The 72,089-nt window shown below is 39.7% G+C and overlaps 2 protein-coding genes and 1 long non-coding RNA gene across 8 annotated transcripts; 1 reads left to right on the forward strand and 2 right to left on the reverse strand.

Moving 5' to 3' along the window:
- Positions 1 to 1,419: 1,419 nt before the first annotated feature.
- tgm2b (transglutaminase 2b) lies at positions 1,420 to 11,248 on the reverse strand. Of its 2 annotated transcripts, none has more exons than XM_046028432.1 (13): positions 11,111 to 11,248; positions 8,056 to 8,235; positions 6,627 to 6,845; positions 5,718 to 5,836; positions 5,140 to 5,268; positions 4,779 to 4,956; positions 4,479 to 4,611; positions 3,847 to 3,950; positions 3,498 to 3,737; positions 2,877 to 3,152; positions 2,627 to 2,781; positions 2,341 to 2,477; positions 1,420 to 1,589 (listed from the first exon to the last, which is right to left on the reverse strand). In XM_046028432.1, the coding sequence occupies exons 1-13, from the start codon at positions 11,118 to 11,120 to the stop codon at positions 1,439 to 1,441; spliced, it is 2,031 nt and encodes a 676-aa protein (XP_045884388.1). In that variant the 5' UTR covers positions 11,121 to 11,248; the 3' UTR covers positions 1,420 to 1,438. The 2 variants fall into 2 exon arrangements, with proteins under 2 accessions (XP_045884388.1, XP_045884387.1); XM_046028431.1 differs by having other exon boundaries at positions 2,621 to 2,781.
- Positions 11,249 to 14,331: 3,083 nt separating this feature from the next.
- quo (quattro) lies at positions 14,332 to 53,856 on the reverse strand. Of its 3 annotated transcripts, none has more exons than XM_046076464.1 (24): positions 53,835 to 53,856; positions 34,687 to 34,884; positions 32,719 to 34,261; positions 31,312 to 31,464; positions 30,743 to 30,866; positions 29,791 to 29,884; positions 29,301 to 29,387; positions 28,872 to 28,988; positions 26,322 to 26,420; positions 26,085 to 26,233; positions 24,997 to 25,135; positions 24,690 to 24,812; positions 24,306 to 24,503; positions 23,169 to 24,151; positions 22,681 to 22,930; positions 22,072 to 22,161; positions 20,600 to 20,824; positions 19,718 to 19,888; positions 18,784 to 18,961; positions 18,261 to 18,377; positions 17,871 to 18,125; positions 17,209 to 17,480; positions 16,931 to 16,982; positions 14,332 to 15,028 (listed from the first exon to the last, which is right to left on the reverse strand). In XM_046076464.1, the coding sequence occupies exons 3-23, from the start codon at positions 33,881 to 33,883 to the stop codon at positions 16,944 to 16,946; spliced, it is 5,028 nt and encodes a 1,675-aa protein (XP_045932420.1). In that variant the 5' UTR covers positions 33,884 to 34,261; positions 34,687 to 34,884; positions 53,835 to 53,856; the 3' UTR covers positions 14,332 to 15,028; positions 16,931 to 16,943. The 3 variants fall into 3 exon arrangements, with proteins under 3 accessions (XP_045932420.1, XP_045932419.1, XP_045932418.1); XM_046076463.1 differs by lacking the exon at positions 53,835 to 53,856 and adding an exon at positions 53,306 to 53,320; XM_046076462.1 differs by lacking the exon at positions 53,835 to 53,856 and adding an exon at positions 45,359 to 45,616.
- LOC123987505 lies at positions 53,382 to 56,060 on the forward strand. Of its 3 annotated transcripts, none has more exons than XR_006829144.1 (3): positions 53,382 to 53,438; positions 55,543 to 55,639; positions 55,748 to 56,060. It is a non-coding gene; the product is annotated as an uncharacterized LOC123987505 (long non-coding RNA). The 3 variants fall into 3 exon arrangements; XR_006829143.1 differs by lacking the exon at positions 53,382 to 53,438 and adding an exon at positions 53,525 to 53,584; XR_006829142.1 differs by lacking the exon at positions 53,382 to 53,438 and adding an exon at positions 54,313 to 54,835.
- The last annotated feature ends 16,029 nt before the right edge of the window (positions 56,061 to 72,089 follow it).

Genomic DNA, 72,089 nt, shown 5'->3' on the forward strand with positions numbered 1-72,089 from the left:
AGACATTGAAAGGTGTGAAGGCTCATTGGTGATGATACATAATACTAAGAAACGTCAGTCAATGTTGCTGTGACATCACTGTGAGTTTATACAGTATTTGTTTTTAAATGAATTACTAAAGACACTGAATACTTGGAGCATTTCTTTTGACACTACTGCTGTACTACTACTGTACACTACTTTGTAGATAATACATGATTTCAGCTTAGAGCAAGCAAAATACTTAAAAACCTTTGTCACGTGTACATGTTAAAAGAGCGTTGAGGGAGTTTTGATGTAACATAATAGACTCTTAGTTCAATTTATTATTCCATTTTATCCGTGGTTCTTTGAATTTCTTGGTTATCTTTACTGTGTATTGGAAGCAACATGCAACAGGTTAGTGATAGTCTGGTTAATCATGTTCTCTCTTGCAATTACATTTTGTTGCCAGAAGAGTGCAGCACTACCTGTAACTATAGCAAAACAAATGACTGCATTTGTCCACAGACAGGCATTGATGGTAGAACTATGTTTTACACAACGTTGGTGATTTAAATTAGGCAATAGGACCAGCAGTACAAACTGTATAGAGTAGCATGGCAGCATGCTATTGTTGTTCATAGCATGCTGCCATGATTTTGCACTATTATTACAAGAAATGTAATGCGTGTCCCAGGTACAAGAAGTGTAGACTTAACAGTTTGAAATAAGTTGTGTCCTTATTATATCCATATGTATGGTGGAATGTGGTGAAACACTAAGACCGGAATGCTGTTGGAGGAGTGTCTCCTTTTATTCTGAAGAATTTTGATAATGGTTGTTGGGTTACTGCTATCAATGCTGTCTAACTTCTCTTCAGTAAATAATATATTCATGATTATTTTCCCATATCAGCCGACGAGATATTCACTTTATACCAACAACATCTAAGTGAAACAAGCTCACAAACTCCATGCCAACCACCTCATCACCTTTGCACCTTTGAGTGTGTAAACGGTAGATTGTTGCATTAAGCGCAATGAAAATAAAAACCTTCACATTGCATTCATGCAACACATTTTGTCCAACTAGGTCTGACTTGTGTAAAGACGGTCTGACTGGTTCATTATCAGAGAAAATGAGACGTGTAAAAACTCTTTTAATTGTAGCACTGAAAAAGTATTAAATAGTACATAGTACTTAAGATACTAATCATCACCAGACCACATTACATATTCTGTTTTGCATGCACAGATTTGATTAGCCTTAATGAGTATAAAGCATTCTCAGGTCACATTTAACTGTCTATGGCTCTGAATAAACACAGCTATACAATCAGTAATATACAGTGATCTTTTAAGGTGTTTGTATAGAAAAGCATGTTATGTATTAAACACTGTGCAAAAGAAGGTTAATTTGCTAATCTTTAGATGGTTCTAAAAAAAAACAGAGTAGGAATACTGCAGAATGAAAGGCTTTATTTTCCAATAATGACATTTCTGTAGCCCTTGACATGACAGAACTTGTTGCTGTCGAAGTCGACCACCAGCTTTCTCAGCCCAGAATGGGTGGGAGTGAAGTACATCTTCACCTTGGCGTCTTCCCCAGGTCCCACCGAGGAGCCCAGCCTGTAGAGTAAATATTTAAATATTATATTTGTGGCACACACTGGAGGACCTTATCGTTTTCCTCTGATTGCATAAATATTTAGATGATCAATTACAGCCGACATAGGGCTCATGACAGTCTTGACTATTTATGGAGATAGTGTTAGAACTGCGCAGCACAAGAAGTTACAAAAAGGAAGTATGCTTTAATACTAGTTTCATCCTAGTCTTTTTTTTTTTTACACACCAGAGCTTTGTCCATAAATGTGCACTGACCATGAAAATGCATCACGCAGACACATCATGCAGCATTCATGCATTCAGAAAACCAAAGGTGCATTTATATTAACTAACTGTGTGGCTTCTCCTTACTCACTTGAAGAGATCAAAGTATACAAATCAACTCATAGAAAGTTTATTGTGAAGCAATCACCTCACTGTGTTTCCCAGTTTTTCTTTACCAGTGGGCTCCTGTCCTGACTAAACAGGGGCACATCCAGCCTGACACACATATCTCTACACTAAACTATTGATTTACTATTGCGGCCAAAAGAACCCATATGTATGAGTTTGCTCAGTGAGCTGGTTTGTGTTTCTTTCTTCTCTGTCTTGAAGAAAAAATGTTTAAATGATTCACTACGTAAGTCTGCATGCATGTTTGTGTCTACAGAGAGGCCAACGTTTAAGTTGTTTAATAGTTTCTAATTTGTGACTGCTCCCTTGTGAGTAAAGAATAATCATCTCCAGCTGAATAAGGAGGGATTCATACAACCTCTCAGAGACAACGCGTCCCCCAGTGAGGTTGGCCCCCTCGATGCTGAAGCAGCAGTTCTCCAGAGGCTCTGGCAGAGGGTTATGGAGGGTGATCTCCGCAGCCAGCTTCCGATTCTCCTTTGGTTCACCCAGGATCTGCAGAGCACAGCCACCTCCAGGTGTCAGTTATTGACATTCTCACAGTAAGTACAATGCACTTTTGCTCGTACCAAGCTTTGTTTATACATACTGTAGGAATAGCTTGACAGTAGCCAAAAGTTTGGGCTCATTGTACTCACTCTCACTTTGATTTCAGGATTGTCCAGCACAATGTTTCTCACTGCCAGCGTTGACTCGCTGGTGCTGTAGTCCAGCAACAGAGCTGCCAGACGGATTAAGTTGTCCTCAGTGATTAGGCCACCGTACTTAGAGTAGTTCAGCCTTAGTGAAACTCGCCTCTCTAGAAGAACACATTAAATATTATTTAACATTTGAAGGGAAAAGTCAAGTGCATAAAGCATTCGCATGTAAACACCACATGGTGACTTGGCTCACCTGCTCCTGGTGCGAGTTCAACATTGAGCAGATCTTTAAAACCACAATTCCCTCCCAGGGACCCATTGTAGGACACGGCACAGGATCCAAACACCAGGCGGCACTTCTTCTCGCTCTGCGTGTTGTTAGTGACCACAGCAAACACGTCGAAGTCGCAGCCCTTCCTCATGTCTGATGTGACGCCAATAGTGAGGTGCAGGCCTTGGTTTTCCTGCTGGTGGAGCAGCTTGTTTTGGTGGTTAGCCTTCTTGAAGGCCTCCCGCTCTTCATCTGAGCCTGGCAATATGGCAGCAACAAAATCAAGCACTTAATAACAAAGTTGTCTAATTTGAAACCTATGTTTTGACATTGAAAACAGTCAACCATCCTGTAGAAGTAAAGGAGTATACACCCGATCTTCTTAAACAAAGGAAGTCAAGACTTTGTGTACATTAAAAGTAACACAACAAACACTGATTGGGAATGTAAGAATTTACACAGCAGCTGACCTTGTTGTGACCTGCTGGTATGCAGAGGAGGTTTGTATATAACTAATGCTGTAATAACATACACTATTGGTGAGGACCAACTAAAGATGTTTTGTTTGTCTACTTGCACAGTAAATCCAGCAGTGCTCTCTACCTTCGGGGTATTTGTAGAGATGAGTGATGTCCTCTCTGGCGTCACTGCCCACACTCTTTGTGCTGATCTTCTGGCCCACCACTGTAGTGGTAGTGACCGTAGACGTGCCGCCGTCTTTTTTCTTCATGATGGTGATTACATCAGCGTTGACCTCAGCAAAGACAAATGGTGCATCATACTTGAACATGAGCTCGCCCTGCTTGATGGCCCTGACAGGAACGGGGCCGCAGCAATACACTCCTAAGGGAAGGGGATGGGCGTAGAAACAAAGTGACTGATCCACCGTGGTGAGGATTCTTCCTTGATCATAAATGGCCTCATGGGTTCACTGGTGCAGAGTGATCATTACCTTCACTTTTCTCCTGAGGTGTTGGGTCACTGGCCTGCCAGCCGTTAAATTCAGATGTGAGGTCAGGCCTGGTCATCCAGTTCTCCACCCAGCAGTGATAATTCCTACAGAAACAATACACACCATCAATACTTGGTAAACATTTGTTTTGGAACTTTAGTAAAGACATCTCATTAACTCTACTTGTTCTAATGTCATTACCAAATCTGCAGTAAACGGGTTAACTTCAAGTCACAAGTCAACCTCTAATGTGTAAATCTCTACTGTCACGGTTAGTACAAAGATAATTTAGATTGCAAAGTGTATGGTCAAATTGTAGTCAATAATCAAATCAAGAGGATGTTTCAAACTGATGGGAAGGGTATCTGATTAAATATCGTTCTGCACTGTTTATTCTCACTCATTTAATTTGACATCACACTGCCATATTGAGGTATAGCACAGCAATTAAAAACTCACATGCATTTTTTTTCTGATGCCACATTTCAGAGAGGAAGAAAACAACTTTAAATAGTCTTCACAGTTCCTTACATTTCAATTCAAAGACTTCACAGCAGCCCTGACAATCTACAACACAACCCTGCCTCCCACAGTAGTATGAAAGCACATACATAAAACTTGTATGTTTTTACCAGATCATTTCTCCGGATTGAATGGGCTCTCCATTTTCGTTGATGTAGCGTTCAATCACCAGGTTGCTGTTGTTGTCATGGGCTGAAAGGTAGTTGGTGACAACTCGGCAGGGAATGCCAAGGGCTCTAGAAACTAACATGATATGAAACAAAATCACATAAGTATTGTGACACTAAGAGGAGGTGTAATGTATATCTCAACTGTGTGCTTACATAAATGGTGTTACGTTGCGTCAGTTTGAGACAAATCAAGCGTGTTTCCAATGATAGGATACCAAGCTCCACCACGTCTTATCTTACCTGAACAGGCCACTGCAGCAAACACCCAGCACTGTCCGTAGCGAACAGGCTGACAGGCTTGTGTGTCCCAGTTGCGCAGAATCTCCACACTGCCTTTCCAGAACATGGGGCTGACACCTCCTTCATAGCCATCTGTCCATTTTCCCAGCAACACCCCTTTGTCGTCATTACAGTTCACCTAACAGGTAAACCCAACTTTTTTTTACTGATGAAATCTAAGCTTATTATGTTTACTTTTAAGTTACATTATTGTTATCCCACAGACCATACTGTAACCAATCTATGCTAATAAAAAAGCAGTACATTATCTCTTTCTAAACATAAAAAGTGAATGGAGATATCAGAAATGAATATGACTTGCCATGGCGCTTATCACTCTGGAAACATAGATGGGATTTCTCCTCCCTGAGCAGTCTTTGCCAGGATTTTTCAAACATTTAGGATTCATATCCAGAATCCTCAGACAGACATCCAGGATTCCACTTTCAAACTTTTAAATAAAAATTAAGGGAGGTCCAAGGTTAAATATGTCCTTTTTGAATACATTTCAAGAACAACAGGTGCAAACACACAGCAAATTAGATGTGTAATTCTGCCATGCTGTAGAGCTCAACAGCTGCACAAGTAATGCACTGCTCAGGCCAGCCTGATCAAAGTGTATCAGATATCAAAGAAAGGGCTGGAAAGGATAACAGTCCTTTCACTTCATCGGGTCCAGACTGTCCACTGTCCAATATAAATATGTTGGTTAATTTAAGTGTCAAATGTACATAAATGACTGCATTTTTGTAAATCATAAATCACTTGATAGGTGGATATTGTCTTGTTATCAGAAGAAGATTCAAACTCCTTCCCCAAACTGGCACAATGTTGGCTGGCCTGGTTGACTATGTGTGAAAGATGAAGTGGGGCGGACAGCGTCAGTGTTGGTGTTGGTACCTGGCCAAAGTTCCAGGGAGTTGATATGGGATGTTTGTAGTTGCCTCGAAAGATGATTCCATCCTGAGACAACACATACTCTTCCAAATTCTTCTCATTGTCCATATATACTGCATCTCCTGTTGCCAAGAGACGTCACAAACAATACAATGAACGTACTATTACATGTCGTGAGTGGAACATGACTGTTATAGTGTTGATCTTAATTTCTTGGAAACTAAAAAAAACGTTTTCTCACCCTGCAGTTTATTTAAAGCATTTTAATATAATTGGAAAGTTCCAGTTAACTTAAAGGAATACGCTATTTGATGAGAGTTAGATGAGAAGATCAATACTACTCTCTTTTTTGTCTGTTCAATATTAACCTGGTATAAAGACAGGACATCAAGCCTGGCACAATAGCCATGGTGGCAACTTCATTGTGACAACAAGACTTCCGGAAGTGACTACTCCTGGACAAGAACCGCAATTTGTTGGTTTACACTTTATTTTTTTGTTGAGATTAAACAAACAAGACATGTTTATTGCTAATCTTTAGAGCTGCAGGTAGGCATATTGTGTTACCGTCAGAGAGAGCCAGGCTAGCAGTGTCCCTCTGTTTCCATTTTTTATGCTAAGCTAAACTAACTGGCTGCTTGCTGTAACCCTTTACCAGAAAGCTATAAGAGTGGTACTGTACAGACCTTCTCATCTAATTCTCATATTCCCTAAAATGTTGAACTATTGCTCAAAATTACACAATTATTATTTAACTACTACCTTTCCCCTATAGCATGTCTTCAGCTCTGCTATTAAATAGCTCCTGTCACAAATCCACTCTGCAATGAAACATCACAGCATTTTGTATCCTCAGATTGGTACAGCTAAGTTTCACTACATGACAGCTAGAGGTATGGTCTGTTTACCCACCTGGGCACCAGGGGTTAAAGAGCAGGACAAACTCAATCCGGCCTGATCGCCCCAGGGTCAAGTTATAGCGGCCTATAGGTGCATCAGGGGCAGAACAGATGGACAGGGCCACCATGTCCCCGGGGGGACTCATGACAGTGGCGCTCCAGCGGGAAGTGTCAATGTTGGCAGACAGACCAAAGGAGGCCCTGGTGCCATACTGCTCAGAGGGTTGAGGACCTGCATGTAACAGTGAATATGGTTAAATCTCTGAGTGCACATGTGGGAAAAGGCCAAGAGGTTTCTGTGAAATATTTGTGTTTTGGGACTGGAAACTCACAGGGTATATTTTCACTATTTTCCCAACCCAGCCTAAATTTAGTTCAAACATCTCTGGAATCTCCTTTCATGTATGAACAGCTGTCATAACTGTCTAATGGCACCTAATTATGACCAAAACTGATTGGGACTCCAGTGTCCCCGAGCAACATCAGTTCATAGTTACATAAACTTAAACTTAAACATAACCCCCTAAACTTAAAACAATTGTGCATCAGTGCAAAGAGTCAAATCTTTGACATCTTCCACCCAGTACAGCCAACTAAACCCAGGACAGGCTGTGTGATCGCTTCCTTCTCATTGGCTGGTATTAAGGGTCCTACTCAAAACCATTAAAACATACTTGACTTTCAAAGGTTGATAATGTTATCTGTGATTATACACAAGCTTTCCTGTTGGCAAGCACCACTTCCTGTTTAAACAGTTAAACATTAGAAGTTTATCCAAATATGAACTGAGGAGAAGAGACATACGCTTATAAGTGTTTTTCTAGGGTATTTTGAAGGCAAATAAAAGAGAATACAGTATCTTGGGCTCCCAACAATAACAGTTAATACCCGCAGAACAATAAGGGAGGTGCTGAGGTTAACAATGAGAAGACCAACAGAACATCTTACAGCTGCTGTCAGTGTTGCTCATTGTAAAAGCAGAAGTAGTAGAAGTATCATTGACCACTGGACAAGGGAAAATTACTTTTTCTTTCCACCAATATTACCACTCCTTTCCCCTCTCACATTTGAAATCACAACAGGTAGCAAAGAAAAATAATGTCAGTGGAAACACAGTTCTGGTGTGACCATAGCTTCCTGAATGAGAGGATGCAACATCCCCAGTGTTTTCACTTCATCCTCTTTTAATTATATAGGATCCTTATTAAACACATTTTCCATATTGTGAAAGTTTTGTTCATTTACTTTTCTGAATGTTTTGATGCAGTGCAGAAAACAGAAACATATGTAAATATCCAAAAGAAAAGTAAAAACAGTATACATACAGTATAATAAAACAATTACTTATGGACAAAATGCATTCAGTTATATAGTGAAAGTTAAGCAAATGAGTGTCCGTGGTTAAGAAAGATGTAAAAGTAGAGGTAAAGAAGGAGTAGCACCTGTTTCTGCAACGCAGTCAAGAGAGCTGACTCCTGGCTGGTAGTTCCCGGAGCGAAGGTACAGGCTGATTGTGAACGGTTGGCCTCTCCTCACAATCAGGCAATCTACGCCATTGAGATCAGTACGATGGTCGGTGTTGTTGAACTCACACTCCAAGTTCCAGTTATCAATGTCCAGAGCTTCAAAGAAGAGAGGGCATTTTTTAAAAACACAGAAAAACTTAAAAGAGAAAGCCTATAAACGGGGAGTTTATTACATATGTAACACACAACGTAGATGCAGAACAATCATCTTATGAAATGAGTGAATGTTTTAATATGCATTGATAGCACTCCAAACATATTCTGGGTTCTCATTTGAATTTAATAGAAAGATAGTGGATATTTTTATTGAGCTCTTCGGACAACATAGTGCTGATGAAGTTCAAGTTGTAAATGTATAGTTGTGTATAGGATGTGGGGTATTTAATGGAATTTACAAGATTCAACAATTACAAATAACTTTTTTAATTGGCAGACCTGGTGAATTATCCAGAAACTGTTTTTTTTGGAGTCTGGATTCCTTCAGGGTGTGGCTATGAATGTGTTTTTTATATTTTCTAAAAGTGAACTGCTTTCCTAGCTAGTTCCAACAAACTATAATGACTGGATTTTCCAGTGAAATGTTTGTAAAGGTTTACTATTTGGTCATCAGAGCAAATGCTGCAGAATAAAACTGTGAACACGCAGTACACTCGAAGTCATTCATGGTAAGATCATTTTGTGTATAGATTTAACAAGAGGTAAACACAGACACCCTTCACTCCCTGTGAAGTGTGCAAACACACAACCACTCCTTCTCTCCAGGGCACGTTGTGACTAAGAGAATCCCACACGCTGACGTCCTGTTTGTGGAGAACGTTAGAGTCTTCCTATATAATACTTCTACAGTCATCCTGCTGCCTCACTACTGTCTGGGCTGCTCAATGACATGTCAGGAGGTTAACCTTCTCCTCCTGTATTATTCCATGCTGTTAAGAAAAGCCTTGGAAATTGACGTGAGGGGGTACTGTCAAGATTGGGTTAGACTTGAGCAAACAAAGACCAAGCTGCACAGACATCCTGCTGTTTTACATGAAGTTTATGTGGGATAATAATTCCTCAGTATTTCTCTGATGTTTTACCGATCCTGACCTTAGTTTAGTTCCTAACTGAAGGCACATTAGTGTAACTAATGGGGCAAATGCCTTTAAGATGACGCTATCTATTTTGGGACTGCTGGAGACAAAGTAGTCATGGCTTTGTAGTGAGGGCTTTGTTGCTTAGTCTGCGCATACTCTCCAGTCATTTAGCTCACATTTGATCTGTATCAAATAAATATCAGGATTGCATTGGAGCGCAGATGCTGTTTAACAATTAATTGAGAAACCACCTGGAGAATGAAATATCACACTTGGGTCCAAGAAATAATGATTTTTTTTCACTTTTTCCTTTTGAAGAGAGAAGTTTTAGTGTAATCACACCTCAAGGCAAGATAGTCCAATAAAACAGGTCCTCAACTTGCAGAATGTGCAAACAATTACCACAAATAATAACATATGAAAGTCCAGACACAAAACCTTCAGACACAACAGAGACCAATGGTGCAATGGGAAACTGACGTCATCCTTTCTGTAGTTATTTGGGGGTCTTTTTGCATTTTTTTCTTTTTGATTTTCACCCAAACCGCAGAGCAACAGCATGTGTCTTTTAAGATGAAGTAGTTGTGGTATAGCAGATGGTGTGCATGTGTGGTGTAAAGCCAAACTGAATACATTTTACAGCAGCTTGCAGTTTGTTCTTCACAGGGTTACATAAGTTGTAACCTCAAAAACGCTCTAATATGAAATGCATGGGCAGAGATTCTTTAACCTTTACCCTGCTGTCCTCACTAACCTTATAGCATACACGGCACATCTACGCTTCACACCCACTTTACCAACCATGACCCCACACTACAGAGGGCCTGCCTCAGTAAGCAGCCCTGAGGGCAGCAAAAGCCTAATAAGGACATTAAAACAAGATATAGCTTGTGTCAACTGGCGCCATGGCTAGTACAGTAAACATTACTTGAATCAAACTCCCATCAGAGGTGAAAGAAGTTTCCAGTTTTGCAGGTAAGAGCTCCATCACAGACACTTTCATTTTTTAACTAAATGCTTTGTAAATGTACCAATATAGTGTTTATTTACATGCAAAATCTGGTGTAAGTTGTCTTTGTGACATCCTGTGACTATGAAGATGAAATACACTGAATGGAAAAAGCAGCTGCTTTTCTGACCGCAGACTAGCCTGCTCCAGTGCACAGGTTCTCTGTTAAATACACACTCAACAAGTGAAAATGCTATGCCTTTTCTACTATGTCCAACATCCCTCCTCAGATATTTGTGGTATGCACATTTTGCCTACACACAGGTCAAACCACACTTTCAACCTCTGGAGGTCATTTAGAGCAAACTTTGAGGTTTGGCTGTATTCTTGATTGGGAAGATTTTGAATGCCTATACAAGGGCCTAAAGCAAATTATTTGTAGGCTGGTCTGTGTGCCTATTAAGATAGCAGCAGTTAACCTAGGCTCCAAATGCTCTCTGCTGCCAATATAATTAGCAATGTCCTGGGGCAACAATCATTTGCACAAACATTTTTTTAGATGCATCGGTCTTCAGATCTCTGATGAACATACCTCCTGCTACTTTGAAACCAGCTAATGCAGGGGTGATGACATGTGCATGCTGTGATAACTCATTTATCACCTTTGTTATCCTCAGACACCATCTCGACAGCATGCTTTGTGACCACAGTGTCCTAAACATAGTGAAAGTTTTTTTTTAGAAAGGTTTTGGTCTTGCTGGTCATTAACTCCTCTGTCAGGCACTAGAAAACTGTACACCCCATCAGAATAAACTGAGAGTGACTTACATTTAAAGTTACATTAACATAAACACCTGTATTAGTAAATGGCGTAGGCTACCCTGTTAACTTGCAAAGAGTTTCCAAATATTAACAAAAATCGAAAAATCATCATTCTTCACCTTACCTTGAGCCATGACTGCTGCTGTGTTCTTTGAATGAACTGTGGTTCAGTGGATCTGTAGCTCAGACGGGAATACTGTGCCACTCCTCCCCGATATCCCGGTCTTATTTGTAGTCTTCGTGCTAGCCAGTCTGATGGTCGGCGTCACGCGACCCCCCACCTCCCTCACCCTACCCCCAAACAGAACACACCCCTTCCCGTGTGTCCTCGCTTGTGAGCGCACACACGGACTTACACCATCCAGCGATTCATGACTGTGGGTCAGAAAAGTGATGTTTGTTTATTGAGCCCTTTTTCGGAGAAAAAGTACACTCTGGTAAACTTTTTGACCTCACCATGTGTGGAGCAGTCGAGCCACAGGACTATTATAAAGGTAGAGTGGAGTTAAATGTCTGTATGCAGAAATAGGCCTAGTTGTTTTTTTAATGAGGAGATCAGCTAAGTCAATAAAAATATATTGATTGTATTATTATATTGACTCCAGACTGTCCAGAACTCAGCCACCAGACTTTTAACCAGAATCATGAAATGTGATCACCCTCATGTCATCATGTTTTAGAATAGATATTTAAAATTGTATTGATTACTTTTAAGGCTCTTCATGGGCTCTCTCCCTGCATTATCTCTGTCCTTTTAGTCCCATATGCACCAGCACCTACCTTGAGTGTTTTATTTTGTGCCCTTCTGGTAGCATTTTGTACCATGGATTTTGAAAGGTTCTCTATAACTTAAGATATCATCGTCATTATTATTATTATTATTATTATAAGCTAATATGGTAGCACCAGGATGATGCACAATTTACTCCTGTTTGAGTAAATCTGCTATAAACTACAGTGCCCAGCTGTTAAAAGAAAATTACTCTTATTGACATGTAGAATAATACCAGCCTTAACCTTTAAGAAAGGTTTAAATCTATTTCTCATGTCAGATGTCAGTGACAGGTGTATTACCGTATGTTACTCTGTGTAAACTACACAAAAGAGCAGCTGCAAGACATTTGCACTGGTACGGGATGAGGTGAAGAGAGAGGTAGGCTCAGGTCCAAGTGAGCAACAGGACAAATTGTACAAACACCTTTTGAACTTTTGTTATTTCTTTTTGAGCATGAAGCACATACATCACTTGTCCTTTGCTCAATATCAACCTGCTTGTTTCCACTATAAAATTTGACAAGTACTAATTATGCAACAAGTATCTGAAGTAAAGCTAATAATGAATTTGTAAAAGTAACCATGCCAATAAAAATACATTGTGAAGCCAGTCATATGTTTGAAGCACTCTGTGCAGACTAGTGTTAACCACACACACACGAATCTTGGCTCCAGAGTTGGGCACTACGTCAGGAAAGTGAATTCTGTGATTAACAGAGCTCTGTCTGAAGCCACACAGTGGAAATGACTGAGTGCCTTTGCCAAGGCAGGCTTGGCTAGTTCAGCGAGACTGTGGCATCTATCATCCAAACTCACTTCCAGATTAAATAATAAATGTGTGTGCGAAAAACAAAACAAAATGTGGGGTGTTAAGTCAGAATGTCAGTTTCAGAATTGAAATAACAGCAACAGTGGAATACAGAGACACATCATCCCCTTAAAATAGGCCTTAAAAAACAAAAAAGAAAGAAAATCATTAAGGCTGCACACAATTGCTGAATGATAATAAATGTAAGGGGGTTGTAACTGATGTTACAATAAAAATACAGAGATAATGTCTTGAATTTATGGCTGTCGTGTTAAAAGAGTATCCATATTCCAATTTTAACACAATTCACAAAGCTGATCTTGACCTTCACAGTAGATGATGAATTTAGTCACTGACTAATATAGTTTAAGTACAGTTCCAAAGAAAGCTTTACAAAATGGTTAAAGGGAAGTTTCTATATTGCAGAAAGCCTTTGACGTTGAGGGAAGTTCAGAGGTATTGGTTAAGAGCAAATCAGCATAAGATTTCCTTTTAAATACAATTGACACATCTTGATATAGTATATTGCAGCTTGGTGATTACAATTTCTCATTTTATTCTCTGCACTTTTTATAAAGTGAGCAATGTGGCAAAATCAAGTTATTCTCTACATTTTGTGTTTCCTGTGATATTGGCTTGATGCAGTACCTCAATAAGATCAATTAAGACACACACATAAAAAAAAGGATCTCTTATGAACATAGGTTTGATATCAGAACATTGGTTTGATGATTAATAATAATTCCTAATAACAATTCCCAACAATTTCTTTTGACTTTCAATCCACGTCCTTTCCTTTCAAGGGAATCTGGCAAGAAAACACACTGATAATCTACTACAAACAATATATTACATATTATGCAAATGATCTGATTCTGATAAATGATGAAATATGCGTCCCATGCTTGTCAACCATTTCTTTTTTTTTCTTTTATCTGTTCACCCACTGTACCTACAACAAATAGTAAATGTAAGTTGTGTCTAAACAGAGAGACAGAGAGAAGCCCCTCCCCGCAGATCATCACACAAGGTGATGTTCCTTTTAACTTCATTGTTGCAGAAGAAGTGACACCCCGCTAATCCAAGAAAACATTTAAAACTGAATTTACAAGGTTATTATAAAGTTAAGCTCTAGCATTAAAGGTGATTAGTAAAGAGCAGAGGACCCTGGTAGAGGGGGAGGAGGAGGTGAAATGCTGCCTTGTTAGGGAGCATGTATGCCAGGAATGACGCATTGTACCTTGACGATTGATTTAAGTGGTAAATATTATTAATAGCATTCCTGCTTTCAATTGGTTCGCTGTGTTCACCAATCATTCATGGTTACATTTTTCTGTTCACTTGTATGTCTGATATAGTTATTTTTTTAGTGTGTGTGTATTTAATTAAACATTTAATTTATTAAGACCTTGGTTCTTATGTGATTTGTGTGTATGATGCTTTTCTGTCACTGTACAAGAGACAATAACTCTGCAGAAACTTCAGATCGAGACTAAATTGATTAATTGGCAATCAGTTTTCCCTTTTGTGAAGAGATGGTTGCCCGGTGGGGAATTTAACATTAGTTAGATTCAGTTATTAAATGTGAATACTAATTTCTTTTGAGTGTGAATCTGCTCTTTTCTCTCACCAATAAAGATCATTCTCACCAGTTTAATGCATTTAAGCCTTAACTCGCTACACACCAACATTTGAGTTTAAAGATTTCAAGCTGACTGTTAGCATGTTGGTTATGTTTATTGCAAAAAAAAACAAAAAACAGATCAAAGACAGCATATTTATTATCACTGCAAATAGTCTGTATATCAAATAGAAAACCATACAACTGTTACATAGATCATTATCTTCATATCAGTAACATATTAGTTTATACAAAACTGTTAATCAAGAATGGACAGAGTGAATGTGTTTCACTTTAAGAGGAAATAAGTAAGACGGATATGTTGTAATTATGTTGGATAAATCTGTACAAAGACAATACTTTTGGGACATAAAACGTGGAATTGAGGTGTTTACTGCCTTTGTGATACAATCCTTTAAACACCATCACAAGATTTTATTAAACACCTCTGTGATCGGGATGAGGCATGCTTATAAAAGTCACATTATTTCACCAGGATTATTTAGCCACATTCTTTGGCTACTGTAAAGTTAAGCGTTATGTTTTCAATAACAGGAAAAGTCTGACAATTCTATGATGCTTTGCATGAGTTATGAAACTAGACTGATTTACAACACACTATGCAAAGCCATGTCAGGTATGCAGCCCAAAGGTTCAAAATACAGTCTATTTATGGACATTTTCCTGAACTGTTGTTTTAGTGGTGAGATTAAAAATAATTATTTACAGAGTGGTAATAGATTACAGTGACAGTATAAAAAGATGTCTGTTTAAATAGTTTCATCTTCAACGCTGATACCAACAGACTGCTCTCAGCTTTTCTTGGGTTGCCTTCAAATCTGTAGAAAAAATACAAAAAATGCCTATAAAAAATCTTTAAACTAATAGTTTATTATTCATATACACATAATAACTAACTATACAAAAAGTAGCTGTATCATTATACTAGTTTACAAAATATAAAATGTATCGATAAAAATGGAGGTGCTAAAAATGCATGTGCATCGAAACATGGAGGGTTAAAAATGGAGGTGAAATGAAAAATGGAGTGATAAATTATCAAGTGATTTGATTCATTTAAAGCTGATTTGATCAGAACAGTCACATTTCATCATTTTCCCCGTCTTGAATTTATCATTCATCATTCACTACACAAAATCTATCATTTAAGGAGAGTGGCCTCAAGGGTGGGAGCAACAAAGAAGAGCTGAATGATGTGGATGTGATGAAAATGCTTGCAAATTAAAAATGGATGTGATGAAATGTAGGCTATTTGAATTGAAAGTGATAAACATTGATTTGATAAACTAGATTGCCATTTTATTTGAAACAGTATTGCTCTGATAATCAACCGGGCTGTCTACTGTCTACCATTGCTTGCTGTAAACAATAAATGTCAATTGGGTATAGGCTATGTGAAAGATGAATGGAAGACAGTAGACCAGAGGTGGAAAGTAACGAATTACAATTACTCGCATTACTGTAATTGAGTAGTTTTTTTGTGTACTTGTACTTTTTAAAGTTGTTTTTATAACCTGTAATTTTACTTTTACTTAAGTATGCTATGTCTGAAGTAAGTACTTTGCTACATTTTAAATCACAGCAGTTACTGAGTAATTTGCGCGTGACTCAAAGACAGGACTGATTATGACATTTGCTACCGAGAGTCCTCAGCTGCAGTAGCACATGAATCTTGCGGTGATCGTTCCCTCTGACTGGATGAAGCCCAACGCTCCTGATTGTACAGCATGATCCATGGTGATACATAGAAATGGCAAAAATAGCATGTCATGTCTTATTAAGAGAAGCCAAGCTCTCCCTGGCTCCCACGTTCACACCCTGCATGTACTACAGGTGGTTAAAAAGAAGTTTTTATAGTTTGATAAGAGGCTTTGCTCAAATTAGCCAAAAAGACCTCAGTGGTTGGCACTAGCAACCTGCTGGTAAGGGCAACCTAAAATAAAGATTAAAAGTAACATAAAAAATGACTTATTACAGTCCGCACGTAATAACAATATATACATATTAATTATAAATGAATTATGCTAGCACTTATGATGTCCCATTAAAATTACCACCTTTTTGAATATAAATAGGGATATGACTTCATATACTGTCCTGTGTTTCCTATTTTCCCAGTTCAGTGCGGCCCGCCAGACTCTATCTATCTGTTACGCCACAGTTTCATAATGAAGCGAAACATTCTCAAAACTTTGCATTATAATATAAAAGGTCTTCAACGTTGTTTTGCACCATTGCTTTTGCAAAGTATCTGTCAAACAAAAATCAAATAATCAATATGGCTTTGTGCCATAAGTATAATAAGTATTCAATATATATTAAATCAGTATAAATATATTTTAGGAGGTTAAAAAAGTAACTAAGTAAGGTTTACTCTGAGTAAATTTATACTTAAATACTTTTACATGAGTAGATTTTTATACTGGTAACTTTAGTAACTTTAAAACTTCCTCAAAGTAATTGTACTTTACCTGAAGAAGAATATTTTAATACTCTTTCCACCTCTGCAGTAGACACAATCCAATTGATTATCAGAGCAGTACTGTTTCAAATAAAATGGCAATCAAGTTTATCAAATCAATTGACAATGTATCACAAATTTTTCAATTCACATACATTCCATCACTCCCATTATTAATTTGTAAGCATTTTCTTCACTTTTTAATCAATTTTTTTTTGTTACTCAAAGATGGGTGATGTATAATTGTAATATGGCGTACCGTATCGCACAGGTCAAACCTCAGTGGATTTTGCAACACTAGCGTTCTGAACCTGAAAGAGTCAAAAGAAACATTATCAATTTAGAGAAGATTGATTGCTGACATAAGAAAATACATCTAGCATGCAGAATTATGTAGGACAGAGATAATTTAATAAGTGAGTGATGAATAGATCTGTGAGTAATTCACTTTCAGGTTACATGAGGTACTTTGCATTTCTAATGTTTTTAACCATATGTACAATTACTCAATTACTGGTTGTAAGCTTTGGACTGCACCTTGCCACAGGGCAGATCCTTAGCCTGGTATTGTGGTTTAGGTTTGGGCTTGGGTGGTGGTTGGGTTTTTTCTGGGGATACTTCCAGAGCATTTGGTTTGTGGAAGACTGCAGAGGCCTCAGTTCCATGAGCAACCGCCGCCTCCTTAACAGTGATTGTGGAGGCACAGACCGAGGAGGCGTCCTCCACCTCTCCTCCAATAGCAGACTGGTAGCTGTGGCTGGAACTGCTGAAGCCACTTACACTTTCTCCTGATGACTCAGAGCTGTCCACTGGAACAAAGAGAAGACTTTGCTGGACGGATGGATGATTCAATCCTGTGTGACTTAGTGGTTAGATAAAATTTTTAACTGGAAAGCCAAGGTTCAATCACTATGTCAGCAAACAGCTTCCCTTCTGAAATGTCCTTGGATGCCTTTAACCTTTGACCCCGACCTCTGACCTCGTTGGAGGGCAATAAAACTATAAAAGTGTCTTCAGGCTAGAAACATGATACTCAGCAGCCGTTCAGGGGCCCTTAATTACACACTGTTATGTCAATGGTAGGTTTCTGGGTCTACCATTGCAACTAAACCTCTAGTCCATTTGCATTAAACATCATCAACATTCTGGTCATATATAAGTTAAGAACATATTTGCTTAGTTCTACACGCTAAACTCACACAATAAGTTCTGACTCCCACTCTCATGGTCCAGGTCGTCCTCCTCCAGAGCTCCAGGTGGCGATACGTATCCTCCAAGGCCCCCAGAAACCACCTTCCGCTTTGGCCCACACAGGTATCCCACAGGGGACAGGGAACCTCTTCCAGAGGAAGAGGAGGAAGATGAACTGCTTCCTGAACCAACAGATTTGGGACGCCCCCCATGAAGCCCATTCTGTGAACCACATGATCCCACAGCGGATAGCACCTTGTATTCTGCAGAGACCAGGTGAGAATATGTTTCATTGGAGGGTGATAAACTGGGAAAAGTGAAAGGGGGATCAAAAACTAACACAATATCCACTGAATAAAATGAAAGTTCAATCAATAACTAAGTTAAACCTGCTTTACCTCTTCCCATCAGTACATAGTTGACAGCTCTGTCATTGATAGCTGCATCACTGGGCTGGATGTCCATGAAAGGCTTGTTGCCAATACCCATGAACACTCTCTCCTGCATACGCACCTCTAAAAAACACACACATGTACAAGTTGAATACACATTGACAATTGAAATGTCACTGTCACGGACTTTGAAATGTCAAAAATACTTTAAATAAATGGGTACAGCAGATGGTTGTCTCTATTCTGCAATCAGAACTGCTGTTTTTGTTTTCTGTCTTTTAACATAATAAACACATTCATTCCAAAATAATTGTTACTGACCATTAAATTATTGTCAAGTTCTTACGTATGCACACAAAGGCGGTGTAAATGTTAATATATTCATAATATATTCATATACCAGGCTCTATCAATGAGCCTTTTTGGTTGCTACGATTTGCTATGCATTTGTTTGAAGATACAACTTGTAACCAATCTGTAACCTGAGCGTAACCACTGTGTGTTTAATTGATTAGTGAGTATTTGTTACCTCTGTTGTGTATAGCCTGCTCCCACAGGATCCGCTCCAGGTCCTTGGTCCAGGCGGCCTTCACTTCCAGGCTACCTGCTTGAAGTGTGTATGTGTCCTGGGTTTTCCTCTTCCTGAACCAGATCTCAAAACACAGGCCACTGTCACCGCTGTTTTGGGTCAGGCCTATATCTGACGTCTAAATGTCAACAAAAATCATGTTCAACAGCAATTTAAAATATTGCAAGCAGTTTGGCAAGTTTGTTTAAACACAGACAAGACTGCATGACTATTTTTTTGGGCTTGTATAGTGTAGCAATACAAATGTTGCAATGCGATGTGTAAGAAAGCCTATAAGAGTGTATGGAAAGGACAGCGCAATAAATGTTATGTATGTGGTGAAAAAGAGTGAATCTCAGAAGAAGGGGGGGAACGGCCATCTGAAGGACAGTGATTTTTTACAAATCAGGCCAAAGCAACAACAATATTGACCGGGTGGTAGTGGTTGGCTTCTGACTGTTTTGCATAAGGTTGCAGCTCAGAGCGGATCCATAATGTTAATGGGTTAGCTCAGATAGGTGTTAGTCTAATATATACTCTCGGTTATAATACAAAATTAAGTTAAAGTACTTTAAAGAACTGATTCTGCAGCTGTAAGTTATTTTACTGCTGTTTCATTTTCTTCAATGTAATGAATTATTATTTTCTATATTAAATATTTTGTACTATTCAAATAATTTTTTAACTTTCATTCTAGTATGTGACACAGGGTTGAATGACCAGTTCTCCACCCCATCAAAGTGACTAGGTTTTCCATGTAAATGTTGAGTAATAGGAAGTAAAGAGGAAGTAGTTGCATTACTGAAACCTTCTATTGCTGTATTTACTGCTACTTATGGCACATTGTAATACATTTGAACATTTCAAACTGAGTGTGTGTCAGCAATATGTGCACCTTGAACGACTGCTTGTAGATGTATGTGTCATTCCCTACATCCGTCTTCCTGGTCTTGCTAAAGAGGATGAGTTCTTGAAAGAGAAAAATGTGGCGGTAACATCTTTTCTTCCTAAATGTCACCATGAACTCATCCTGCCTTATCAGCTGTCCCTGCTCCTTCAGATTAACCTGTAGTATACAAACGAAGACGTCACTGAGGCTGGTAAGTGTAGTCAGCAAAAATGCAACAAAGTTCTTCGAGAACAGTAAAAAAAACACCCAACAACATTCATAATATATATACATATATACATACATATACACACATATACATGTATATATATACATATATATATATATATAAACATTGTATTATACATTATGTAATATAACACTTAACATATTGGGAACTTGTTCTTCTTATTTCTTTGAGAGGCCATAAAGTTCACTAGATAACCAACGAAATTCCAGTGAATCCAACCCCTTTCCCTTTGGCTCTGCTCACCAGAAAATCAAGCTCCAGATCATCATCCCACGCACACACCTCCCTTTACATTCCATGGAAAATAAAATACTTTTCCCTGATCTCTGTTCATCCATCTCATCCCATCCCATCACAGATTAATCATGATTAATCAACAGTATCATACAAAGCCAAACTTGCAAAATAAATGGTGCACTACACTACACACCACCCTCACTACACATCATCTTTTATTGAGGGATGTCAGGTGTGTTTGTCTACCTCTTTCCTCATCGCAGGAAATATTCCAGTGGTGTTGCTTATTGCTGGAGTACCGTACATTCTGTATCTATACAATATACATGCACTGCATTTGTGGTTTTGACATTTCGGGTTCACAATATGACACAAAAGTAAAAAGAAACAGGCTGTTTTACATCACAGTGCTGGATGGCGTCCATGGCCAGCAGGTTGTTGCCGTGGCGGAGCTGGAAGTGGATGACCTCCAGGGCGGCCTTGATCTCAGCCATCTCTCTGGTTTGTCCAGGACCACACTCCCTCATCATGTCCTGCAGCAGCAGGCTGTATTTACTGATCCGCTGCACAGGCTTCAGCAGGTATGACCACAGATCCATCTTATCCCCGAGCTTTAGCTGCTTTTGCTGGTGTATGAAGAGAGGACACAGAGCGACCAGTGAACCTGCAGCAGTGCTAAAAATGCACTGCTAACAGCTATCAGGATACTGCGAAAGCTAAGTTGGAGAACACACAATGTTAAACGGATGGATATCCTTCAGGATTAAAGGAGACCTATTATGCATCTCCATATTTTATGACTTATCTACTATGCTACAATGTTGGATGTTCTTCTAATAATGAGGTTGAAGTATTTAAAAGAGATCCCTGCAACCCTAAACCTGAGATTTCTTGCTGTTCTGAAGCTCTGTTTTCAACTGCTTTTTCTACCAACGGCTCCCAGTGAGGACACTCATGGAGCCGGCATTCCATACAATATGGTCATTTGCACAGCTATGCTCAGTCTGTCTGTAGGCTCAGCAGCAACAACAGCCTGGTATTATGGTTCAGGTCTTGGCCAATCAAAAGACAGGCTTTGAGAGGGGGGCCTTAAAAAGACAGGAGCATCTACAGCTTTTTTCAGACAGAGGCTGAAATGAAAGCCTACATGAAGGGCCAGGATAAGATAGAAAATTATTTTTTTGAACTTTGAATCATGCAAAGTTGCCATACAGGAGTCACAGAACTACAATATATGACCGGAAATGCACTATAATAGGTCTCCCTTAAAATGGTGTACAGAGATGTACTGCACTTATTTGGAAAGAAGTGTAGATTAAGAGACAGTGATGTGACTAAACATAATTGGTCATTTCATTAGCCATGCTAGCAGCTAGGCTCAAAGGATCTGTCTATCTCAATAACATTTTGCCATTCAGTGAAATTTCTTCTCTTACAGTTAATGCAATGAAATTTGGTGCAGATATTCATGTTTCCAACAGGATGAATAATTCTACCCTGATCATCAAGTCAAAACTTTAATTTGTCCAATACCTTTATTTATGATGGAATACCTGCAAATCTAATGACAGCTGTACTTTGTGTGCAGTGCTAATTAGCAAATGTCAGCATGCTAACACAGTAAGCTAAGACGGCGAACATGGTAAATATTACACATCAGCATGTTGGCATTGTCATTGTGAGCATGTGGATGTGGCCGTTTAGCTCATAGCAAAACTTTGCCTAAGTACAGCCTCACAACACAGCTAGCATACACTCTGATCTTGTTGAAATACATAATTCTCTCTCCTCTTGTGTAAAAAAAATCATGATGTGGTTTTGAGAAGAGAAATGAGAGAAAGAAGAGCAAAGGGAGGCTGGCAGTTGTTCTCACCTTGAAGAAAGCCTGTCCATGATTGATGAGCAGACTATCAGACTGTGGTTTGTTCTTGCTGTAAAGGGCATACAAAGCAAAGCTCTCTCTCTAAAATAAAAGGGATAAATAAAGACCATTACTCAGCATCATTATCACCACCAATGCATGTGTCACAGTGTAAATTGTAGACTCCACAGTGTACCATAGCAGTTCACAGCTGCATGAGCAACATATACTCCTTATTTCTAATGAATGTGTTTGATTCCCAGGAAGCTGAAGACATAGCACCAGTCTACATTTAAGGAACATCTGGAAGGGCATTTGTTAGCAGTCGATTACGCTGAATTATCATGGTTTTGGTTCAAAACAAGAAACCATGGACCACAACTATAAATTACACACACTCCCATCTGCCAAAACCTGGCTGTGTCATGGAAACAATTACTTAGGTTTAAGAAACAGTAAATTTACTTAATAATATTTTTTATTACAATTTTAAAATATTATTGTCGAAATTAGAACATAAGTGTTTCAAAATTGGCATATTTCCTGAACAAAGTGCACTGCACTTGCAGTTATTCAAATTCAATACTTTTGTGCACAGCCAATAAGACACGTGGCACCTACATGTCGTAGGAAGCAGCGTCCCACTCTGAAGGGTTCATTCACGCAGCTCTCCAACTCGTTGAGGAAGTGATGTCGATGGAAGTCGTGCAGTTTTTCTAAGTTACCGAAGACGCTCCCCCTCTGGCCCCTGAGGTCCTGAGGGACGTCGGCCCTCTCCAGCTCGGGGAAGTAGTGCTCTCGAACGTAACCCAGAGCCTTCACGTACTCCCTCTCTGTTGACTGAAGCTCCTCCATGATCCTCCGCAGTTTCCTGATCCACATTTAGGAAATGAAAAATATAAAATTGTTGCTTTTATTTAAGCTCATAAGTAAACTCAGGTGAGCTGGGGTTATACTCAGTTTTACATTATTTATTTATGGGTATGATGAAATTGTTTCTGAATCTAGTGAACAACTGTGCAATTCAAGAATGTAACCTATGAAATTCGTCCTGGATACCATCTCTCTGTGCTTTAGATTACAGCTGAGGGAGGGGGAGTATTACTTACAGAACATTGCTGCCATTGTTTTCTGTTGGTGTGAGTAATGCCTCTGGGGTCTTTAAATCTTTCGGGCTATGGGTGGAGGCTTTGTATCCTTCACCTGCCGCTTCATTACTGTCTCTTTTTGACTCGCAGCTCAGGTTTCCTGACTGTAAACTCTCGTTATGGGAAATGGTCAGATTTTGGACAGGCTGCAGATTTTGTTCCAGTGGCTGCATCATGCTCTGACAGTGCTTGTGTCGTACATTCAAAGGTAAAAAGCCAGAGTTGCTCGCCAAATGAGAGCTCACACATGAGCCCTCGCTATGGGACCGACCCAAAGGTTCGTGTGATGGGAAATCCTCTCCCCCTTCAACGGAGTCTGTGCTCCTCAGATCTGCCTCGCTGTGGTGCTCTCTTGGCCTCAATTTGCTTTCTGGATGACAGCCGCCGGTTTGTGGAAAAACAGGAGTCATCTTCTCATTTTCAACTGGTGCTTCAGGTAACTCCTGTGCGTGGGCTTCTCCTTTCTCGCTCGCCTTCAAGTCAGGTTTAAAATGGTCGTTGAAGCATGCAGTAGTGGTGGCTTCTCCTTTACTTTCTGAGATTTTGTCTACCTCTTTCTGAGAGGTTAGCTGCTGGGTCGGGGAGCATTCATTCACCTCACTCCTTAACTCCCTCTTCTCCATTACTCCATCTTCCCCTTGAGGGCTTGCAGCTGTGGTTTTCTGGATCTGAATCTTATCTACGACTTTCTTCTTCTGAATCTCCTCAAGACGCTGCCTGACTTCTTGGCACTGGACCAAGGCTGCATTCCACACACTTATTACCCCAGGGGCCCCTGATCCCACAGCACAGGCCTTAGCTTTCAGAGACTGGAAGTGCAGGGTGGAGAATTCGCCACCTAATCTCTCTTCATACATCTGGAGTGCACTCAAGGTTTGAGCTGAGTAACACCCCTGCTCAACCTTCTCCAAAAAATGACTGCATTCTTTAGCCAGGTTGGAAGCCTCGAGAGAGAAAGAAAAGTGAGCCATGTTAGATTTAGAGGTTAACACAAATCACTCAGAGAGATGTACACAAAGGTCAAGTGAAGAAAGAAAGAGACTTAAATTAGAAATGTCAGATGGGTGAAAAAACATGGAGCAACGATAATATACAAACCTGCTCACAGAAGCGGTGCACATGCACCAGTGCACCCAGTTCTTTGTACCTCTGCTCTGCCCGCAGCATAAAATCATCCATATTGGATTTGAAAGTGCTGACCAGAGTCCGAAAAATCTCAGTTGCAGGGCTGGAATCACTCATGCCAACAACTCCCTCTGCCTCCTTCACTAGGGACAGGGCGTACTGTTGTTTCTCCTGGGATTAATGATAAGATGTCAAGTGGAACTTTTATTTTCATCCCTTTCCTCTATGAAAGTACCGAATCTACAATTTACTGTCAATATGAATGAAAGTAAATTGTTGATAAGTAAAGAGAAACACAGACAGTCAAATAAGGGTATTTTTTATTATTTCTAAACCCCTTTTGTTATATTGATATACCTTAGACTGAGTGAGAAACATATCAAAGTGCTGCAAGGCCTTTTCAGTGCACACCAGAGTATCATCTGTTGTGTAAGAGTCCTTCAGTCTCTGTTCGCCTTCTGTAGTGAACCACATCCCAGCCTGCAAGACGTAATGTAGAATTGTACAATGTTGGTTTATAACTTGGCAAATGTGAGCATAGTCTTATTATCCAGAAACAGTCACATTAATGGAAATGTACCAAAGGAGACCAACTTATTTATTACATTTTAGCTACTTCAACACATACTGTAGATTTTAATACTGCAAACCGAACGAGTAGTACCGTGCTAATTATGGCCTCCATCTCTCTGAGCCTGAAGAGGAACTCCAGCTGCTGCAGTGACTCGTTTGATCTCATCACCAGAGTGTGGAGCTTCTCCTCCACCTGGTTATACAGACTTGTCACTGACTCCAGAGCATCTCTGCAAGGAAGGTGAAACATACATTAACACACCCCGAGACAAATAACACCCAACTAGAATTGCACTGTAAGGTATCATGATCATCATCAATGATCTGAGTTATGTTATGTAAGTAATAAGTTAATTAAGGCTGTGAAATCTAGCACATAATAACTCTGCACATGCCCTTCAATTGCTTGTTGCCTTGATAAATTGTGCTGTCATACTGCTGTAATTACAAAAAAAGTCCAGTATAAATGTGTAAATGTTTAGCAAATATTGTAAAATAACTATATCGACAAAACCATATGCTTATGTATCAGTTGCTGTTGATTTTCAATTAGCTGTGAGACAGATTAATCTGTTTTCCACAATACAAAAAATACAAATAAGAGTCTTGCATTAAAAATAAAACTACAGTGCCTAAGTATTATCATATACATATGTATATCATATATATATATATATATATATATATGTTAGTGATTTGTCAATACAGAAGCATTAAAGAGTAAGGAACATTTTAATGTTGTAGCTGGTTGAGGTGAAGGAAATTCAATCTTTCTACATTGTTATAATGTAATATAATGTAAATAATCATATATTTTGTATGTACATTATTAAAGGCCCCGCACACCCATAGCCAACCCACACAGGTGTTTTCACTTATGACACAAAGTAGAGCTCTTCTCCGGACAGTGTGGGCGTCGACAAACTGTTTGGGATGGGGCAATTTGCAATTTGTTACTATTGTTATTAATACACACACACACGTAATTTCCACCCAACTAACACCTGGCCACAGTAACTGAAAACACATGTGTTTGGATGTGCAGAGCTTTTCATTAGTAAAGCAGATATAAGCAGAACAATTGATCTGTGTAAATTCAAGACAATGCAGATGAAATTTGAAAAATGTAAACATGCTGGGATGTATGTCTCTGTATGTCACTTAAATATTATTTAATACCTGTAGTCCTCAGACTGAGGAAATCTGAACTCCTCTCTCCTAATTCTGGCCAGTACGGCCCCTCCTTCTCTTTGCAGAGTGACCAGTCGAGCGTCTTCAAGCACCTCTTTCATTGAGGCCCTCTGTTCCTGAATGCATTGCTTCACTTCCTGTGTCACAGCAAAAGCACAGTCAACATGTGTGCCCTGGTCCAAAATGTGTACCACACTAATTACACTGTGAGCATTTACACTTTACCTGGGCAGTGTCAACCTGTTTCCTGCCATCCACTTTCTTGATGGCCTTCTGCAATAAGCTGTCTGCCCCACGCAGGTCAGTCATGAAAGAAACCAGTCTCTGAAATGAATTTGTTTTAACACTTAGTGGAAGTGAACAAAAATATGATGCATCCTAATGAAACCAAGAGCTTTGAGGAGAAGGGACACATATCTGCCATCTGCTGCCTACATTGAGAGCACCATCCTAAGGCCATAAGCGTACATGCAGAGGTGTGCTTATTAGCCGGACCTCACTACAAACACAGGAGACTGCCCGTAGTGTGCTGTTAGCTATAGAAGATACATTATATAGTAATTTGTGCTGTATAACTACATCATGAAGCCATTCTTTAGGACTTTCCATCTTCTACATCAGCTCTTCTGCTTCAACCTTTAAGGATTGGGACTCCTTCAAACAGAGATTTATCTACTAGTTGCCCTCATCACAGGGTGAATATATCTATGAAACATGTTGTATGTTAAAAAGTGTTTTGAATTGTTGTCTTTTGGGTATTTAATTAGGTTTGATGAAACAAATGTATTATGGATTTTAGAGAGGTTTGGGTTTATAAATCCCATCCTTAAATACATCCACATTTAATTTGCAGTCATCATTTTCACATTAACATTAAATAACGTATATTTTTTATGATCTATACTATAATCACAACACCAGGTAGTGGACTTGAGGCAGTGAGGGTTGAACTGATCAGTAATGCGTGACCAGAATAAAATATCTGCCCCCTCTCAGCAGTCAGTAATTTCAGCTATAATGAACAATCTAAATAATCTTTCAGATAGGACTTTGCACCGTTCCTTGTTATCACATCCTCCCTCGACTCAAAGACCCAAGCTAAATGTGCCATTTAAGAACAACGGATATGATGAATGTTTGGTGTGGGTGTGTGGATAAAGACTTATTCCCAGTGGGTCAATTGTGGTTGAACAGCAGTCTCCTCTGAACCTCCGGGAAACTCCACGGTTAATCACACTGGTTGTGGTTTGTGACATACCACAGTGGCAGCGGTTCTTTAAACTCAGAGGCTACATTCAGACTGTTATGGGGTGCCAAAATTAAAATTTCAGATAAAATTCTATAGCTGATACATTTTGAATATTTAGCACCAACTCAGACCACTGAGTCTTAGTTAACGTCATAAAAAGGACAATGTTGTATATGTGAATACTTTAGGAGGGCTACACACCCTGGAGGGCAGCCCGCACATCTCCTAGTAGTGGAGTACAGTTCCTATCACCAAAATCATCTTCTTCTTTTTCTTCATCTTCCCAAAGTATACCCATATACAACATTGTCCATTTTATGACATTAACTCAAATCTTTTCCTTAGTATATTCTCTGTCTATTCTCCCAATATGTCCACCATGTCCAAGAATCTGCTTGCAGCATCCAATACCATCTTAATCTATCTTTCTGATTTACTTTGTTTCACATGTGGATCTCATGACTGATCAAAGGTCAGTGGTGTGGGCGAGAACCCGACAGGGGCCGTGGTCAATTTGCATATTTTCGAAACATTTAGATTTAACATTTACATTTAGATTAAACATTTAGAATTAACATTTAACTATTTATTTTACTTTATAAACATATTGTTGACACTTGCATATAAGATCTTGTTTATCATGAATTTCTGTAAATGTAAGAAAAGTTAGCTAAATGTAATGAAAGTGAGCTAAATAATCAAAATGTATGAGCTATAGAATTGTATCTGAAATTTTACAATTGACACCCCATAGGCTGCAGGCCTTAATGCTCAATTCCGATTTTTTGTTTGACAGTTCACATTATAGTTTAATGTGGCCCATATCATACTCCGGTGTGAACTGTCCGCGGCCTGAAAGTGACCCGCACGCGCAGAAGAATAACAAGACGTCACAGGCAGCACGCTGTGGCAGGCTACAGAAGTAAACAAGGAGCAGCAAAGCTCCGGTTAGCTCGTGGGAGACTCCCGTTTTTAATTGACTTCTCACGGGTCACATTTCTCCCGAATTAGGACAAGTGCTCACAACTTTCTGTTCTTTTCATTACGGTTTCTGGCGCTGTACAACGCAACTGCCCCATACTCACTCCCTCCCATTTCTCTCTCTCCCCACTGTGCCCGCTCGGACAAGTTGCATGCACGTAACTCAGAAATGAGCTCTGGTCCGCTGGATTTCAGGTATAAGAAAGGGAATTTGTGAGCAGATGATAGCGAGGTAGAGAAGGAACAGAGTCACATGTTTGATAAAGGCTTTTTGTGGAGCTTTTTCGTTCAGCGCGGCTCCATCTACAGCACAACAGCTGCTCTACAGTGGTCAGTGTCCAGACTGAGGTCGCATTTAAAAAGATTTATAGGATTTGGACCACATGGAAGTGGCCAATTCCCGAACTAGAAAAGATCAGATTCCATGTGACTTGGCCTGTTAACACTGTCATAAAAATATCAGATCTGAGTCACATATGGGCAAAAAAATCAGATTTGGGTCACATTGGCCTGCAGTCTGAAGGTAGACAGAGTGAACTCAGTACCTGATGAAACTGCAGCCAGTCAGTATGACTGTATGTAAAGGTTCCTCCCAGGTCAGAGGTCAGCTGGGAAGCCTCAACTGTCTTGTTGAGGGATTTCATAGAAGTCACCAAGTCCATCTTATAGACAAAGACAAAGGAAAGGTTAGGCATGAAGGAAAAGCACTTAGGCTTATCTATCTATCTTCTCAATTCTCTGTTGTACAGCCAGAGCCTTTAACATTTAGTATTTATGTATTTCGGTCTTGCATCTGTGTCTGTCCTGTGTCTTGCTGCAGAACAAATTGCCCTATGGGGACAAATAAAGCTTAAGTTTAAGTTTAGAAGTACAACTCTTCTCTGTGTCAAATCTAATAAAAGGAAAGAGATAGAAGGAAAACTATAGACTGTATATAAAAAGAGGAAAACATGGAAGTAGTTTTTATTACTGACCTGTAACCCTGGCTGTTTTTCAGGTCGAGGACAAGTGTCTTTATCCACCAGCATCACAATACTGTGGACAGCATGGAGAGCTTGCTCCTGTAGCAGGTAGTCAATAGGTAAAGTCAAAACAATCAGGGCAGACTCAATCATGTGTTTTAATTTAATGTAAGTTTAAGTTGCGCTCATTGCTCTGATTATTTAATTATGAGATGAAGGATATTCTATCATTAACATACCCTCTTAATTAACAAGAAACCTCAAGTACAATAAGCCTTCAGGGTGTACTGCAGTGTAGTAGGCAAAACGGGTACTGCACCCCCTATTGCATTTCTTCTTTGCACTAACTTGAATTAAACTTGTGTAACTCAGCGTTCAGACACACAATGACTAATCCTGGCATGTGAATGTGACAATTTAACATCTGTCAGTGTCTGATTGAATGTGTGTGTGTTTAGGCATTGTTGGTTCTGACGTGTGCATGCAGGTTTGTTGTTTTAACCTGGGCCATCAGCAGAGCTTTGTAGAGGTGAAGCGAAGGAGGATTTTTCCTGGCATTGATGACCAAAGTCATCCCCAGCTCTCGAACTTCTTTCCTACCAGAAACAGTTGATTTGTGTTAGGGCGCAGTCAAACATGTCATCACAGTGGACTAAGAGGCTTTTAAGGCTTATTTACTCATTCTACTTCTTAAATCTGTATTTATCTTTTTATCTCTCTCTCTGACATCCTCACATACACACACTTTCTTCTTCACACGTCCTATTCCACACTTTGACGCCTTCACGCACCCCTCTTAATGGCCTCTTCTTGGGTTACTGTTGTGTGAGCCTGCATCAGACACGGCTGCTAATTCTAGCAAGGCGCTGCATACCAGACAGTTGGCAGCCTGCCTGGCTACAGACTGTTGTGGTATGGCTCTTTAGAGGGGACAGATGAAGGCCAAGCTATTTGGAAGAATGGCTTTTTGAACTTCAAAGTGTCCATTAAACACAGTGTAAACAAAAACACTGTAAGGTGTTCTCTAGTAGACCTCTGAGGGTGAGTATTGACACTCCTTTGGCAGAGGGTCAGTGCAGGTCAGCGTTACTGCATATTGGGAAGAATTATTGACATTAGAACATTGTGATTCTGCATAAAATATATTGTTTTATTAGTTGTAAGTTACAAAGGAATGACCCATAAAGGGTCACTTAGTCTGGATGTAAAAGCTTGCCTCATATTATTCAAAGCCTCCTCTGGACACCAGAAATATTTCAAATGGTGTTCTGCTGCCCTCTTATGGTCAGACATCTTATTACACACTAGCACACACAGGAGCTACACGAATAAGCTAACAGTAACAGCCACCCAATATTGGGCTTGAATCAAGCTCTCCTGTATGACTCAGGCTGATGAATTTCAGATATTAGTTATTCTTTTTTGATCCAGAAATACCATGTAGGCATCAGTACCTTGGTATGGAGTGAACATAGAGCAGTAATTCACAGACATTCTGGGCTGACACAAGAGGGGACATCCACTCCTTTCTGCCACCGTGGACCTCCACCACCGCCCTGCCTGTCCTGTCCCTGCTGCCTGATGGATTACAAGAAGGAGGAAAAGTTAGACATATATTTGTTTTTCAAAAAGTTTTTCAAGATTATCTCAGCGCTTGCACATTTTTCCCTGAATGCTGTTATTAGATTAAACTGTTAAATAGATTGTTTAAAATCTTGAAGTTTTAAGTCAAAGGCCACTGCATTTGATGTTTGACCTTGAAGAACATTTGACTTTTACTTTAGAGGCTTAATTAGCTCTGTTAGATTTTTCCTTCTTATCTTTCACAACTTGATATGAGATCCCAGTGGTCAAAGTCAGTTTAGTAAATGAGAAATGCTATAACCGTACAGTAAAACATGATTTTTATAGGGATATTTTGAGATATAGAACTCATACAGAATCAGAAAGTATCCAGGTGAAAGCTCAGATATATATTAAGTATATATATATATAGTTATATATTTAGTTATATATGAAGTACCTGGCAAACAAATGATGCCCAGTTCAAGCAGGTCAAAACTTGAAAAAGGAAGTTGAACTCTTGGAGTAGATAGCTTCTCTATCTTTGAGTTATGGAGTTTGTGGTCTGGTCCATCTGTGGTCGAGGGAGTTTCATTCCTACTTGACTGAGGGTCTGTATGCCGGCAAACACAAACATGTTTATTTTCCAATTAAAAAGAAAACCAAAAAAATCAAAGAATAATTGCAGCATTGCAAGAAAAAGTTGTGCGTGTGTATACTCATAACTTAATTTTGTTTAATCAACCATACACTGCAAAAACTGAGCTCTCAAAAACAAGGGAAAAAAGCAATAAAATGGGGGAAATATTACCTAAAATAAGCAAAATTATCTGCCAACATAACAAGACTATTTCACTTGTTACTTTCTCTAACATAAAAGCTGCCTGGTAAGAAGAATTATCTTGTCAGACAAAAAACAAGTATATTTTGCCTTCAGTTAAGATAATTATTCTTACTTAGATTTTAGTTTTTGCAGTGTACTGTGTCTCTTGAGGATGTTCTTCTAAAACAGCACTGGGATTTATTATAAACCACCAACTTTCACTAACTGAAATATTCTGTCCAGAAAACTTTTCCCTTTTATACTAACAGCAATTATTCAGTTCTTCATCCCTTACTATTAATAGTCGTCCATCAACATGGATGCAGCTGCACAGCTGTGTACGGACAGTCTTTAAACACTGGACACAAAAAATGGCAGTTGCCTGGCTACTAAGCCTGGCTTTGATTTCAGACATCCTAATTGGCCTCTCCTTAGAGCCAACAAAGTCTTGCCTGTGCTCTTTCTCTCTTTGCTACTTTAATAGTCCATGACAAGCATGTCTCCAGTCAAGATCTCAACATGCCGCTCTGAGGGTATGAGGGTGCATGCCAGGGGACACAGAAACCTCCTGCTTGCATGTAATGCTGTCTCTCTACATTAGAGGAACGCTCTGCTCTTTCTTTTTACCCAACGGGTTCAGGCCCTCCCTTTCATTCGGGTGCAGCATGCTATTTCCGTTCACTCCCTCGGTAATGGGAATAACATGAATGCAGCCGTACTGCCAAAAAACCCAGACAACAGTGGGAGAATCCCTTGACGAAGATCATACTGAAGCCTGATCTTTGACCTTTGAACCCTCTTTCCAAAGAGTCCTTATGATGGAGTGTAGCATTTTCCCTCAAACACGCAAGGTCATGGTCGCGTTTCAGGGAATGTGAATGCTCAGTGGCCCTGCAGGTGTTGCGCAACAGATCATAATGAATGGCTGCGTGTGCAGTAATAACAACGTGAGGGTCAAAAAGTAGAAAGGAAAAGAAAACAGTAAGAAAGATTGTATCAAAAAAGTAGTTTGAATGTTCAGCGTAACTTGCCTACACTGCTTACCTTTTTTAGGGGACTTCCGTCTTTCCAGCTTCTGAGTCACCTGATCCAGCAGTTCATCTTTCTTACACTGCATGATGCTGGTGATTGTTTCAGGGCAGATATCACTGTGGCTCCTGTTGTTAAGTTTATAGAGAAGTGGACTCCCTTTAGATATCTCTGACACAGTTGACAGAGACCTAACCTTAACTTTGTGTTTTCCTGATGGTTTCACAACCTCCACCTTCTGATGTTTCGTGTCGCCATCACAGTTCTCCAAGAACACATCTGATCCCGGATGCGGACTAGCATGATGCCCTGATTGGTGGGAAATAAGTTTCATCTGAACTTTCTGACTATGGCTTAAACCAGGGGTTGATTTCAAAACCACAGGTGGTTCCTTCATAAGGTTTTCTGATTCAAAACTTGAAGGAAGGTCTTTCAGGTGAGATGCAAATTTTTCTGGCATTGGTTCACAGCAGTGTCTGTATTGGCAGAGCTCATTACTTGTCACAGGTTTATTACAGTGGTTACACAAGTTTCCAGGTTTGTCTCTTTGAGCTTCAAATGTACCCTTGGATCTTAACTCTCCTTCTTCACAAAAGCTGACCTCCTCCATGGCAGCCAGGAGGTCTACACTCCCCCTCTCAAAAGTGACTGGGTTTCTCAGTGCGGCCACGTACGAGTCTCTGTACCTACACTTCAAGTCTTGATCAGTGGGCTCGTGCCCTAGCCTTCCCTGGCTGCACGGTGTACAAGGCTCCTCTGCATACTGAATGGTGCGTCCACAGGCAACACTATTCCCAAGCGGTACAGGTGGAGGTGGTCTGACAGGTTTGAACAAAACTGAATGGGGTGGATTTGGATGGCTGTCTTTCCGTTCATCCAGAAACTCCTTCCCTTTGGCGATATCCACCAGGTCTACATAATCACCCTCAATCTCTTGATAGTTACGACTGTCCCAGGTATTAGGAGAAACCCAACCCACAGGTTTGATCAATGGTTTAGAGCATGATTTGGAGGTTCGTCTTTCATGTTCCATTTTGACAAGTTTGGAAGAACTTAAAGATGCTGTCATCCTGTCTTTTGCAGGAAGAAAAATGGCTTCTACCGGGAGGGTTGCAGAGTTAAAATGGGAGGGAACTGAGATCTGTTTTGGCTCAGGAGGAGCTTCCCGATAAGTGGGCATGATTTTAGGCTTGTCTAAAAACTCTGGGATGGCGATTGTAGCCCAGGGAAACGTGACTACTCCTTGATCTGTGCAAAGCAAGCAACGTGACAGAGGAGTTCCTTGCCGTCCTTCATTGATGTCCTGCAGCCATTCCTCAGTGAAGATGCAAGAGTAGGAAGTCTCAGGGACGGGGGTCTCCTCCACTTCTCGACAGCCCTCCTCCAGAAGACTTTTGAGGACGATGCGAGCCGCTTGGTCCCCGAAAGGTTCCACCTGTAGATAGAAGTCTCCAGGACGCAGCAGCAAAGGATTCACAGGTGCTAACTGGATGACGGTTTTGTCGTGGAGACACAGAGGCCAGCCCTCACAGCGGAAAACCACATCAGAGTATCCAGCCTAGACAAAAATAAAATCAGCATAATTTTTTGGAATTGAACACACTGAATCTAAAAATATGTATTTCGTGTATAGAATGGCCTTTATACATGTGACAGGTCTCACTGTTACCACATCAACCACCTCTTTATTCGACATTTAAGCTTTTGGCATTGTTAACTATGCATTTTTAATTACATCTAAATTAAATTACATTATGCATGCTATAAATAATGTATTTAATATGTTAAGGGATTCTCAAAGCTGACTCTTTGAGAGCTCCCTCAAAGAGCAGAGCCTTTTATGCCAATTATAACTGAATAACAAAGTGCAATAAATCTTAACATGCAGTAAGTGTTTCTAAACCGACCTGCCTGTCAGTCCTAGTACATTTTATGTATTTACTCTAAGAGAGAGGAGTAAAAAGTGCATGAGTGCATACTCACACACGCTGCCTGTTGGACACTCTCCAGCAGGTGCTTGGAGGGGATGAGAAAGTCCAGCAGGCACTGTAATGCATCACCGTGGTAACGATCCTCGATGGTGGCAAACAGCTGGCTAAGGACGATGGGCGCTGTGGCCTCGAACGGCGGGTAGAGGGCGGAAAGGGCACTCTGGATGGACGAGTCCAGGGACTCTGGGTTCTGGAGGACAAGAGGAGATGGTGGTCAGTGTTACTTTCGTTATAACAAACTGTTCCAGGGGGGTTTGTATCTAATAATACTTTAGGACCTTATTTGATCAATTGCTTGTGGGTCAAAGCCGCACCCCAAAAGTAAGATTGCAGAGATCAAATTAAAAAACACTTTATTATGTGCTTATAATGAAGGCTTAACAGAACATCAATGTCAGTGCATAAATAAAGGAGTGGTGTGATCTGCACATTTTTTTCAAATGAGAATTGTACTGACCTTTCAACCAACAATAAAACTGAAAACCCAGCATTGCAGTTGTTTAACACTATTGAATATGGTTTAAATCTTTGTTGTATGGACTTTTAATGGCCTCTGTTAATTACCCAGCAAGATGAATTTTCATTTGACCAACCTGGCAGCAATATTGTCATTGAAAATAGTTACAATAAATACCAATACTTAATTCTGGACTAATGATTTTGATCATATTCACTGTGCATGTACTTACAATGTGCGTATAGACTTTGCAAGTTCAGGTCACATGTGTGTGAAAATTGGCACACTGAGAGTGAATATGTACCATGAATTTCAAAGGTGTGTCCATTTGGACTTGTTTTAACACTCATTTTTTTAAAAGAAGATTCGCATGTCCTGTCATGCAAAATGACAGGGCAGATATTTATCTTGGCCTTTTACCACTCGCTGCACTCTTTTGGAAACCTTCAAAGAGTTTTCAGCTTTAGAGTCAGGTCAAAAATGAAAAAGTGATACTAATGCTTTTCTGCATGAGTGCACTTTTAGATCAGTGAATTATTACTGGGCCTACCTGGGTAATATCATCTCTAACAAACTAAAACCTGCAGCAAAAGATCTAAATCACCAAAATCTAAACATGATGAACAATTCCACAGATCCACTTAACATAAGGCTTTGAGGTAAATGAAAAACTGTCATGTTTAGAGGATCAAGAGGGAGATTTTGCGTGAGCCTGACCAAAAGCTTTCAACTTTATCTGGCTATGATTAAGTCTGCACCGCATGAGTATCTGCAACTTGTTTCATGTCTGGCCAGGGTATGCTTCATTTAAACTGGTATATTTGTAGCAGGCGAGGGTCAGCCTCTGATCTTATTCAAAGTGACAAGTTGAAGCAAATCAGACAAAAGAAATGCACAGAAACCAAAAATGTGAACCAACTCATAGTGGAAAAGGGGATCACCATAGTAGTGTGGGGGAACCATGAATTTGCATAAATCCCTCATGAAGATGAGAGCTATATCAATGGATAAGTGAAAGCCTGCTGATGGCGCTAGAGGAACATAGGATCACCAAAGTCTTAAGGATTCATCCTTTGGGCAACATATTTTCAGTATGTGTACCAAATTTCAAGGTCATCCCTACGTTCTCAGGGTCGTATGAGCATATGTGTCTCTTGATATAAATTAACTATTGATTGGGCTAACTTTGCAGTTCAAATTCCAAAGGAACTTAAGGGTGATGGACATTTCAAATGCAAATCCCTTTAGCCACTGTGGAGATATCAACGTCTAAAGTCAAGAAAAATATCTTGCCTGCAAATTTGAGGTCATAGGTTTCAAGGAGTATAACGTCAGTAAGTTCTAAAAACTGTAGGTGCAATTTCAACATGAAGGCCCAGGGAAACAAACATTGAACATTTGATCTGGGGAAAAAACATTGCTGAGAACATAGAACCCTTTCAAAGGTCTCCCCATTGTGTCATATCAAGAGGATATTGAGCTGGGGAACATAGTACCCTGGCAGCAAATTTCATGGCAACCCATCCAGTAGTTGTTGAAACCATCCTCAGTGCCACACCATTTGGCAAAAAATCACCAATACACCCCACATATTCACCTTTCTAAATATACATTCTAGATACAGTAATCTCTCTAGAAACATATCACATACTAGGTAAATGTGTTTAATATACCCCGCAGTCTTGTCTGGTGTTGGATAGAGGTGTACAGAACTTCTTCTATATTATGATTTGCTTTATATGATTTGTTTTTCTCATTTAGCACCTGTAAAGCATATTGAAATATGCAGTTCAGTTTTTTTATTCACATACAGTATAGTCAAATATGTCTGTAATGTAAAGAAAAGGAATAAATTCATGATGAGCTGACAGGTGAAAATAAGGACTAAGGACACTTATTTTGGATCTCAACAGGTCTTAGCCGCAATCCACAGCAGGCGTGCTATTCATACAATCAGTTCACAGTGGCCTGCTGTGTTAATCTCCCAGACCCACAAAACAGTCTGTTTTTAGCCCCTTCCTCATTTAGCTTGATGGCCCAAGACCAGAGACCGGCCCTGGGTAAACACAAGTGCAGCAGTTTCAAAGACCTCACACTGGTTAGCACTGGGACTGCTCTGACCATTTGGTTAATGGATGCTTATGTGAGCATCTTGAGCAGTCACGAAACACTGGGAACAAAGGTCATAAAGTTGTTTCATGATTTACTGAATAATTCAGTAAATCATTCAACTATGACTGTACCTCTCCGTTTAGTCTTTACATTTACATTTTGCTTGGGTATTATGCATATGGATACAAAGGGGTTAAGTGTATCTGAAATGTCTGTGAAATAAGCTACGGTTTATCAACAGTTAATGTGGGACGATGGATGTAAATCAATACCAGTATCTTATGCTGAGTCTTTGTATCTCTTGTAGACATTGCATGTCCTCAGTGGAAAAGAATGCTTCCCTTTTCTGATCAGGCACATCTGTCACAATAGATTAGGAAATGGAGAACAGAATACCCTCGAGGCCGGGTCTTGAGTGGTAATGCAACACAGCTGTTTTATACTGAATGCAGTCATTGAACTTTGGGTTCTACTGTATTTCTCTAAGATAAACCAGAGGTCACATCTCATACAACACTGCTCTGTGAAGTTACTGTACAGGCCTGAGGCATTCAATTTCCCTGTGTGTTATTTTTGTTTGAATAAGTGTAGTTTGGTGTCAGGGCTGTTACTGATGTAGACATGCAGATTAAACTGATGATTCCTCAAAACTAATTAGAGCGTGTCCACTCTTCCGTAGCCTAACTTTTATTCAATTCAGTCCTTCACTGAAATTCAACCTTTAACTAAACTTTTAGTGACTTATTATCATAACATTACTTCAAAATCATTTGATATTTAAACCTCTTTTTGTTAACACTATGACTAAAATGACGAACAATCATGCCTGGATAAACTTCTTCTCAAAATAAAGAAGGTTAAAAACATGAGACGTTTCCCTCCCATCTGGAACTCCCCTCTGTGTGTGGTTTGGATAGTGATATTCATATGAGTGTGACCCTCTTGAGATTTTACTAAGCATAGCTCAGCTGGGCCCAGTTCAGACAGGCTAGCCAGCGAAATCAACCGAGCGGAGGGAGGGTAACTGCGGGTGTTGTGAGTTCTTCTGTATCTCATTACATCTGACAAACCGCCAGACAACATGCGGGACAACAGGCCTGAACTGTGAAACATTCAGCATGAATTCTTCTGAGACAAGGCAAAAGTGTGTCCTGAATAGGTAGGTTTGGAATTTGAAAACATGATCATAATCATAGTCATTATTATAATAAATGAAAAATGATAGCAGTCCTTTTGGGCTATGATCATAGGTAAACTGGTTAAAACATGTGTTTGCTAAGTACTTATTGGATCTGAAAAAGTACATGTCAAACAAACTTTAAACTCAGCCTGTGAGCCTAAGCCTGTGACACTGTGATTGGCAAACATACAAGCATTCAGCAAAAAAATAAAACTCAGTTACTTCATCTCTCTATCTCATCTCTAGTCCTTTGACTTATGTTATTGTGCATGCTGTATGGATCATTATTGATTTCCATGACATTATATAACTGTTTCTAGAAGGTGAGGAGGTTGTACACCACATGAAAAAGTGATGTCAACATCCTCGATACCCTCTATAAACACTCGGAAGACACCTGAAGTTCTGAGCCACTGTTTTAGGGGTTAAGGGCCTTGCTAAAGGGCACCTTAGGCAGTGCTCAGGTGAACCTCAGCTACAAGTCCACACTCTGTATGACTGATCCGGGCTCGACTAACTGGCGACACTCCAGTTCCCAAGCTAAGTCCCCACAGACTAAGCTACTGCTAAAGCTATTCACTTTAGTGAATATTGTGCACAAGATATAGTGGAAATAACACAAATGTTACAGCTGAAGAGGGATAAAATAAGTATTGTCTGATACCACAGCTGTTAAGCTACAGAAAATGCAGTTCTAGTTCCAAGTGGTCTGGCAAAACAACATCATAATCTCAATGAATTGGGTTTACTTACCCGTTTAGCATCAAAGCGACATTAGTGTGCCACATCATACCATCTCAATTGATCAATAAAAAGAAAACAATATTTATAATTTAATAGTAACAATATTACAAAGCAAACCAAAAAAATGTTTTAATTGATCCTCTATGTTGCTGGTCAGGAAGCTGAGCAGCTGTAACACCCATTTAATGTGTGCAGTATGTCCCATCAAAGTCTGGCACGAGAGTTTATTCTCCCTGCTATTTTATCTGCACCACAGCCATTCCTTCTGTAGTTTTAACATTTCCTGCTATTACAAAAACTCCTGGTTTACAGCAATGTGTTCAGTCCCATGTGAGCACCCATGCACAATCACTTCCCTACATCGCACATAAGTATCAGTATCAGGTCCTTATGTTGACAGAATCAGAATTGCTATTTCTTTTTCCAAGATATTTTACTCCCGCAATCAGCCTGTGGGGCGCATTCAATCAAGCTTAAGTCCTGAAGCTTTATCATGGACAGTGAGTTTGATCGATGTCCAGCTGACGACCACATTCCACCGCCGCCTCCTCTACACATTCGGCACGAGGGGAATCCCTTTCTGCCCACTAATGTCCAGTGCAGTCTGTGATTCAACTTTAAAAAGAGCTCCAGTCTTCAACAAAGGTCATTGTTTGACCGGAATTGGCATGCTATTGTGGACAACAGGCATTTGTTATAAAGGTTCACTCTCTCTTTGTCTTGTCCACCATTCAGGCCCCCTGGGAGTTTTAAGCGGATAATTACAGGTTTCTCCATATTGCCTCAGGCTGTGGCAAAAGAAAGTAAGGAACCAGATTTGAGCCACAGTATAAACACACTGTCAAGGTGTGTGCTGCACAATGTGTATTTGTGTCATCAGCCACAAAGGCTCAAAAGATTACAATAGGTAAGCTGACCAGAATGTGCATGCAAAGAAGATTAACTCTAACTAAATGGACACAGCTCCTGATGCAACATGCTCAAAGGATTTGTTTATGTCTCTGTCTTGACTGGTCATCACATTTTCTTGAAATCTTCATAAGAAATGGACTGTCACTCCGCCTGCAGGCTAAAACCAAAACATAAGCACAAGTGACAGTTGAGTCAAGACCCGCCGGTAAATCCTGAGGACTGTCTGAATTCTGCATGAATGGACACGCAGATATGTCTAAGAGTCTCAGATGACACACCATCCAACAGCCAACCACAGTGTGGACACAGAGGGCTGATGGGATAAAACGGCTAACCACACTGGGAAGAAGAAAGTGAGTCATGACCATATGCAGATTTCACCTTTCTTTCTATTCATTTGTTGATTTAAAAAAAGCCACAATAAATTAATTGGCAGCTTATACATTTCACACAAAAGCCAATACTGGGAGATGTTGTGTCTTGGAGCATTCATAATGATAATCAAGATCACAGTCTTTTATTCCCCTCCTCCATAAACATTCGGTATCTCCTGTTTGGTGGTGAGACAGCGCTCTCTTTGTGTATCGTTAAACTCAGTAGAGGGGCACTCCATTCAGCTAAGCCATCTTAAATCCTTTTGACAAATAAAAAGGCCTCTAAGAGACAAAACTCCTACATTGTTGTTTCTTAGAGTCAGTGCTGCCAGGAGTAAACACGGTGTGTGTTCGCTAACAGAGCTTTAATCTGGCAGAGTTCTTATTATTCATTCATTCACTCATTTTGGAGTTTATAAGAACTCTGGTTGTAAAGTGAAGAGGCCACATAAATAGTGTGTCAGGTTTCTGGTATGGCCTTTTGTTCCCATTTCGCACGAGAGCCAAGAATTTAAAACTGGCCAGTTTCTATGAGGGTGAGCTGAGATTGGAAGTGTCTCATTATTCTACACTGAAAAACAATGAACGTCTGTTTTAATATTCCACCATGTAACTTGAAAGTCTCAAAAAACCCTAAGATACCGGTATCTGTCTTTCACCATCTTGTAGGACAATCAACCAAGTGTGTCGGGCTCCGACATTAATCTGCTGTCATCTCTTTTGAATTCAAAAAACACTGACTCACAGCTGCACAGACTACATGTTGTGAAATGTAACATTTAAAAAAACAATGCTCTGAAACAGTGTCTGTGTCATTCTCCGAACTGAGCATACTAGTGTTGGATGCACTCAACAAAAAGACTGATTAAATGTTCCTGTCATGCCAGGTCAGCATATTTTAAATAGGACCACAGGATCAGACAGGTGTATAATATAACACTGTTGCTGAATGCCTGGTGGGGTGATTGGCAAGCAAGATGTGGCTTTAAAACAGAATATCTAAAAGACCTGGCCAGATGATGACTTTTTTTTGCTTCTGGAATGTCTCCATGACTGATTCATAATGATCCGCTCCCATTTAACATGACAAAACAAAGTATCCTGGATCTCAGCTTGTTTCCTAAAGCTTGCAATCTGGCAAACTATGAGGAACAAAATTCAAAACAGTTTGTTTTTGGAGACTGCAACACACCATAATAGCTCCCATAGTTCAACTATAAAAACGCCAAGAAATTAAAAACCTTAGTAATACAAATAAAGGAAGGCCTTGTGAAATCCAATAAGCCCTGTAACAAGGGATTTGTTAGTTGGTCAGCATATGTTTGTGTATTAAAGGATTTTACTAAACACAGGCATCTGCTGCTCTTCATTCTTGAGCTTTGTCAAGTTTTCTGTAAGTCCAAACAAGTGCACAACTCCAAACAGAGCAAGAACAGTCTACATGACTTTGGAAAAATGCAAACTGTAGACGAATTATGGAAAACTACTGGTGAGATTTTAGACCCATTGCATTGTCAAACGAAGCTTAATCATATAAAACTTGAAGGTTTTATCCAGTAAATGCTGCCTTGTCTCACAGGGTGCCACCTCATCCTCTGCCTACCCGATCTGACTGAAGTCGTTCAGCTGGTTTTGAATTCAAGCAAGCAAGAACTTCTCATGACTGGAGATTGATGCGTCATGTGAAATCACTGAACTTGCTATAATACAACTGTTATCCTCCTAGAAAGGCAACCAGAGAAGCCATAACAACTGTACTTTCAACTTTCAAACACAGTCTGGGGGGAAATGACAATTTTCTTTGTTTCTAGAGACAATGCATGCTAAGAAAACACAGGCAGCCTATAGCTGCACAGACATTTTCACTCAAAATGCACTGCACAACCTCTGTTGAGTTTGACCCACTTTTGTGATGCAGAGATAATAAATACACTGAAAATATGGCTCACAGCTCCATGACAACTCTCAGAACCTTGACTTGCTGACTGAAGCAACATAGAAATAATTCAGCTCCACAACGCAGATGTCTGCAATTAAACGTGTTTTCTCTACAAATCACTTGACTTTATTGTGTAGATTCTCCTTGTCTCTGCCTTCGAAGAAATTTGGCAAAATCACAGCAAGTGAGGCAGTGGGCAGGAAGTATCATTTATCTGCCAAAGGGAGCACAAACGATAGTATTGTAAAGAGGTGATGACCTGTTACAGACAGGGGAGTGAGCCACTAAAGACTGTCCGATGGCTGTTAAAGAGAGAGACACCGCTGTGACCCTTCAGAGAACGATAAGTTCGTAAGTGTGTCCACACTTTTTCAAATTGTTAATAGATTATGTTATGTGCATGCATACTCTAAGCTGACTGGTTGAAATATGCACTGTGACTGATGAGGAGTAGGTCTGTCACTGTTCCTGGCAGTTATCTGGAGATCAAAAGGTGCTATAATCATCATTTATATTAACAGTGGGTCAAATGACTACATGTGAAAGGTGGTCGATTGTTATGACGAACCCACAGAGAATTATCACCCGACTCTCCAGTTCTCCTCAGCTCTACTGAGCGTTTTAGCATCTTTCAGCTCATTGTTTTGGTTTTACACTAACAATACTGTTTTTGGTCAGTCTGGATCCCGTCATTAGCATCATTTCTTTACTTTCGTTTTCTTTTTCTTCTTTTTTTTTTTTTACGTGTCCCAACCAGCAGCCTGGTATACAGTATGAGGAGCTGGATAATTTTGTGCCAGACACAGGAGAGTTTAAATATACTTCTTTGTCTTCTTTATTATTTATTTAATTATGTATGTATGTATGTATTTGTCACAGGCCGGACAGGGGGGCAGAAATGGGGACAGCTAGCAGGTAATTTTTAGCAAAACAACAGCTCTGATAAACCCATTGTGTGCTGCCTGCCCAGCACCAAACAGCATACAGACAAAGTTAGCAGCTTGCTGGTGAACATAGTGGAGCATTTAGAAGCTAAAGAGCCAGATTTTTTGTTTCCCAGGAGTTAGTTTGTGAAGAGCATAACGGAGGTTGGAGGAGAGTGATTACTGGACTTCATCAGGTGAACACATATAAAACACATTCACAATTTCAACTTCATAAGGTGATAATATGTCAATGTTTTATTTACTGCTCGCTGCACTTCACCCAAGTACCCCCAAAACCAGTACCAGTAACACTACCAGTAAAATCAGTCTCTTCATTGTGAATTAAGAAAAAACACCATCTAAAACACATGGTTTGCCTTGTAAATGCTGAACATACCATCGTTCACTTGTTCCTCTAAACTAACTTTTGACAGTTATGACAGTTGGCATTTTTAATAATATGATAAACATGCATAGATAAACCTGCTAAGATCTAACTAACAAAAGCATGAGCCACTCTCATATTTTGCATTAACTTTGAATAGATTTTGAATACTGCACAAGCTGTGACACTGCAAACACTATCCGCACTGCACCTGATCACCATGTGCACTGTACAATGAATGAAAAAACACATGCCTTAAGAAGAAAGCGGTTGACCTTGCTGGTGAATAAATTACTCTTGGTTGTCCTTGTCACACAGTAACTAAATGCAAATACAATGCACACCGGCAAGCAGGGGCTCTGGGTTTTTTATAATTGCTGAGTGTTTACCTGAGATAAAAAACTTCTGGTCCTGCACAGTGAGCACTAATCTAATAATTTAGACCCCTAAAGGCTCGAAGGCGGTAAGTTGGAGGGTGGTCACAAAAAACAGCATCAGTCATGCAATAAGTAAAACAAACAGTTGGGACTGTAAAAGATGGTCAAACAACTGCTGCAGTGGTGGTGACGGGAGGACAAAGTACAGCAGTGGCCACGATGAGCAGCCAAGATTTCTTCCTGCTTTCTGTAAATTTATCTGGCACAGTTGGACCAATGTTATGGGTCTTACTGCTTTCCATATATAGAAGAAAGGTGCATTTAATAAATAGAAAGGTCAATACTGTGGAGACTGAGTGAATATAATTCCCAAAAATTATAAATAAACATGCATCATTGTAATCTTTATCTAACCCTAATTCTTTATCTGCCATTTTTTGTTGACAATTTTCACAGCATCAACAACCAGTAAATGAAAGTTCAAAGAAGCCACATTCTCCCACAAACCGCTCATCAAAGTCTATCATGTTCCCATCATGTGGCTCACTCACTGCCATTAATTAGTTTCTGTTAAGACCGAGATTAAACTAGTCCTCCGCAGTCGTAAAAAGCCCTGTGGTTTGAACTTTTTAAAATGCCAAACACTAAACTGGAGAATTCCATTATGTGCACATGCAAAGTGGTCAAATAATTTATACATTGAAACGCTCTCCACTCACTGAAGTATGTGTGCCATCCGCATCAATTAAGTTCTAATCAAAGGACCTAAAGACGCAAAACAAAAGACAATGTGCCTCTCTCTGTCACTCTCTCTTTGTCGCTGCACACGCACTTAAAAAGCTTGAGATGCTGTGGGCTGTTGATGTGAAGCCAACTGTTCCACCAATTGTGCTCAGGATGACAAAAAGGATTGAAGTGTGCAGTAACATTGGCTTTGTGCTGCTTTTGGATGTATCAAAGGTACAGTTTCATAAAAAAAGTTAAAGAATGTGCATAAATACTGTGCAGTATAACCAAAGTATAATTCGATGTAAAAATTCACCTCCAAAAGCATTTACATATATGTTTTTTCTTTGCACAAACAAGGCTCACAACACAACAGGCTTCTAAAACTTCACACATGATTTGCAAAGCCACAAAGAGAAACAAAGTCACTTGTCCAAACCAGAGGCTCACGCTCTCAGTTACTGGGTCAGTGGAGCACTCTTAAACCAGAAAGGAATGGCACACAGAAGTTAAAACTTAGACGTTACTTTACCATCTTGGCAGGAGTTTGACCTCTATCAGGCAGAAGTTTTTTTCATTTTTGGTCCTGATAATCCTCTTCAGGCAGCCTGCCTTCACTCTGTGCTGAGAGACTTGCCATGTTTACTGCATCAACAACAGAAGTCGACTGAAGTACATCCACATGACAGTGAGTTGTCTTGATCGAAAAGTAACTAAAGTCATTTCCATTCTTGATAGACTTTCCACGAGTCTGTGTGTAGCGCAGTAAGGAGAAATATGTTGGGCTGCCTGTTGCTCCTCTAGCTCCTCTTTCACTTCTCTATCACGTCTCTCTGGCTACTCTGAGTGTTAGGAGGTGAGAGAGAGAGAGGGGGAGGAGAAAAGCTTTCCTTTTCAGAGGAAATCCCCCTCGAGGCTTTTCAGAGTTTTCTCCGCTCTCTCTCAAACACACACAGGCTTTATCACATACCCAAGCACACCCACAGACACAATATGCCACAAATGGATGCACAAAAGCATGCCAGTCTGCTATGAGATCCTCACTGAATGTGTGTGCCACTGTATGCAATGTAAGAATTGAAACATTCCCACATCCTACTCATCATGCATATAAACACACACATGCACATGGATGCATACACACTCCACTGGCTCAGGATCAGAGAGCTGCAGAAATCCAGCCCCTTGTTTGTGGCCCCTTTCTTTCTATTTTAATCACTGGAAGGCTAAGTCAGTCTTTCTCCTCTCTCCTCTCTCCCTCGTAGACTTCCACTGTATGCTCCAGGCTTTCTCATTTCCTTTCTTCAGCAATTGTCTTCCGGCAGACTGGCCAGTCTTTGACTGATATCAAAGGGAGAGACAGCAGAAGGGGCTTCCCTGTAGAGGTCTGAGCCAAACAGCAGGCATGTGGAGAGTGCTGCTAGACCTCCACATTAGGAATGAGGAATGTATGGTTACACCCTATGTCCTGCATTTTACATCTGGAGTTGGAAGATGTATGGAGTATGAAACCAAAGACCTGCTGCTACAAGAAGCAAGATTCATCACCAAGACATTCCTTGAGGAAAAAGATTGACAGGTGATTGTTTATTTCTGTCGGCTGAGGGCCAAAGGAGTGTGTGTGAGGTGGTTTAGAAAAGCTGCTCACAATTGGCCTCAACCTGTTTGTTCATTAAAATTCCAGAAATTATGTGAGAGTCCATGAATATTTTGATTATGAGGAGAGAGGGCAGAATATATTTCTTTTAATCAAAAGTTCCTCTTTGTTCAACAGGTGAGGTTGCAGCTGGATAAATGAAATCCAAGCCCCAGTCTCTCTCTCTCTCTTTCTCTCTCTCTCTCCAGCTCTCTTGGTATCTGTGGTTTCCCGCTCTGCAGAAACTGCAGTCTCTTGAGCATTCCTCACATGTTTTTCTTTCACAGAAAGTAAGCCATTCTAATTTGTCTTTCGCCCTAAACTACAAAAATATGTAGGTGATGTTCTTGAAGCCCCACTATTCTATTCCTCTGTTCTCCTCTTTGTTTCGTTCTCTCCTTTTCAATAACTCTTTCTTTATTTCCTTGTTACTTTCTCGACAAAGAACCACGACTCGTGTCTTTGATAACCCACACAAATGTCTACATCCAAACATTTGGGATTTTATTGTAGGCATACCTGTAAAAAAAACAAAAAAACAGAAACCTCAAGCAACAGAGGGTACTTGAAAGATGTTAGCCGCATTTGCTAGCGCGTACTAATTCAACAATGATCAGTCAACTTAATGATATTTGTGACTACAGACTGACCAGTACTGGGTTTTATGACCAATACCAAATTTAAATGTGCATTGACTGATTTATGTGGCCACTTGGAGGCAGCAGAAACAAGCTGTAAACACAACAACAATATCATCACCTCATAAAGTCGATTTGACAAATGTGTTAGCAAAAGTTGCTTATTTGCACACCCAGGAGATATGGAGCAGCATCAGCACCTTTTTGAGTTGTGTCTATGGCCACCTGGCAAAAGTACAGTAAGTGTATTCTCTCTCCTTTTAGCTCTTTTTTTGGTCTTCCTCAACTCTTGAGAAAAATATTTGGCTCTTTAGCTACATTAAGTGCTTGACTGTTAACCTGCTCGTTTCTAACTTATAACAGGTTGTAAAGTGAAAATTAGTCATTTAATTAGTAACTCCCTACTGCTACGTAGCAGACACAATAATATAAAAGCAATTATAAAATTGGTAAACAGAAATAAACTATATTCAATGAAGCAGTACTGAAGATGAATTTTAACTTAAAATTGTGATAGCTTTGGGGAAAAAGCTGCTCTGCAGTCTGGTGGTGCAGCAGCAGAAACTAATATATCTCCTCCCAGAAGGCAGCAGGGTGAACAGGCTGTGGCTAGGGTGGGTACTGCCCTTTAATATCCATATTTAATATGTATTGTTATCATTGTTCCTAAGTGACCTCAAACATATCTTTGGCAATTTATTGATACTTACACATGTGTGATGGAAGTCAGCGAGGCTGTGCAGTGACCATGGGTTTTCAGCGCCCCCTCCACGCCCCCACCCCTGGAGGGGCCGTGGAGGGGGCGTGTGTTAGCAAAGCAGAGGGGAGAGAGCAGGAGGAGAGTGGAGGTGAAGGGTAAGCATGGGATAGTTCAACCTGTAGGGAGGGAGGGTCATAGGTGTCCCCGTCACTTGAAAGCATTTGTTAAAAATGTTCTTAAAAAACAAGAAATGTTAATTAACAAATGAATGCTATAAGAAAGGTTTATTTGCACACTTAAGCTAAATAAAATAAAGCTAATGATTGCATTATATTCTATTCTGAATTGTCACATACCACCTGAATTTTGTGTTTCCCTCTATATAAATAAAGACCATAAATTGGTGCAGAAAATGTCTCCAGAATGCAGGAAATAAAGTGTTTAATGCTCAAATTTTTCTGGGGGAGAAACATCAATAAATATTGGTTGTAAATAGTATTAAAATATATTCTAGTCTCGTTCTCATGACCCCAATTTTGTGCAATGTCACGTCTTGTGGGCCCCTAATCTGAGCCCTTAAATGTCCCCGTCACTTTTCAACACAAAGTGACGCCCTTGGGTAGGGTGCGTGCCATGCCCTAGTGACAATGATGATGATTACTTCAATTAAGGTCAATGATTATAACATAATCATAATGCTATCAGAAAGTGAGGCTGTCACCTACTGCTGGTGATCACTCACTGTCCTACAGCACTGCATAAGCTCTTAAGCTGATGAGACACGGGGCAACTTTTTGAGCAATGTTGCTGGGCAATGTTGCTGGTGGCAAGTCCGACTATATTTTGAACGGAGAGCGGTGGTGCGGGGAGGGTGGCGGAGTGGTGGGGGAAGGGGATCATGGTAGTAATCTTTACTCATTACCATTGTTGGCAACATTGCCCAGCCCCATTGCTCTAAAAGTTGCTCCGTGTATCATCAGCTTTAGACATTGTTTTGGTAGCTAGCATAGTTTCTTAATGCAGTTTTAACTTTGGCTTACTGTTCTAATGGCTGAGGTGAGGTTATTTTGTCAGCATCGCGTTGGCTAATCCCACGCTGCTTTGAAAATCATGTCACATACCACTCAGCTGGTTTGGGGGAATATTACTTTAGCTACATATGTTATATGAAAGCATGTATTGGTGAGAGGTGTCCAACTGATTTTGGTGGGCTGCCTAGGCCAAAAATGCCAGGACCGATTTTTTTGTCCCAGTCCAGCCCTGTGTCTGTGACTCTGATTTATGAGAAAGAGAAGCAGTTTTGTTTTCGTTTTACTCATTGTCAAGGTCTAGACCAGTCCAGGTTGTCTTGCCAGCAGAAACGTGACGGTGAAGCTGAGGCCGGGGAGGATGAAAGCAGGCCACAGTGAGCTGAGAGTGAGTTTTGATCCCTTCTTCATGAAAACCAGATGGGCTGTCCATCTAAACTAACACAGCGACGGTGGATGGGGTGGAGGCGGCTGCTCTGTGCTCTGTGAGTTGGTGAGTGTGATGATTTGATAGGGTGCTCTTAAAAATGCAGACATAAACAAAGATAGGTAAACACATAGAACCAGACAAAACTAGATCAAGAAATGTACACAGAGACAGAGAGCAAGAGTTCCTGGAGATAGTGCCAAAGCCAGGAAGTTCGCCACACACACCCACACAGGTTCATTAAGCAACTATATAAACAGGTACATGTACTGCAATTTCTTAAGTGTAGACTTAAACACATACATTTACACACACTTGCACGCAAACACAGCAGGATGAGACCCTGAGCGGTCCGTCTTCTTTTTCTCCCTCCATGTCTAATTCCTTTCTGGTGAGTGGGAGACCCCTAAGGCATGTAAGCAGGACCCCTTCATTTGCTTCAAATCAACACTCCCCCACATAACCTCCCATGTACACTTAGACACAGCAGCCTACGGTCTTGATGGTTTATAAAGCGTGACTCACAGTGAGTGTACAGACTAATATAGTCATTAAAGGATGGGAAAATGCCAACTTTCCTCTTGGCAGTCTACCCCCTGCATCACCTCTTGGATCAATTACCTGCCTCCTTTTGCTCTCCGAGCCTATATTCATTAACTTTATGTGTCGCGGGTTGTTTTCATTTAACACAAGGGGAGAAGAGCAATTTCAGCCTTGATAATTCGTCCAGGGTATCCTGTTCTTGGATCAGACCCAAACACTTCCATCTTGTCTCTGTGACATTATTATGAAGCGTTCTGTCTCAGTGACGAACGTCTGAATAGCCCTCTGCTGTCTTGATGGGACAAGATGAAAGGATGAAAGAGAAGACAAGGGGGTTATCTGTCTCTCCCTCGTTTTGCTTTCCCAGGAAGTGCGACCTTATCAGCGTCTGGAGATCTGCTGCTGTGACTGTGACATCATTTCCTGCCCGACCCTGGCCTGTCAAGATTAGGGGCCCAGGGCTTGTGATTTAGACATTTGGCTGTTCTTTTAACAAACAGAAGGGATAGTGATCCTGGCTTCTTCCCAGTCGATATCTGTCTACACCACAGATGTGTTTTTGTGTGAGGTATTTCTGGGTCTTTTAAGAGAGGATTTAAGGCATGTTTTCAGTAGTGTGTCACTCTGTGTGGTACTAAAGAGAAAATAAGGGTGTTGTGAAGGAAATACGTACATTCAAGGACATTCCAGCAGCATCAGTGTATGTGTGTGCATGCGTGTGTGCTTGTTTTTGATTGTTCATTCAGGTGCCGACGAGTGATACATCGTGACATTAAATGTTCCCAAATGTTCATTTCCCTTGTAATTGTAAATCCATCAGTCTGTCAAGCTCTACATCATCACGCTCCATTTTTATGGCTAATAAAAGACAGGACAGAGACACCTCCAACGCTTTAAATTGCTTTCCATCTGTCCCACTTTAACAGCTTTGTTCCCACTGAGATTTTATAATGAGGCATCACATTTTAATACAACTAGAAGGTCTCGCTGGGATACAAATACTTTTGTCAGAATAGCCAGCTCTCAATTTTCAAAGCTTTCTTGCTTCTTACCTATTGCTGAAAAAGACAGTAGACTTAAAAGACCTGAATGATCAAAAATAACATGATGCAGAAAGTCTATTTAAAAATAACAGTCATTGCAGAATAGTGATGGTTTGTGTAATTTACAAAATTATGGCAAAAGAAAATCAGAATAGTAAGATTCATTATAATCCTGTTGTACAGCAGCTCAGATTTCCTCTTGGCCATCCTCTCCACATCCCAGATCATACTGTCCTCATGTTATTTTGTCACAAAATCCTGTTTATAGCAAATCCACAATATGAACTTCAATCCCATTTGGAAAACAATGTGCTTTGCCAATGAATCCCACTCAGCTGCAATCTAGGATATAGCCTGAATCTATCTGGGTGAGAGCACAGTACATCAGACGCTCTGCAGGAGAGGAATGATACATTAAAGACTTCCCAAACTAAAAACATCTTTGCCATAGCTGAAAAGAACAAAGCATATTTGTCCCATAGGCTTTTATAAGTGGTTTAGTGATATCACATCAGTTTACAGTATATTGAGGACTGCACAGTGAACTTCTAAAGAGAAGAATTGTTTCTCCAGAGTTTTTAATTTAGATGCGAAAATGATTATTATCATATGTGAAAGGCTCATGCTAGACCCACTGAGCACTTCCACATGTTTTGGTTGGTCCCTGTCTCTCTTGATGTGTTTTTCTGAGAGCCACAGTACTGAGAGGTTTTAACCTCAGCTGGCCACTGCTGGGTGCTGGTCCAGTGTAGGAAGCAGGTGTTAAATTCACAACAGCAGACAAGCCAGAGAAAAGACGGCTGCAAGCTAAAACACAAGAATGTGGGAAGCTTGAGACTTTGGCTCAAAACCTTTTTTTTCCCCCTTTTTTAACAAGTGATTCCGAAAATAACAAGAGTGAAGGTTTAGAGCCACACTAGCGGCCCTGTGAGGATGTTCTGCTCATTACACACAAAAAACAAAATTGGTGCCGTAAACAAATGGAAAATTAACTTCACTATACTTAGATTCTCACCACAAGTGAAAAGGAAAGCCATGAAAAACTCTACATTGTCATACCTGACTGTAAATGCTGCATTCACACAATTTCGGCAGAATGGCAGGAAAAGGAACACCTCCTGTTTCAAATGTTCACGAGATGGTCACACCGAGCTCTAGATTTATTGTCATACTTTTGTTTGTTAACAAGTGAAAGCAGTTACAAAATTCCTGATATCTCTGACTTAGACAAGGGCCGGATCATAGTCCAGTAAGGCCCAAAAGCAGAAAGTACCAGTTTTTCAAATCACTGTAATGCTCAGGGCATCACTAACGTCATTGAGATTCGTCTTCTAGAAAACATGAATGTCTGGACCAAATTCCAGCTGTTCCTTTGTCTAGTCATATATATATATATATATATATATATATATTTTGTCTATATATTCCTGCAGCACCAAGATGCACTAACAGACTGACTAATCTTGCCATCTTACAATTGACCCTTCGCTAAGCCACACCCCGAATACAAAGCTGACCAATCACAGCGCAGTATAGGACTCGCTCTAACTGAGGTCCGACACTTTTTTGGCTGTGCTCCATTGACTCTTGTACTTGTAATAATTACAGTCGCTACCCAGAGAGGTTGATAGGAGAAGTATGATTTATTCTCTTTCCAAAACCTAAAATAAATCCAGCAAAAATTCGGCCGTGGATTGTTCCTAATGTAGCTAACTTCCTACTGAATGTAACATAATAAAGCCCTACTCATCTGCTTTTTAATAATTGTAATAATGAATAGGGGCCTACCCAGCTTTATAGGAACAGTGTTGATCCTTTATATCATCTTTTGTCTCAATCGTCGAGGGATGCGGTGGTTCACTTGTACTGTGTGATATGTAGGCTTTAGCTTCTATCTTTCATTTTTTTTCACATCCATTTGAGTCAGTTTGACAGCCTGAATACAACCTTCATATGTATAATGCAGCTGCAAAAGTGTCTGCTTCTTTCTGAGATCATTTTTTCCAACAAATATGACAATATTTCTCCGGGGACTGCAGTAATGGACAGTGTCAGCGCCGACAGTTTGTCGGACTTAAAGAGGTGTTATTATGTTCATTTTCAGGTTCAAAATCTTATTTAGGGGTTGTATCAGAACAGGTTTACATGGTTTAATTTTCAAAAAACACCATATTTTTCTCATACTGCACATTGCTGCAGCTCCGCTTTTCACCCTATGTGTTGTACGCTCCGCTCTTGAGCTACAGAGTGATGCATCTTACTTGTACAAAATCTTTGTTGGGAGTTGCACATGCGCAGTTCCCAGGTAAGGACTACTAGCCAATCAGAAGCAGAGAAGGGCGGGTCGTAAGAAACAAGGTAGTGTGATCCAAGTCAAAGCTGCTTCAGACTGCGACTGTAACCTAGCAGATGGTTTAAGTTACTCAAGTCCACAACCACACAACATCATTGTTCCACATCTTACCATCAGGACTAAACGTTGAACTGTTGCCGGTGTTCTGACGATCTATGCTGCCTTGCCGATAAATGCCACAATCGATAGACTCGACTCTACTCGGCCCTGCTCCGTTTTCCATTGCAGATAGAACCCAGAGATAGTACGTAGCTTGTCGTCATAGCGATCCCACACACAACTGCCGCGACGTAATGTTCAATGCGACACACACACCAGCGATCCACACAGCTTTCTCTTTTTTAAGTTAAAACGTTTCAACATTCCTCAGAATGTAAAGACAGATAAGCGGTATGAAAACCTTCCAGCTGTGTTTTCCTCTGCCGTTGTTGCTGCAGCGGTCTGTGTGACGGCGGGAGCAGAGGGCTCTGTGAGCAGGCAGCTGGCCGGCCTCACACGCTCCTCCCGCGGGTCGGCACAGGCATCCCTCGCCGCCACTTGCGGAGCTACTCAACTCCGAAAATATTCAAGCACATTTTTGTTCCACCATCACTTCTCGTAAAACTGTCAATATTCGAAATCTACACAGCTGATTTCTCACCTCAAAACTTTCTGTTGCTGGCCTCTGTCTGGCGCACGCAATGATGATGCAGTAAATAGTGAATATTCTCTCTGACCAGTCAGCAGTCTGTCCTGTTTTCACATTACATTTTAGTATCCCTCAGCTCGCTTGGAACCTGGATGGTGGTGAGGTGATACGAAAAAAAGTACCTGGAAGCAGGTACAGGTACAACATTTCTACAATGGAAACCCAAACAAAGGCGAGTCGAGCATAAGGGCCTCCGCTCAGACTAGCTTTGTTTGAGGGCGTGCCTGACCCCACTAGCCGCTTGGCAAGCTTTATGACGCGTTTTCATTGTGACGTCACAAGTAAAAGAAGTGAAGGGCTGGACTACAAACGAGCTGTTTTCAAGCAGTTCAGAGCAGAGCTTTCTGTGGGAGATGTGAATTCCTTTTGGGCTGGACTTCAGGCTTTTTCACTTTGCAAACCTGTTACATGCACAAAAAAGATATATAACTCAATAAAGGAGAGGGAAAACGCCAAAAAGCATAATACCACCTCTTTAACAACAGTAACTAAGGGGGGCGGGGCTTAGCGAAGGGTCAATTGTGCTGATGTAGCTAAAAAGTTTAGAAAAACATGAAGGTACTGATTGGGAAATATAAACTTTATCAAAAGTAATCAGATGCACACAACACATCCTGCCTGTGCTGTTAAGCAACATATCTTACCACTGTAATAATCCTATAATGTTCAAGTCGTTCTCACTGAGACAGAGTACAACTTATTTGGGAGGTCACAAGACTGAAATACGACACCCATGAAGACTACACCAAGACAGCATTAAATGGTTAACTCTCTACTCAACTTGCTTGTGTAAGCAAAGCTGTCGACACAATGGTGTTTTGGGAGAGTGGTATATGAAAACAACGCCTGCTGCCGGGCCATGGGAAACAGGGAGACCCAAACATGCCGCTGAGTCAGAGATAGACTGCTGCACACGCAAACAATGTTGTTTCAGGTGAAACGGAGGACAACAGGTGTGTGTGTGTGTGTGTGTGTGTGTGTGCGTGTGTGTGTGTGTGAGAGAGAGAAATGAGCAGCTAGGAGGTATCTTCATGCTTCTCCTATCCTCCTCGAAACACATGACTAGACCAAGAGCGAACATATAGCAGTGTACTGAGATTTGAGTGTTTGGTTCTCACTAGATCCACTAATAAACAGAGGAAAGGGGCTAGTAGGAGATGGCCAAAAGCTTTATTTGAAAAATGGATGTCGCCCAATATCACTTGATTTACAGAGCTTGATATGAGTAAACAGGCGCGTTAATTTTGTTGGGAAAGTCCGAGACAACAACACAATAGTATGTCAGCTTTATTAAAATACCACTGAGTCATCACAAGTCTGTTTAAATCTGATCTGCCAACTATCCCCACCCATTTTTTTCCCCGTCTTTCCCAATGTCTGCCTCATCAACTGTCTCCCCAGTGTCTCCTGGGATCATTTCTCTCTGTCTGTCTTGTAACAACTGTACCTTGTCTAACACTGATCTCTAAGTGCTCTCTTGGTCTGCTATTTTCCTTTTTTCTCCATTTCCCCCTCAATGTCTTCTTGCATTAATTCCTCCCGCCACTCTCCCTTATTTTTTCTCACACTGCTTATTTTTTATCCCAGCCGAACTCACTGTTTGTAGCTTTTCTGTCCCTGCTCTTCTCACACTGTTCTTTTTATTATTTTTTTTTTACAGTTAGCAGTGCAGAAGCAGCTGTTGGGAGGTGGCTGCCTCTGAGTGGAGCTAATCTGTCTGATTTATCACTTGGAAACTGGAATTTGAACTGGACAAGGTTGACAATCCTTTACTGAGATGCTGAGCATGAAAAATTCATATGTGCTTAATTACATCAGCAATTCTTCCTGTTTTACTAACTACTTATTTCTGCTTTATTTCTCAGCAGATGTTTTGGCTAGCCATAAAACCACACCACACAGCGGTGGGTTGACAGTCTACAGGACCAACCCAATGCACAACAGGAGCAAGATTTACTTTTCCTGTGATACAGATCAGGGAATGAAAGCCAACGGTAAGGGACTATTGAAAAATAGTTAGGAGGGAAGGCAGTGTGAAAATGGAGAGGGTATTAAAAATGTTATTTTGGCTGAAAGTGGGGGTAGTATTGCATTTAAGGTAGGTAAGTAAAAAAAAATCATTCTACAAATAATTTTTTTTAAAATTTAATTTTAGCATTTGTTTGCAATATAGCTGATATTGTTGTTACATAGATACATTACATTAAAACACAACTTTCACATGCACCATATGCAGAGTTCTGTCTCCGTATTAGGGTTTTATTAATGAATACATTAGCAGTTCCATTAAGATATTGGGTTATACCATTAAACAAGTTGTACTAATTAAAACATGTTATATTATTTTGACATGTCAAGATAAGGGCTCAAAGAAAACATTGATAACCGTGGGGAGGGCCTCTTTTTTTATAGTGAAACATAAAGTTAAGCTCCCATCGTCACTCAAATACTTTTCATACAGTCCCTAAAGTCAGACTGAGAGAAAAAAAATACAATCAATGTGCTAATACACATTAAAACTCATATATAAATAATATAGAATATGGTGAAAATGTACACATACATACCTACATATCCACTCAGATTAAACTCATCGGTGGGCCTGCGTCCCTGCCCTGTATGGGCTTCCTTCACTGAACTTGCAGTGTAAATGTTAGACCACAAGGTGTCATGTTTCATCAACGGTCACAATTGTGTTGTGATTGTTATTTGAGCAGCAGCCTCTGCCTCTCAACAGAACCGCAGAAAGAGAAGGCTGCGTAAGCTCACAGCACTCACACTGTTTTGCATCTACATATCATCTCTTGACTTAAAGACTTGAACATGAAGTTCAAGTGCAGGAGAACCCTCTCCTAAAAAGGACAAGATGATCCACTGAAACGAACCCAACCAAACAAGGACTAATGATAAGTGCTTCCTCCCTGCTGTCAGATGAAGGCAGTCGTTTCCACAGGATAAATTCATCCAGATGGCGTGTGGATGCAATGTTACGAGCAGTATGACCCTTTTCTCACCTGCCTCCTTGTAAGGTACTATTATCACATAACCACAAAACATCTGCCTGGCAGAGCTGTGTGATGCAGGGTTCACACACACAGGCGTTCTTAAAGGTTTTTACATCGGTCCTGGTTTGATGAGATGTTGTCTGGCATTAAATTTGGATTCACTACAACATCCCTGGTGTTTACAAACGTTTAATTAATCTTGTTAATCACCTAAGTATAAAGACACAGCAGGCTTGTTGATATGCACAGGTAAACTGTGGTAAAGTGATACAGTGTATAAACTTAAGAGTATGTCAGCCCAACAACAAAACAAAGATTTAACAGATTATGTTTTAAATTTCACCACACACACACACACACACACATTGTCCAACATAGGGTGTGTCTGAAGCATTGTGTGCAAAGATCATCCACCAGTGTATATGTGAAAGAGAGGGAGAGTGTGTACTAAAGTGTGCAGCTGTTCAAACAACTGACCTGACAGGGACGTCAGTAGCAAAGAGCCTGGTCTTTAAACACATGTTTACCTAGGTGCGCACACACACAAACAAAAGATGTGTTCTTAATGGGGCCCACGAGATGCATGCACAAACACATTAGGCTGCATAGATCTAACATCTAACCTCCTACTCGATAACAGGGATCTGAAGGTACAAATAACAACAAGAAAACAACAATTTATATATACATATATATATATATATAGAGAGAGAGAGAGAGAGAGAGAGAGAGAGAGAGAGAGAGAGAGAGAGAGAGAGAGAGAGACACTTATTTCTCAACAAATTATTTTATCAAGTAATTCATCCAAGCATTTTATGTCACTGCTGGAAGTAATATTGCAATCATGTTTAGTTGTCATCACACACTGTTACTAAAGACTTTTCATTAATCTTACTGGGTTTTAAATGCTTAGGAGTCTTAAATATGTTTTAAAAAAAGAACACATATGACTAGCTCCAAACAACTGTGCATGTGTGGCATGTAATACTAATGTTGTGGGGATAGAAATCTCTTTACAGAGTCAGAATGCATGTCCCTGTAACGTAAATCTTCATATTTTAGGGTGAAGTTAGGTTTAAGTTAGGGTTAAGTACGCTAGAGAATGAATGTAAGTCAATGTATAGAAAGTGTGTGTGTGAGTGTGTGTGTGTGTGTTGGTGTGTGTTCTTGTTTTTTGATGGGTTTACTGACACACCTGTCAGTCTGTGCTTGTGTTTGTCCAGGATTGTACGGATTTCCGTTCAAGGAAACATTAAAAGCTTTTAGTGGGAAATGTGCATCTGTTGGAAATGAAAAACAAACAAACAGAACAACTAATAATAGAAATGCCAGGATTAATATAGCCACTGCCTCACAATTAAGGCAAAATACACACTGCAGTGGGTTACATTCAACTATTATAGAATATTTTATTGAAGGTTAGTTTCAAAACTAGCAAACCATTTCACTCCTTTTCACAGACATAAAAAAGAAAACTATCTCTGTTAAGTTTAAAATGATAATAATTAAAGGACATAAAGGAGTGAAAGCTTAATTACAAAAGCGACACATAGCTGATGAATACTGAATAGATGGGTCATGTTGCCTAAGTTGTAAAAGCCTAATGACAGCTCAGCTCATAAAAAAAGAACTAAAATAAAAACCAAGGCATCTTCATGCACAAGAGAGGCAGCTGACCCTGAGACAGGCCGCAGGACACCATTAAGAGGTTACGCCCTTTAGTCTCTGTGACTCGACATAGAAAGAAAACAACACTCACCCACATCAGTGTCTGTGGCCAACAGGTGTGATTCATTGATGGAAGAAAGACTCCTGAACAAGGTAGTCAGTGAAACTACAGCCTTTGTGTCGGTTGACAAGCCTTCAGGTAAGGAAATGTGACATCCAGGATCAAATGAATGGCTTTTAGCACCTTGAAAACTATGTTGACCTACTTTGTCCAACTGCCTTTTGTCTAAACATTCAACAGAAACAGCTGTGTCCTATATTACTGCTAAGGCTCTAAAATGACGACTTGTATCACCTTTCTACCCCATTATTTCTGACACAACATTTTGAAGCTTTAAATGACATCCTCTCAGAGAATGTGAAACTTTTTGTGGACTTTCAAAGCTCTAGATACACAAAAAAGAAAGCAAAAAATATAAATAAAATAAAAGTAAAAATAAAAACCTGCTGGCAGCAATTCCTCCACGGGATACTGAAAAGATCTGAAACCTGCACACAGACAGCTGAGCTGAGACAAGCTTTAAAAAAAGGCAAGCCTTGGAAAGAGCATTTCTCTCACAGAACATGCTATTTAACTGTTGCCAGGAAGCTAATTGGCCTCCCAACTATAAAAAGCATTGTTTGAGTTTGGTGACAGCTTTTCCATTAGAAGTTGCGTCCCAATTAGTTTCACCAGCCAGCCGTCACTGCCACTAAACCAAAACTTACATCAAATCAAACATTCCCAAATTTTGATAGTATTTGATATTTTGACCAGTTGGGAAACAGCAATATTCAAATAATGTTGCAGTGGCACTTACATTAGCTGAATTTACTGAAGATATGACGCATTTTCATTGGCACTTTAAAGACTGTAAATAATAATACATTTATTTATAGAGCACTTTCAATCAAAGTGCTTTACAAAATGAATACAATTAAAATACAAACAGAACAATAAAAATTTTAAATCGAGACAGTAAAAAGTAAGTACCACTATACAAAGACATCAAAGATAAATGAACATTGAACATGCCAGTCTAATATCTGCTGGAAGACTGTTTCGTAATGTTGGAGCACGAAATGAAATGTCTCGCTCACCAACCGTTTTCTTCCTAAGCTTTGGTACAGTCAGAAGTCCTGTCCCGTGGGAGCGCAGCAACTGTGTAGGCACATAAGAATTTAAAAGATCAGACAGATGTAATGGTGCAAGGCCATTTACTATTTTGTACGTTAACAACAAAACCTTAAAATCTGCTCTAACCTGAACAGGGAGCCAGTGCAGTGAGGCCAGCACAGGAGTTATATGTAAGTATTTAGCATGCAGCATTCTGGACCATCAGCAGACCTCGCAAACTTCTCTTAGGCAGCCCCAAGAAGAAGTACATTACAATAGTCCAGCCTAGATGTAACAAAGGCATGAATAAGGGCCTCAGCATCTTTAAGTGCTGATCTAATAATGATGATGATCTAATCTTTGCGATTCTTCAGAGGTGAAAGAAGGCTACTTTTGTCACCTCTTTAATATGCAAATCAAATGAAAGTGACCGATCAAAAACTACCCCAAGATTCTTTATTCCATTTTTATACTGAATGACCAAATCATCAATGGATAGAGTAAAATTGTCATACAAATGACCTAATCTAAAACAATAGCTATAATATATTAATTTTGGCTGAATTGAGGAGTAAGGAAGTTTACTGATAACCAGCTTCTCAAAGCAGCCAAGCGAGTCAATAACTCAACCGAATCAGATGCATTTCCTGCAATAACTGGCATATATATTTGTAAATCATCACCATAGCAATGAAAAGCAATCCCAAAAGCACGAATGATCTGACACAATGGCGCTAAGTATAACAAAAACAACAGTGGACCAAGGACTGAACCAAGTGGAACCCCATGCTGAAGTGGGGAAGGGTAGGAAAATGTGTTATTATAAAACAGACATTGAGATCTTTCTGAAAGGTAGGATCTCAAACACTTGAGCACCTGGCCAGAGATGCCGAAGTATTTCTCAATTCTGTCCAAAAGAATACATAGGTCCACAGACCTGACAACAAAAGGGCAGATGTTAAGTCTGAGTCAGCAATACACAATTAATCCTCAAATCATCAGTAAATCGTAATGTGAAACGTAATAAATCATCTCAAATTAACTTTAAGGAACCTATTCATAGGGCACTCTCAAGAATGACCCGTGTAAAGCTACTTTATGTCACGATATTGCAGTTTATGGCTTTGAACTGCCACCATAAAGGCTTAATGTTAATAGAAACTGTTTGTATGTTTCTGGCAAAACTGCAAATTTATTGTGATCCTAACAACACCTCACTACTGAGATGTGTATCAAATATTAATGCTCCCCACTAAACCTAAAGCACAGGAAAGTGTGAGCTTCATCGGTTCAGACAAGCCCGGGGCCAGAGTGTTTCATACTCGCCCACATTGGTCCCCTGCACGCTTGGAGTAAAAAAAAACAACAAAGAAAGGTAGATAAATAAAAAATGAACATACCTTGTAATGAGATCTTTCGCCTTTATGTCTGACAACCAAATCACCCTTGTGCTGTGTGAAATCTGCTCTTTTTTTTGCAGAACATTGGAGCTGGCAAGCTGTAACAACATGACATATTCCATGCAACAGGTGTAGTCTTGGAGGAAGGGTGGAGGAAAAGAAAGAAGGAGGGCTGGAGTTCATTTGGGGAGGAGGCTACATGTGGGCTTGTTTTGGCGAGAACCTGTGGTCATGCTACAGTAAGCCTATTTTGCATGATCTATTCATTCAAAGACTTTCATTCTCTCAGTCTCTTTTTCAGCGTCCATAGCTGCAAATTGAACACGCCGCACAGTTGCTGTCACTAGAGGGTATAGTTTCAAGGCTGTGGTCCCAAAAACTGATATTCTATGCTCTAAATAAAACATTCTGTGACTATTTATGAAGTACAATTTATACACTATTTTTATGTTACTGAAGCTTAATTAAAGTTTGTGCTCTGTAGAACATCAATAACTGAATGAATAAGTTTAATGATCAACCCTGCAGTCAGTTGCCTAGACTGACTTGAGGACAAAAGGAAGCTACAGATACTGTAACAAACAGTAGCATGGGTCTAGATTTGATTTTGCTCTGAAAATGACTTCAACTTAACATATAATTTTGTCTTCAGCCTTTTCCTCGGCCAACATTATCATACAGATGGTAAAAAAGATATATTAATACTAACTTTAATCTGTGTCTAACACTAAAACCGAAGTAACCCTGCCCTCGTTGAAGACTCCACAGAGAGCACTCTGGCCTTCATAAGAGATCAGCTGGTGATAGGGGTTGCTGGAGGTAACCTCTTTTGAACAAATATAGCTGTGTACTATCTCGTGCACATCCCGACCCCGTTCTCGCTGTGCCCAGTGTGGCTGACTTCCACCCGTCACACAAAATGGAGCTCTGAATTTGGGTCAGGCAGCCCCAGGAGTTACGAGGCTGTCTCGTTCAGGCTGCAGCATCGTTGTATGGATTACAGTATGTCTTCTGCAACATTTATCTGAATCACAGGCTTTCTTTTTACCCCTATGCTCATGTGCTTTGATAACCACATTACTTAAAATGTCAGCGTGGGGTGGTGGGTTAGTACACCTGATAGAGTAAGTAGAAGCAGGACCTGCTCCTGACACTGAATCAATGCATTTACCCCAACAAGGATGACACTTTGCATTCACGGTATCCACCATTGTACGTCTAATTTTTGTCTGTTTTAATTAATATTAAGGTTTCCAGGCCAGCATTTTGTTTTCCAGAAGACTCAGGAAGAATTAGTTCAACTCTAAACAAACAAACAAAAAAAAGCCTTTACGTCACTGTTAGCAATAACAGTGATGTACAATAATAATAATAATAATATACAATAACAATACAATAATAACTTTTTGACTAACCAAATCAAAATTATGACATTTTAAGTCGTCATTTTGATTTGGTTAGTCAAAAAGTTTTACGAAATACTTTTTGTTTTACTTTTATTAAAATCTCAGAGACATATTTTAATAAGGTTCCTATGCTAAAATATTAATAATACAGTTTGAAAGAATATTTATATTATTTTATTCATAAATTTTAATAATTTTGAGATAGTAAGTAAGAAAGTTTGACTTAGATTAGATCACTTTGATTTGCCTTTGATTTGAGTATTTATTTATTTATGGTGGAAATGAGCTGTCAAATGACGGATGACATGTTTTTAGACGAGGAGAAATGTGAATTTACCGACTGCTGCTTCATGTCCTTGACTATATACACCACTGCATATACAGCGTTGATTCCCATCCACTTCCAAGGCCATCTCAGCGTGACTATGCCTCCTCCTATAGAGAAGATGTTATCACCTGCTCCCCGCTGCGTTGTTCATACAGAGATGTAGGCCAGTTTAAATCCTAGCACCAATCTTGCACACTGTTAAGTCTTTAATTATTGACAGGGGTTCAGAGACAGGCCACAGACGTCATGTCCTTTTACCCTGCAGGCTGTTCCTAGTGAGGCCAGTACAAGCTGCCATAATGAGAAAGCATCATGTAACACTGTAACGGGAAATGTTCTAGTTTTAACTAGACAGTATCAGAATGAGAAAATGACAGTTTGTTTAATTGGTATAGTGAGGAAACTTAATTGGCATAACAAAAATGCTATGATTGTGAGACTAGATTGGGTATCAGAAATAGCTGAAAATCAGAAGGAAGTACGGACAAAACATAAAATATGAAAACATTAAAAATGTCGCTTTATGGCATTTTGTAGTAGGTCAATGGTCTGCCGAGAAAATCTTCGCCCCAGTGAAGCTGCAGCGTAGTTAAAATTCACTCAAGTGTCCTCATATTAATTTAAATGTCATAAAATAATGTTTTCTAAGTTTTACACAGCCCCAAATCACAAATTTGTACCACTGGACTTTAAATTTAGCCTCAGTTTGTCTTGATGGTGTCTTCAAGAGACAGGAGAGACACAGAGGAGGGATCCCTCATTCAGACGGGCATGCAATGGGTGACAAATAAACAATAAACAGAAGTTGTAGTTGTAGAATTACAGTAACAACAAACTGCAAAGTAGCAAGTAAAGGTTTCTCATAAAGAGATACTTTGTTGTAATGGGACTGAGAATTCTCTTTCTAATAACAAAAATTTAAGAAATATGTTTTTTTCACAGTGGCTGCTCTCCGCACACAAACACATAAATTAGTTTTTATGTGTTTCACAACAACTGCTTTGCTTCCAGTTTAATAACAGCATGTTTCACAGTGTAAAATGTAGTTGGTTGATCTTTTTAATTGTTACCTTTTGCTCCTGGACACGGAAAAAACTTTACTGCAGGTCTTCAGATATTTCCAGCAAAACTACTAATGAAAACGGCTGATATGCAAAGCTGAAAGTAAGCGAGTTGATTTAAAACTGCGTACAACCCAAACAGAAAACCCTAATGAGTTGGGTTTTGATCTGCCGTGGGAGCTGCAGGTCTGAGACCAAAGCAAAGAAATTCAGAATTTGTTTGTGTTGCCTTTCAGAGCTTATTGATGAGATAGGCAGTGTGCACTTACCCACCCATGACTACATTCCTCTGTAGGAATACTACTCGTCCTTAGGCTAACTCTGACTTCAAAGATGTGTATTTTTGGCAAATATGACTCATTTCCTCCTGTCAACACGGGAGCATACATTCAAACAGGCATGTTGTTGGAGGCAGGAATACTTTCATGTGCTGTATGAATGAAAAATGAATCCTGGGCCTACTTTACAGAGGAAACCCAATTACTAATTATTTTTCTGCATACAGTAAAACCATAATGATGATATTATTATTATTATTAAAATTACGTTTTCACATTATGTTACAAAACATTGTTGCTCATGGTCAGTATGTTCTAACCTGTCGGCAAGCCCTCAGCTCAACCTTTGAACAGTGTCTCATGAGCGATATTTTTGTTTGCATGCAGTTCAACTTCACTTCTGTCTGAGATGTTATTAAAAGCCTCACCACAGGCCCAATCAATGGAGACAGTCCTGCTGCGCCTTGTGCCACTGCTGAGGGTAATGTCTGATGCATATGGAGAGCTGTGTAATCAATCAGCACTGTCGGCTCACTGATCTCCTGATGCCAAACACGTACAAAAACAAATTATGCGAATGACAACAAGCTTATCAGTGATAGCACGCTTGCCTTGATACTGTCCGCAATTTTACCAATAATTAATTTAACATCTTCAACAATTGATAAAGCCCGCATACAACAGGTCAAATCAGATTTTTTTTTGGATGATAGAGAACGTTAACTGATTCTTGCAGTATAGTGAACCACTTTCACAAACAATTTCAATGCTCATGTCGGTGTTCATCTCGCAGAGCCACTGTTCTGCAAAGCAACAACATCAGGAGCAATAACTTGCAGCCCATCAGCCGGATTAAAACAACTTCTACTTCAAGACATTTCAGACATGCAGAGTTCATGAACGTCATAATGAAAAGTCTCCCTCTTTCCAGTACCACAAATATGCTTGCCTAATTGGCATGCATAAACATTTTATGTGCTATTTGGTTCCGAAATTACTTACTCATGCAACATAATGCATCATGTAGTATCTCTTTTTGTGTCAAGTCAGGTCAATTTGCCTCAAGGGGCTGCTTTATAATCTATTCAACATACCTTCTATCCTTGGAATTGCAATTTGTATAAGGAGGACTTCCACAAAAATGCCCTCAAACCGGAACAAAAAGTGACAAGATAAAAGTTGAAGAGATTCATCTAAAATCAGATAACTATCTTGAGAAAAAGAAATTGTATGCCCTATTAAAAAGGGATTGCTCATATGGTAGGCAAAACTAATTATTAATCACTCTCCAAGTTATGAGAGATCTTATTATCTAATTATTTAAGTACAATTTCCAAACCAGCTCATTTATATTCCAAAATGAAAACTCTTCAGTCTTGCTGACGTTACGTCAGTTGGGTAAGATATGCAAATGAAAAAGCTGACTTGGCTCTTTCAATATGAACTGAGCAAACTTCCGTACTCACTGGCGCAGTACCCTAACTGCAAATTAAAACAGTTGATCTAAGCTTCTAAAATGCGAACAAATACAAACACATTCACACTCTTACACAACATGCACAATATTCTGTCTTCCCACACACACACTCTGATGCAACCCTGGATAAGCCTGCCTGTCTGTATTTGTATCACTCCTCAACCATCACCCAAATAATAACAGGAAGTGTTTAGTAGAATCCTGTTTTTATTTTATTCTGAAAGTTGAAGGTTTTTAGGGGAATATCATCTCACATCATTGCAAAAGAAGGGAACAGAGCCATTAAAACTGCACTGGCTAAAACAATAAGCAGGTGCTGAGTAAGAGACAGAGAGGATTCTACAGTATGCAAGGGAAATCTAGGACGCTGCAAAGGTGTATAATGCATGAGCAATAGCAACCTCTAGTGGATCACAAGGTCTGGGTGGGTGGGCGGCCGCTGGTGGTGGAAACACTGCGATGGGGAGGTTGTTGAAGACTGTATGTGTGTGAGCGAGTAAGTGAGGGAGAGGAAATAGAGAGAGAGGGTATGGGGGTGGTCAGACATCAATTTTATTGTGAAGTCTGCAAATACTGTAAAAGTGTGGGTGTGTGCCTGCAGAGCTCAGAGAGTTGTTAAAGACCAGAAATGTGGCTGCAAGCAAAAGACATCGTGTTTTTGTGTGTGTGTGTGTGTGTGTGTGGGCTCAGGGGGGAGTATTTAGTTTGTCTTGCTGTGTGTCTGAATAAAATTTGAATGTATTTGATTCCCATTTACACTCATCAAAAAGAGGATTTCGTTGCATGATGCTAGCAAACTGTAGTTGCACATTATTATGGAGAAGCAGTACTGCTTTCCAACCTGCCAAGCTTCATACATGGGAGCGAGGATGTAGCTGTTTGTGAGGCCTTCTTAGATCACAGATGCAGTGTAAACTGCTGTCCATGGCATTTACACATGCACATGTCTGACGTTTTAAGAGGAGACAAATTTTAATATGCTCATATCCTCCACTGCATAAATGTGTTAATGTACTGTATGTCACATGTGCGTGTGTGTGTGTGTGTGTGTGTGTGTGTTTGATCGTTATACCTCTGCAGCAGAGACAGCGGTGTATCGAATGATCTCATCTACAGAGATTGCCAGCTGTGATGGTGTGTGGAGGGATGAATGATCAGATGTCTGCTCCCTTTTTCATCTTTTATTTAATCTTTCTCCAGACAGGTGGAAGACATAGAAGGAGGCAAAAAAAGAAAGGGCAGGTGTAAGGCAAGGCCATTTTATGGAAATGGCACATTTCATTACAATTAAGTGCAATGTTTTTTATATTAAAATTCATACAGCAACAAGTAACATGCACAGAAAACAGTACAAATTAAACTGCAACAATAATAAAATAGGAAAAACACAATAAAAAACAACCACCCACCCAAAGACAGTGAAGAACTCCACATCTATCCTGCATAGATATAGACAGCACACACACTAACGAATCAAGCCTGAAAAAATTTAATTAAAAGAATTGTTTTCTTTAGAATATGTGTGAAAGATCTCTGGCCCTCCTTTTCATTTACCTAAAATTATGTAAATTTTGAATCTGTCATTTTTGCTTTTTGTCATGTTCAAACAAAGCAAAAAACTATTCTGTAAGACCACATCCCCACTACACGTCTAGATGAATGTCGTTCCTCTCTGATCCAATCACAAGATCATACAGATCTATGATGGAGTATCTAATTTCACTTTAATTTGAATTTATAATCACCATATGTGTAAAATGTAGAAATGTGGATGAAAAACAGATTCAAAGACATGAATAATTGAATTCCTCGGTAGCAGGGGACTAAATACAGACACCAAGTCATCAATATCTGGGCTTCTTAATTAGACCCTACCAGAGATGATCACAAGTTAATTGTCGGAAATGATCTTCATAGACAGTAACACCCACCTTCCTGCATCTGTAGGCACCATGAAGAAGAAAGATATTCATTTCTATTATGCAAGTAGGATTGTTGTATCACTTTATGTCAAAAACCATTCTTGCTTTTACAGTACAACATTCAATAACAGTAACAGTAACAGTAAAGGACATGGAGAAGACAGATTGTGGGGTTGTGTTTCACTCAGGGTCCTGATATTGTCACGGCTTACTGGGACTCTTGATGTTGCACCATTGTTAACACTTCACTGCTTTTCCAGCTGTAATAAATCAGAATGCCTGCCATGAATAATGTCTATTGTGTGAACAAAATTTGTACAGTGAATTACAAACATTTCACAGAGACATCATATTTAGAAATTATAACATCAGAAAAACAGTAAAATGACTTTTCATTATTTTCAGGCATGATGCTCTTTTAGAGCAGAAAAACTCTTCAAGGCAGTTGGCAGATTTTAGCATTATGTAAGTTTTAAAATTTTAAATGCAACAGCTGTTAGAGTATAAAGCAACAGAAGTAATTGTGTCTTCAGTTTTTATTTTTACTGTTAATGCTGTTATCTCACTTTAACTGGATTTGGCTCATTTGCATCAGATGCACAGTTGGGAATCCCTTAGGGATATAGCAGTTTTCAACATCTTGTAAAAACAGAGGAAAACAGGCCTGAGGAGATAGAAAGATAAAGACAGGGAGCTACACAAGCATAAATAAACACACATACACACACATTCAGTATATACACACAAACACTTATCACAGACTCTCACATTCTCCTTACACTAACATTAAAGGACACCAAATTGGCTCAAACACGAAAAGCAGAATCTCTGAAGCAAATCCAACACAGACATGTTTTATAACAAAATGTTTGAAATGAAATGTTGTTAGGATACCACACAGGCTACAAAGCTTAATATCACTAATAATTGCCGTCATACAGGCTACAATTATTATTCCAATGACAGCACTGTTATAAGGTTCTGAGGACTATGTAGTTTGGTGTCCGTAGAAGGCTGAAGTTTATTTCATTTCCTTTTAAGCGTCATCCAGATCATACAAACTCTTTGTGCCAGTTCACACTTCTTCCATATGTTACAGTAAATGTGTGACTTTTCTCAGCAAAAACAACCTTACATAAAATCGCAGCCAGGGCCAAATATTTTATAACAAGTTTGAAAGTGCAATTTTACTTACTGTTAAAGTAGGCCCACAATTACATTATATATGCTTATACCTGGATTTTTAAAACATGGGAATAATGACAGAATTAACCGATTCAGTTTCACGCTTCCTCACGTTGGAGCTGCTTACACCAAATCTCCTTAATGCAGGTGTTGCATTCATCTGCTAAGTCAAACTTTTGAGCGTTTGCTGCGGTCCACCATGGTCCAGCTAGCTAGCGTTCACTGCTTTGTTGCTATAGCTAGGTAAATCAGCTATGTTCCACGCACATGTATCTCACCTGATGTGTTTAATCCAATGACTCTTGGTCCTTTCATCACATCATCTACACATATAAATTCTTTGACGTTAGTTTCAGTAATGTTAGCTTCAGTCGTAAAAAGTTACGACCCGACATTTACACAATTTTTGAGTTTGTGGTCTTTGTAATAAACTATTTCCACAGTCTTATACTTCAACAGTTTCAACTTCAAACACTTTCTTGACTTGCAAAATTATATTTTAAATTGACAAACATCATATGTGTACTCCAGGTCACAATTTGATCAGAATCAAAAATTTGTCATCTCTTGCCGTTGATTATCATACATATTTCTTCTGAAATAAGTTAAGTTCATTGTAGAAATTTAAGGTACACACACAAGCTAAATTATTACAGTGCAATTAGGCAGTGAACATTCATGTTATCTTCATCTACACCTTCTGTAGCTTTCCTGTATATTTAACATTCAACAGTGTCGCTGCTTCAGTACTGTTAAATGTAGTATTTGCACAAAGACATAGAAACACTTTGCATGAATGGAGTGTGTCGCCAATCCCTTGTAGGCCTGAATAATGTATTAATGCACTACTGAAGAACAGATGTATAGTAGCCTATATATTTATAATGCATAACTGTTCACAGAATGAAATGGCAGCTGGTGCTGGTTTTCCCAGCTGAATCATGACCACATTCATGTGGATTTATGCACTTTGTACGCAAATACAGAAGTTTAGTGTATTCTGTGTTATCTTCTGCGTTTAAGTCCAAATTAGGCGCAATGATGTCTTAATAGTTTGATTTCGGTGACAGTTTGATCACTTTCTAAATCTAGTTGCAAACTGTAACTGAAATACATTTCCAGTGTTTTTTGTCAGATCTTCAGGAAAAGTCACTGTTTGAACAGAATTGTTATAACAGAACATAAACACATGACTGCAAAGTCCCCACTTTAACACGATACTAAAGCTCTTCACATATGATCTTTAGTTTGAGATGTGCCATTGCCACAATTAGTTAATGGCTGCCATGCTTGGCAGAACGGTCCTCATCTGGTCAAAAGTACTTTTAGCAACACAGTTAATCCAACAGTGTTAAAGAATAGAAATTTCTTGTCACTGTGTTTTATAGGTCAAAAAAGCATTCCGGCTTTGTTAGCTTTGTACTTTAGCAGTGAAGCTAATCCCTCATTCTCTACCTTTGTCACAAAGCTGCTTCTGCTCCCATTTGGCTGATTTCACCCCCCTCCCCCATCTCTAAATGTCCATGCTAGCATTAAGGAACCATCTGTGGCTGCATTTCATTGGCCACTGGCTCAAGGCTCTGGTTTTTAAATAGAAGCAATGGAAGGGTTATGCCCAAATGGAGCTTTATCAGGCTTTGGAAATGTTTGTGTAAGCATGAATGTTTGAGTGTATCAGAGAATAAATATTTTTATAAATGAAACAATAAAAAAGAGTGCATTGGCTGGTCTTCCAAGAGGATGTGATTCTGCTTTTGCAAGCCTTCAGTCTGGACCCACATCCTGAGCAGCTACAGCATTTACAGCTATATCTCTATTACAACTATTTATACGTCAACACAGATTTCAAAATGTCAGAAAAAAACAGCTCAGTCCATATCATGGTTTAATTTTATACCCCACAGTACAGTAACTGTGTTTACTTTGTGATATAGAGGGAAGGTGGGCTACATACAGTACATACTTAGAGAACTGAAGTTACATCCAGAAAAAACTTTGTTTCACCTTGTGTTATTATGATTAAAAGACTACTGCCATGTTGTTGCCAGATTTACATTTTTTCAGTCACAGTTATAGTAAGTGGTGAGTAGAAGCTTTGCTGTGCCTACGGCTTTGATAGATGTGTGTTCCTGAAAAGGAGGAGTAACTGGCCATTTCTTCAACTTCTGAATTTGTCATCAACAATCTCTACCAGAAACTTATAGAGACAAAACAAAGAGCCCAATCCCAGTTCTCGTGGTCTCCTTGTGGTAACTTTTGGCCGTCGGGTGCCTGGTTCAGCTTTTTTGCTGCATCATCTTCATCCGGAAAGGCGCATACCAGTGAAATGCATGCAAGTGCTCAAGCCTGCGAGATTACCTATCGTAACGTGAACGTGCTATTTCTACTGTTCCCCTCGCAATCAATGTGATGAAAAATAATGTAGCTGCTGCCATGATGCTTTCTAGAGTTGTCAAATTCTGTCTGAGTATTATAAACCATTTTTGAAATTAGTGGTTCAGCATCTGATGAGCCTTTAAACACATTAATCATGTGTGAAGGAGCTGAAGATGTACAGTATGAAGGATGATGTGGGGGAGGAAGAAGGCAAGGACAGAGAGGAGAGCAGAAGAAACTCAGGTCAAAACTCAATAACAAACTAAAAAAACATCAACCATTACCACATTATATTTACTCAACATAACTCATATGTTTTTCTCCATTTAACCATGAACTTTACAGGTGGGGGTTACCTCTAACTAGCTCTTTCTTCTCATACAAATAAAAATCTACGTATGTGTTTGTGAGTGTGTGCATGTGTGTTTCTGCACACTGCACTTTTTTGCCAGTGCATGCGTGTGTGTGTGTGTGTGTGTGTGTGTGTGTGTGTGTGTGTGTCAGTCTGGGCTTGAGTCACACATTGTGACTGGGCAGATGTTGACATGGCAAGTCTGCCGAGAGTATTAGAAAGAGAGATACAAGCTTGAGAACCGTAAAGAGAAATAAAATGGTTTGGGTTGGGCTGTGTGAGAGGCGGCACATTTTCCTGACATTTCTTCTGGTGACATTTCCAGTCTGAATGAGAGAAAATAAAGAATACAGAGAGAAAGAAATGTAAAAAAAAAAAAAAAAGTAAATAAAACAATGGGGCAGTTCTGCTCCTTGTCTCATAATGGACTTGGGTAAGTTGGTCTTCCTTTGCTTGGCTTTCACATATGAAAAATAATTGGTGTGACTTCTGGGAGTCTAACACAGATCAATTATCTTTTTTTGTGTTAGAGCCGTCTTGTTACAGCCTGACTGAGGCAAAGGTCAGAGAGGCAGCTTGTGCAAGTGGAACTC

Source organism: Micropterus dolomieu, linkage group LG18 (assembly GCF_021292245.1).
Source record: "Micropterus dolomieu isolate WLL.071019.BEF.003 ecotype Adirondacks linkage group LG18, ASM2129224v1, whole genome shotgun sequence".
NCBI classification, from domain to species: domain Eukaryota; kingdom Metazoa; phylum Chordata; class Actinopteri; order Centrarchiformes; family Centrarchidae; genus Micropterus; species Micropterus dolomieu.

Coding starts and splice junctions, on each gene's coding strand:
- tgm2b (XM_046028431.1), bottom strand. Junction 6,846..8,055: donor TGACTGCGTTGCAGAAACAG/GTGCTACTCCTT, acceptor TGTTACATGCAG/GTCCTCAACCCTCTGAGCAG. Junction 3,951..4,478: donor CAATCCGGAGAAATGATCTG/GTAAAAACATAC, acceptor TTGTTTCTGTAG/GAATTATCACTGCTGGGTGG.
- quo (XM_046076463.1), bottom strand. Junction 24,152..24,305: donor TGCACCGCTTCTGTGAGCAG/GTTTGTATATTA, acceptor TTCTCTCTCGAG/GCTTCCAACCTGGCTAAAGA. Junction 19,889..20,599: donor ACGCCATCCAGCACTGTGAT/GTAAAACAGCCT, acceptor TGTATACTACAG/GTTAATCTGAAGGAGCAGGG.